Below are 72,089 nucleotides of genomic sequence, written 5' to 3' on the forward strand. Positions count from 1 at the left end.
AAAAAGGTTCAAAAAACCAAACCAAAATAAAATATTATAAATAAGTATAATCAAGCAAAATGAATTGATATATTGGCCATATCAGCAAATGTATCTTTTTATATCTTCTATCATCTCTATGTTGGGAGGTAAATAACATGCTTCATCATGGGTTCTTTTGAGACATAGGTGGTCATTGCATTGATCAAATTTACTTTTCTTCATGGTGTTATTGTCCTTTTTTAGATTGTTATGATTCTCCTCACTTTATTGTGACCATTCCCTCCCTTATCATTCTTCCTTGTAATAAACCTTATGTTCTCTATTCCCACTTGTTTTACTCCTGAGTTTGATGACTTTCTATAACAAATTCTCTTTCCTCCATTTTATCCATTTTATCTGGATACCCACTCCCTATACATCTTTTTTCTGTGTTTGTACATTTTTCTCACATATTTCAATTATGAGAAATAATTTCATCCCCTTATTATTCCTTTCTACACTAATGTATTCTTCCTTTTGCTTTCCCTTCTCATTTTCTCTACAAATCCTCAGAACCTCCGGACATTTATTTTTCTTATTTAACTTTCTCCTTTTTTCCCTTCGAAGAAATTGAGATTCTAAAGGGAAACTTTTGTTTACTCTATTTAAACTTTAGCATTACATCTTTATACAGGTTTTTTATAGTCAGTTATAATATACGTATAATTATTTAAATTTGCTCTTTTTTGACTCATGTTTATACTTCAAAATTCTTACTCAGCTCTAGTTTTCTTATCAGAAATGTTTGGTGGTGTTCTATTCCATTAAAATCCTTTGTCAACTCTGTAGAATGATACTCAAACTTTTCAAGTCAAGGCATTCTTTGTTGGAAACCTATCTCTTTGATGTGGACCTTCTGCTTTTTGACCAATTATTTGCCCCTTGTCATCTAAAGCAGACCTCTTGTGTAGTTTTGGGGTGAAAGAAGTTTCTCTTTGAATTTCTGTATCATAATTCTGTCTACTGTAAACTTCAAGGTATTGTTTGAGTAGGTCTATGATAACTGGGAAATGTGCCTCCATTTTAGCATGAAGTCCCCTTCTCTTCTTTATCTCTTGCAATTTCTAAAATGATTAAAGAGTGGGCAGCTAGGTGGTGCAGTGGTTAGAGCTCTGGCCCTGGAGTCAGGAGGACCTGAGTTCAAATGCAACCCCAGACACTTAATTATTACCTAGTTGTGGTGTGACCTTGGGCAAGTCACTTAAGCCCACTGCCTTGCAAAAACAAAATAAAATGAAATAAAAAAATAAAATAAAATAATTGAAGAGGAAAGGGGGAAAGGGGGAGGGGGAAGGAACTCAAAATGGAAAGGAGAAATATTCTAGGATCATAGGATTTTCTAGTTGGAAGGGAAGTCAGAGATCATCTAGTCTCAGTTACCATTTTTGCTTTGTTTCAAACTCTGGTCAGTCATAAACTATAGGGTGGAATAGTTTTCTAAAACCCTGAAAATTTTTCAACAAGTGTCAATAGATTTTAATAGAAGAAGCAGACTATGTTAAGGAGCTGTGCCTACAGGGAACATATTTTGTGTGTGTGTGTGTGTGTGTGTGTGTGTGTGTGTGTGTGTGTGTGTGTGTGTATAAAACAATAAAGAAGTTACATGACAAAATACACTTTCTTGTGTTATAAGACAATACAAGATCTACCAGCAGGTAGTACATGGTGAGATTAGTGGGCAGGAAACTTGAGCTGTGACTTAAAGGATTTGATTGGGTAGAAAGGGGAACATTTCAGTCCCAGGAAAGGTAATGGAAAAAAAAAGATGGAACAAGAGAACACTAGGATGTCTTGATGGCCTGTGATTGGGATTAGAAGAAATAATTCCTATAGGAGAATAATGTGGGAGGATTTATTGGATTATGGAGAGTTTTGAATATCTGATTAAGGAATTTTGGCTTTATCACAGAATTATAGAAATGAAAGGGTACTGAAAGCTCTTCTGTTTCAACCCATATGAACTTGGATTCTAATCTATAATATCTCTAATGGAAAGTCATCTGGTCTTTGTTTGGATGCTTCAAATGAGAAAAAATACCCTAATTTATAAGTCCTTCATTCCACCATAATGTAGCTCAAATATTTAGGGACTTTTTCCTTAACCCAAACCCAAACCTACTTTCTTTATTCTTTAGACCCATTGTTTAATGTTTTTGCCTGTTAGAAACAGACGGAAAAAAGCCTGATCTTAACAACCCTTTAAATACTTGAAGATGGCTATCAAGTCTCTCTGACGTCTTTTCTTCAGGTGAAATATTTCTAGTTTGTTCAGCTGATTGTTATGTGACCATATTTCTCCATTGTGTTGACCCTTTTCTGAATACTGTCTTAAAACGCGATGCACATCATATGAAATCTGAATAAGGCAAAGCACAGCAAGACTGTCACTTCTTTCTCTCCAAAAATACTCTCTTAATGCAACCCAAGATCATATCTTTTTTTAGTTGCTATGTTGTATGACCAATGAAAGTTGAGGGGTTTTAAACACTTGAATGCTATCAAAGGAGATATTTAAAAAGGAATACCCTAACTCTGGAATTTTAGAGTTCAAAGGAACTTCAGAGATTATTTAATAAAAGCATTTCAAAATCTTTAGAGATGTGAAAACTCAGGCTTGGATAGTTTAAATGACTTATTCAAGCTCACACAGCTGGGAAAGGTGAGACTAAAAACAAGCCCCAATTAGATAGTAATGCAATGATTATAAGATCGTTTAATGTTTTTCCTTTAGAACAGTATAAATCTAACAAAAGTAAATGAGAGAAAACATAGAACTGAACAGACGGGGGAAAAGTTTGAAAGGTTTATGGTATTCTATTATGAAAACAGTAAAAAATATACATAGTCTCAGGAATACATGAATTCTTTATTTCTTTGTGCTCTAGCACTTGATCAAGTGGTTTATTCAAGTAAAACCTGATCAAATGCTAGTGCACAAAGGAATAAAAGTAGAAAGGCAGAAATGAATGCATCCTTTATAGACTATATTATAATGAAAACATCTATTTTCTTTAAAAGTCTCAGTTCCCAGTCTAGTGTTCTATCCTATTTGTGTATATAGATATATTCATGTGAATATATGCCTATACACAATATTCAGATATTTATGTATATACTCATATAATAAATTATATTTGGCTTGATATTTATAATGGATGAAGATATTGTATGTATACATATTCACATGTGCTGTTGCTCAGTCATGTATGACTCTTCATGATTATTGCATGTCAAGTCCTTCCATCTTTCACTATCTCCCCAAGTCTGTGCCAGCCCATGTTCATTGCTCATGACACTGCCTATTCATCTCATCCCTTTCTCCTTTTGCCTTCAGTCTTTCTCAATGAGTCCTGTCTTCTCATTATGTGGCCAAAGTATTTAAGTTACAACTTCATGTGTTTATATGCACATATATATGTATGCGTGTGAAATCTCACAATTCTGCTTTTATCTTCTAGGTTGCCAAATGTCCTATATGCTAAAGATTACCCCTATTTCACTGTTTTGTTCCATCAACTGTGAAAGGACTAATGGAACTGACTTGCAGTTGTGTATGATGCTATTTTTTCCCTTGTCCCCTTCATTTACTCCTTGTTTATTACCAAAAACTTGATTTGAGTTGTGATTTCTGACCTAGGGGAACCTGCTAAAAACATTGATGGTCTGGGCATGGTGCAAGGCCCTAATATAAGAAAGTTATAGTAATGGTCATCAGAAATAGTTATGGGGCAAATAAAAATTAGCTAGTGGGAAAAGGGCAGGGACAGACTTTTACCTTTTCTCTGTGTCTCCCTAAATGGGCACAGATGAGGCCTCCAAATATTTCAATATGCTTACACCTAGAGTAAGCTAAGTGACTTAGTAAATAGAGCTCCAGGCCAAATCTGACCTCAAATGCTTACTTAGCTGTGTGACCCTAGGCAAGTCACTTAACCCCTCTTGCTTCAGTTTCCTCTTTTACAAAATGAACTGAAGAAGGAAATGGTAAATCATTATTTTTTCCAAGAAAACCTCAAATGACTACACATAGAGTCAGACATGACTGAAACAACTGAAGCAACAGCAACATGCCTCTTAACTTGAACAGGGGCATGCATGATCTCTGTCAGGACCAAAGTCCTAGTTCACCCTTGGCCAGGAAGAGATGAGCAGCAGGGTAGAATGGAGAGCAGGCAAAAAAAAAAATCTATATAATAGCAATTTTCAAAAATTGAAACACTAGATATTTAAGTATGTTCAGGAGTTGATTCTTCAACATAAAACATTCTTTAATGACTGTCTCTCTAGTTTTTCTCAAATGTTTAGTCCAGTAAAGGCAAATTTCAAGTATTTAGAATATTGTTTTGAAGGAATACATAATCTCATGCTCATTTAACTGTGGCAAGTCATTTATTTGTCTTATTCTTTCTGCTCAGCAGGTGGCATTTTTGTTCAGTGATTCAATTTATAGCCACATGTGTTTATCTAGTATGACATTTTAATCATGCAAATTAGGATATTCTTAATGAAGGAAAAATTAATTTTGCAACTGCTTGTGGGTTCACAGTGACAGCTTTGTTAATGCTCTCACATCTCTAATACGGTCAGCAACTTCTCCATAACTGCTGCAAATTGGAACATTAACATGCAGGGTAAAGGTTAGAGATTGAAACACATGATCTATTCTCCTCTTCTATGTTGATGTTGCAATAGGTTATTTATTTCAGAGTATGCATTTTTAGGGCACTTTTTCAAAATTGTGCTTCCCACTCTTGCATAATTACCTCTTTATTTGCACCACTCATTTTAGGTTCTTTGGGCAAGGCAGACCCACCACTGAATCAACCCACCCCCAATAGTTTTTCTTTATCTTGAGTGTAAAGACAAATTCAAACTCTTCTATTTTAGAACACTGCTTGCAGGAGTAACCCAATGAATAGTTCTCTTTCCCCAAGTGTCTGCCCTGCTCATTCCCTTGCATGACTTCACTCATGAAATTTGAACTGGAGCAGCCTTGTAAGCCTTTTTCTGAGCTGTGGGTGTTTGTCCAGATTCTATCAGGGCACTGACTTGTAGAAAATTCAGAAATTGTACTTGTCACCTGTTTTCTGTAGTTGCCCTTTGATTCACCCTGAATTTTATCGGGTGGCACCTGGGCTGATTGCTAATCTGCTTACTCCTATCTGCTTTCAGTTATGCAACAGTTCTTAGTAAATGAAATCCAAAATCAGAATATATTTTGGATGCTTGTTGGGCATTACCCTAACCACATTAAACATATACTGTGTTGTCCTGGAAAGTCTGAATCACATCACATTTTGTCAAAAAGCTTGGCTGAACCTCTAAAGAATAAATGGGCTTCTCTGGTCAGTGCCCCAATGATTCTGCCCAAAAGGCAGAATATCCCATTGTGGACTGTGAGAGAGACCACAAAGAAGTTCTTCTCAAATTTTAGCTTTTATTTTGTTTACTTTGAGCAAATCAAGGAAATGAACCTCTAATTTTTCAAAGTAAGTATAGGGCATTTTCATTCCACTCTCTTCTACCATGGGGTGAAAGATGTTCAAGAGGACTAGAACCTCTGGTATGAGAACTTGCTGTGCCCCTTTCAGAGCTGCTCATCCACCTTTGTTGTCTACCTAGCACTCAACTCTTACCTGTGTCTCAAGGAATTTGTAGCATGCCCAGCAGTCATACCCTGGTAAACTATCTTAGGAGATGTGGATAAGTGACGGATCTGAAACCTGTTGGTTGAGTTAAGGGGATGTCTACCCTGAGCATGTGAAGATTCTCCCTAGTAGAATCGGTAGATGAGAACAATTTGTTCCAATAGCCATGAAGGCAGCTGAAGTAGGCTCTGTGAAATATTTAGAGCTTGGTCAGACATCAAACTCAAATAGGTCATTCATTCCATCCTAGGGCATCACTAGTTGTTCTGACTTGCATTGGACTTTGATGACTTTGGAAGAGAAAAATGCAACTACCTCACTTAAATCCAATTCACCCAGAAGTTAAGTTATCACCTAGGGATGCCATGGGTCCACTTTGAAAACATAAGACAAACAATAACAACATCTTATACCATGTAAGTGTATAAGTAGGACCAGTCTTAGATAAAAATTGCAAAATAGGTCAAAATGGTCCATGATGTTTTTTCCAATTAATCCCCTTTTAATGCTCTCTTCTATCCCTCCCTTAGTTTTTATTGCACTTGTTCTTGATACTAAGGGTGCCTAATTATAATGCTTTATCTTAGGTGGATTGTATCTTGTCATTCTTATTTCTTCTTTCATGATCCCCTTCAAAACTATGTTACATCTTATTCCCTTAGTGTTTCGTATGCTCATTTGCACTGAGTGATGTCATGGTTAGACCTTATTAAGGGATGACAGTAATGCTGAGAACTTCAGGTAACTAATAGCAAGCTAAACTAGGAGTGGGAAAGGAGGAGATAATTCTGGACTTCTGGGTTGGAGGGAGCTAACATGATGTCATAAACTTGACTTATGTCCTTAACTATAGTTAACCCTTCATACTTTCTATTTCTCTTTCTCTCTCTGCTCTCTCCTTGCACTGGTGGAATCCACCCACCAGATAGAGAGTATTCTGAGTGTATATATAGTAGGTACTTAAATTCTCACTGACTGTTACTTGCTATAACAATTGGTGAATGGTTAGAAATTTATGGGTATTTTTGTGGGGTAGAAGAAGGAGAGAAAAGGAGTGGTTCAGACTTATGTTTTCATCCATATAGGGAATTCCCACTATGGGAATGCTCTCTATCCAGGCAAGTAGAAAATGTTATAATGTATAGCCTTTGCTATTTGCTTGGAGGTATTGAGAAATTTAATGACATGGTGGTGGCAATCCAGTTAGGAAGTACCACTGCAGCCTTTACTTGAAGGCTCAGCTTTCTGGCATCCATCATGTATTGTTATTAATATAGTTCTACACTGAGACAAATTCACTTTTAGCTAAACCCACTCGATGCTTGAAGGATATGTCCCCAATAATTTATGATTAATTATCTTTTCTCCAGACTTAAGTCATGATAAATTAACCTTGAGTAAAATGAGTAAAAGGTCACCTTTTTTTCTCTCAAGTGTAAATGACATTCAGTTATGTCATGAAATGACATTCATAATACAAGGGAAAAGTGGGGCAGACCTACTCATTCTTTTTATTTTTTTTTATTTTTTTTTTAGATTTTTTTTTCAAGGCAATGTGGTTAAGTGGCTTGCCCAAGGCCACACGGCTAGGTAATTATTAAGTGCCTGAGACCCGATTTGAACCCAGGTACTCCTGACTCCAGGGCCGGTGCTCTATCCACTGCGCCACCTAGCCACCCCTACTCATTCTTTTTAAAAGAACTTATTAATACCTTTTTTAAAAAAAATTAATACTTTTCTAAACTTTAAACACTCTCAACTCTTCCTCATAATAAAGAAAAACATTTAAAACAAAATCTACAATATATACCATATTCTACATCCACAGTCTACCACCTCTCTACTGAGAAGAAGGTCTATTTTATCATCAGGTTTTCAAAGCTGAGATTAGCTACTATAATTAATCAGAGTTTGATTTCTTTTTAAATGTTATGTGGTTCACATTATTGCAATCACTTATATTGTTCTGCTTACTTTGCCAGCTTGAGAAGATGAGGGAGCACTCCTAAGTTCTGCCCTTTTACTACTGGATAGACTAACTTTTGAAAGAGTCCCCTTCAGTGACACTTTGCCTCACCTAGGGCAGTACCCCATGAACCTTATCAAGATATCATGGCAGGACGGCTAGGTGGCGCAGTGGATAGAGCGCCGGCCCTGGAGTCAGGAGTACCTGGGTTCAAATCAGGTCTCAGGCACTTAATAATTACCTAGCCGTGTGGCCTTGGGCAAGCCACTTAACCCCATTGCCTTGCAAAAACCTAAAAAAAAAAAGATATCATGATGATCAATCAGCAAGCTCCACTGCTTTCCCCTGTCATTATGAATGATAGATACATCCATACTACGTGGATACAGTCTTAAGTCTTTTTATCTACGGACCTGGGAAATACTTTGAAGCTAAGTAAAGTTTCATACTGGGAGAAAAATGCAGCAAATAGTGGCAGCAGCTGGAGATTTTGGTCTCCCAGAGAGCAAGAGAGAGCCAACAAAAGTGCCCTAAGTTTCATCCTAATAGACTGTAACTGATCTCTGGAAGGTTGTAGGAAAAGCCTTCAAGGAGGACAGATTGCTACATCCAAGTGATCTTGGCTGGCAGCAGCACTCACTCATTTCTTCAATTTGGGACTTGGCTGCCAAAAAGGTGAGAAGTGTCGGGAGGAAGCGTGGGGAGGGTAATTGGTAACTATTGTGAAGATGATTATGAGGTCTGAGGGTGGCATCTTTGCTGGATGCATTACTGTTTCCCCCAATGATCTTATTACAGCCTTCTAATACTTATTTTTAAAGTGAATCAACGAAGCACACAGTAACAAAAAGAATGAAGTAGACAACAGAGTGGGGACATAACTTCCATGACCTGATTGAGCAAATTCACTAGATTGATGAAGTAAATGTTAGTCCCCTTTCACAAAAGAAGAGGTAGCCAACTCTCTGAGAGTCAAAGGGTACTTTGGCCTTACCCCCAAGAGTACTCTCTGGGGTGCTGAATGGTGATAATAGCAGGAATAGATGAGTGATAAGCAACAATGATCCTTATTACTTCTCTGGAGGACGTATGAGGATTCCATAGTTATCAGTTTGAATCTATAGGTATCAAAACCATAGACTCATATGACTTAACTGTAGGAGAGACCTAAGTATGATTTCTGGGAGTTCTTCTCCTGGGTTCCATGGATTTTTTTTTTAACATTTGATAATAATAAAAAAAAAAATCCAATATAATTGGTTTCTTTTGTAATCCTACATTCTTTATTTTATGCATTTAAAACATTCTAAAGTAGAATCCCTAAGCTTCAAACAACTGCGAATATCCCTGCATTCTGGTCAATACTTTCATTCAGTAATTGAAGATACTGAAAATCAGTCAATGGGGTAGATCCACTTAATGAATGCTGTGCAACTTCATTTGACTTCACCCAAGCTTTGTTGCTACTATCCCACAAAGGTCTGGCTACACAAATAAGCAGAATCCTATCCTTTGTGGGTGGCAGAATATTAAAAAACTTTCCATATTCCTATATCAGATAGACCCCCTCAGTGGAGGGGCCATAAATGACAGGAAGATGCCAAGCAAGGTCCCTGAACATAAGAGGGTAGGAGGGTGTATGACTTTTCAGAGGAGCAAGGTAAAATGATTCTTTCCTTCTAATTTCATAGATTTAATCACTGGGAAGGCAGCTATGTCTGTTGGCTGCTGTTTCTTGCTCTTTCTATCTTGGGTTTCATTTCATTTCTTCAAAGCCCTTGTGAATATGAATGGGTGTCATTAGAACCCAGTAAAGGTCAGTAAAAGTACCTCTAAATCCAACTTTGGACTTCCAAGTAGAGCCTAGAGATATAGCTACTCAACTTTTACCTAATTTGGAATGACTTTCCTGGAAGGAAAATGTGAAAAGTTTTCTAAGTATAAGAGAGACAAGAGAAAGAAAAAGAGAGAGAGAGAGACAGACAGACAGAGAGAGAGAGAGAGAGAGAGAGAGAGAGAGAGAGAAACAGAGAGAGAAGAAAAGGATGATGATGATGATGATATTTATCCTTTGTTCTTGAAGAAGACCATGACATCAAGAAGATGATACCATGATATGCATATGAATTAGATTTGAGTGAAGGGGTGCTGTGCAAAGACCCCAATCTTACTTTCTCCGGAACCATTGGGATTCAGTGACCAGATATGAGTCAGGACAACTGAAAATGGCCCCAGATGTGAGGCAGTCAGAGTTAAGTGAAGGAAGGAAGACAAACAAAAAACCCTCAGGCCCTTAGCAGTGACAGTTTTCTTCCCTTAAACATAATTGCCTTCATAGCCAGTTATGTCATTACATCGACTTGGATAAGATATAAGGAAGGAGCTGGTTAGCTACAGCTCAAGTTTCAAAAATTCTAGCTGCATTTTTCTAGAGGAAGTGTGAAATATTATTATATGATACTTAAAACTGTCAAAAAAAAAGTTCTGCAGAGTGGCACCTTCCCCAAACTGCTTTGTCAGTTGCTTTTCCCAGAAAATTATCTATGATTTAAAAGGTAATTAAGCCAGCTAATATGTATGAGACACCTACTATGTGCAAAACACTGTAATAATCAAGTACAGCTACATTGGAGTGCTTCTATGATACCTTCTTTAGGGGTCCTGCCAAACTGAGATTCTTCATGCACTTCCTGTAAATAAAGTCCTTTGAATAATTTACATAGCATTCCTAACTTATTACAGGCCATGATAGACAAGGATACCCATTCCAAAAAGTTTATAGTGTTTGAGGGAAGCTTCTGCCCATTTTCTTGTTTCTTACTGCTATATTTTGTGTGAGTGATGGTGGGCATGTATATAAAATTATGTGGGTGGATAGTAAAAGTTATTCATCAGTAATTATAGCTGTGGCTGGTATCAGAACATCAAAGGCTCAACTTGCAGACTTTGGGGTCCCAGAAAACTGGATTTAGTTTTTGGAGTTGACTGTTTAGCACCTGCTGCCTGCTCCTAGGTGAATGATAAAGGTATCTACTCTTCAACTATGCAGCCCTTGGCATAAGTGGATACTGGTAGTGACACATAATCTATTGTCATTACCAAACATTTATTTAATTCCTGTGGTTTATGTGTTATGCCAGGTGTTTTTCTTTGTCCTTCTAACCTCAAACTGCGTGTGTGTGTGTGTGTGTGTGTGTGTGTGTGTGTGTGTGTGTGTGTTGATATTACAAGGTCTTGGGAGAGCCTGGATCTGGGGAATAAATGAAAAAAAAGCACTCCCTGCTATCTATGCAGAGTTAGTAGAATCAATGAGTATAGAACATTAGCTATAGACTATTAGTTTCAGTCTTATTTTTTGTTATAAGAAATATAGGGGGAGGGGAGGCATTTTATTTGTAAACAAAGGTGATAAAATTTTCTTAAATTCAGGGAAAAAATGAGAAGGAAAAAGGGTTCAGGAATATGCTAAAAGATCAGGCCTGAAGTATAATTATTTCACTTCCAGAATCATTTATCAAGGATTTATTGTAGGAATAGCATAATGTTGGAAGACATAAAATTTAAACAAGACAGAGTCCCTAGCCCCATGAAGTTTACAGTCTGATAGGAAAGCATGACATGTGATTGAATACTGCTTTTCATTACAATTATTTGTGTATGAGATATACAAAGTGCTAAGTGAGATCTGAGTAAACTGCCATTTGACTGACTAAAATTTTCACTTTTAAGGATTATTTGGACTTTGTCAGAATATTAATACCATCACTTAAGAAGTAGTTCTAAAAGGAACACCACAGTTGAAGGAATTCAAAGTTTGGCACCATTGTTGGAGAACTCATTGAGGACTTAAGATCATGGGCTTAGATAATAGTACTAGACAGGACTTCTGAAGCCACCTGTTGAGATTCTCTCATTTCTTCAAATGAAAAAACTGGGACCCTGTAAGACTAAGTGACTTGCCCAAAGTCACATAGGTAGCAAATAAAAGGATTAGAATTTGAACTCAGGTCCTCTGACTCTAAATCCAGGGCTTTACCCACTAGATCATCCTGCAATGTCAGAAGATTGTAAGCTCCTAGAAGGCAGAGACCATGTCTTTTTTTTTTTAAGCTTTTTTTTTGCAAGGCAAATGGGGTTAAGTGGCTTGCCCAAGGCCACACAGCTAGGTAATTATTAAGTGTCTGAGACCAGATTTGAACCCAGGTACTCCTGACTCCAGGGCCAGTGCTTTATCCACTGCGCCACCTAGCCACACCCCCCCCCCCCCCAGAGACCATGTCTTATACTTCTTTTGAATTCTGTAAAATTGTATATCACTTTTACTTGCAAATCAAATATTCCTTGTAAGAAAGTATAAGACAGTCTGACTGTCTATGCAGCTTCTAAACCCAATACTTGAACAGCTAATATTAAATCAACACTTGTTGAATTGAATTGTTGAAGAGGAAAGGACATGTGGTAAATAATAAAAGAACCTCCCTATGGGAGGGAGAGAGACCTGATACTCATTTATAGACCCAATTTGAGAACTTTCTGGGGTGGGAACCTATCCACAGAGGTGGATTGCAGATCAAATGATGTAGGGAAGCTGATTGCCCAAATTTATTAGAATAATAGATAGGATTAACTAATATTATAACTAATTATATTTTAAAGCTGTCTATATTTAATTCAAGAAGCAATAACCAACATTTTTCCCCCTCCCTATGTACAAATGAGGGTCAATATGGAATAGTGGATAGAAAGTCAACCCTGCCTTGAGATCAGGAAGACATGGCTTCAAATCCAACTTTTAACAGATACTGACTGTGTGATTTTGAGAAGGTCACTTAATTTCCTAGAGTGTTCCAAAAGTCGGTGCTAATTTTAAGTTTTAATAGCCTAAAAACAGCACTAAGACTTTTGGGACACACCTCAGCAACCTCTAGAATAGTTTCCTTCCCAGGCAGTTCTCAATATCAGTGAAATCACAGATCCTATGCTTAGCTGGTTTTTAATCTCTCTACCTATGTACAAGGCACTATAACCAGAAAAATGAAACAGGAAAGTCTCTGATCTCCAGGAGCTTACATTCTGATGAAAATGTAAAGTATAAGGTATGTGATTCAAGACAGAAGGGGCAAGGGCAAGGAGGAGATCCATATAGATACCTTGAGAACCTTGAGAGGGAGAACTCATTTTCATCTCCAGGTTCCAGGGATTGGAGGCCAATGTCTGAGCTGGGGTTTGAAGAAAGAGAAGGTCTCTGTTGTTGGAGATAATGTGTTCCAGGGATGAAGGCAGCCCAGGAGAATGTATGAAGGCAAAAAAGACCAAGAGTAGAGACTTATTTGGGTCTGGTAGTGATGGGACACAACCCCCCAGAATGGAGTCCAACTGTGGAAGGTCTTCCCTCTGGAATTAAAGATTTTGTAGTTATGTAACAGGTGCTGTGACATTGCTGAAGACTTTTGAATGGGTTGATGACAAAAACCTGAGTATTAAGAGTGACTTTTTTCTCCCAAAAGTATAATACTTTAACAAAATGAGAAAAACTGAATCTAATTAATGTGATTATTTTATTCTAATTTTTTCACTTATAGGAAGAAAGAATGAAATGAGATATAGATTAAATGATCTTCTGATTTACATACTATTGATAAATCTTTGTGAATCTGGTTGAGGGGAGGAATTAGGGAAAGTGAATGAGAGGGGTGTCTAGGTGGCGCAGTGGATAGAGCACTGGCTCTGGAGTCAGGAGTACCTGAGTTCAAATCCAGCCTCATTCACTTAATAATTACCTAGCCGTGTGGCCTTGGGCAAGCCATTTAACCCCATTGCCTTGCAAAAAAAAAAACCTAAAAGAAAGTGAATGAAGATACATTCCAAATCACAACCTTATCAGAGAAAGAAAAATGATACTCTGACTCATTTTATTCCAAGGGGCCAGAAAGAATACTCAAGATCCAATATGTTAAACTTGTCCAAAATCAAGATTTCAAACCATAAAATTCTTTCTCAATATGGCTCCTTTCTCAGGAAACAATCTGGCATTTGGACCAGGACTCAAATTATATAGTCTGTCTATATTGCAAAATAAAACACTATTCCTTCCTCTTATAGTCCTTCTCAAATAAGAACCTATACATACAACATAGAAAACAGTTAATATAACTCATATTGTTGACTTGTATTCAGTTTGTAATCCACCTAAATGTCTAGATCTTTTTTTAAACAAAATTTGGCCTAGGCTTGTTATGCTTCATCAATCTCTTAAGAACTTATTTTGATTGAATACAGATTGAAGTATACTAGTTTTCATTTCCTTTTTTTTGATCAAGCCTTCTTGTATAAAATCAATAATATTAAATTGTTTTACATGATTGTACAATGTATAACCTTTATTGTATTGCTTACCATTTCAGAGAAGGGAGAGGAAAGAGAGGATGGAGGGGGTTGAATTTGCAATTCAAAACATTAAAAATAATGTTTAAAATTGTTTTAATGTATAATGGGGAAAAATATTTTTTAAAAAGAAGTTGATTTTTGTGAACCAAAGTATAATTCTTTATAGTCAAAGAATTTCTAATCCTTCATTTCTGTTAATATCATGTAAAGGGTTAAAAACAATATAAAAAATGTGGACCATAGATAGACTTCTAGATTAAAATTAGATTCCAAGAATGTAGATAGTCATCCAGTTTCATCATTTTTGCTCTAATTACCTTTTCTGTCAAATGAGAATAGTAATAAATCCTCTCTCCAACCCTCCCTCCCCTTTCCTGTGTTACAGGTATGAAGTCCAAATGAGATTGACTTGGCAGGAACTTTGTAAAGGACTTATATAAGTTTTTTTAAAAAATTAGATTATTTTCAAATGTAGCTGTATTTCCAGAGACCCTGATCTAATATCCTACAAGGGGATGATTAGGCAGGACACAGAAATGGAAGCTCATTATTTATCTAGGTTACATATTGTGTTTCAGATCTTGTCATGCATCAAGAGGAGACTAAGTTGAACTCAGGTTGAAGTCTTGATCTTTATTAACTCAGATAAGGAATGGGATAATCCCTCTACTCATATTCAGAGTAAAGAGAATCGACCTTTACTCTATCACCTCTTTTGCAGAGAATCTCTGAAAGAATTTACAAAAAAAGAGCTTTGCTTCAGTTTTCACTTGGGGCTGACAGACAGAGTAAAAAGTTGCCATTATTCTCTGCCAGTCTCCCAACATCTCTGTCTTTTGTTTTTTCTTTTTGGTTCTGGATAGAACATAAATATTATTAGATGGCAATTCAGTCATTGCACCTAACAAGTGACATCTCTAAGACAGCTTGAGCAGGGGAAGTCAAGGAATTCTGGTCTCTTTGATGTAAAACTGAAGGCTGAGGAAGATGTTTTTCTTCTCATGTGGTGAAATGTCAAAAATAAAAAGGAAAAGATTGGTTGACAGATCAAAAAATTTTAGATGAAAATACTGAATTGACAGGAAATTCCTACTAGAATATTGTACACTTGTCCCTAGAATGCTTTTCATCACCTATGATCATTCTTAACAGGCTAAAGTCTCATTAATTTATGTTCTATTATTAGACTTTACTTTTGAAAAAAGGGATTTGCTAAGCAATTGAAGGAAACAAGATTGGTGGTCTTATACAGATTGAGCATTTTCAAGCTTGCTTTCAAGCCTCTTAGAAATGTTCATTTACATATAAGATGGAATGCTAATTGACCCAAAGGAATGAAATCTGTTTAACTCCTCCTCTAAATTCTCATCTGCTTTTTAATCTTCTCAAGATAATCTTGTCTCCTTAAGGAGACCTTAAGCTGCTCAAGCAAAGGAACTCTGCTTTCTTCTCTTGTCCCTCACTTCTGTCTTTGTCCATTCTATGATAGCTTTTGAAAGTATTACCGGGACGTTTCCCCCTCCTTTGGTGGCTATTAATGGTTAGTTATTTCAGTGCTTCAGTGAATATGGACTCAGTGCTACATTGATGTCAGTTATTTTCTTGTCAATATGAGAACTTTCTCCAAGGGACCAAACTGAAACCTGCCCAAGTTTTCTTGTCTATTAGAATGCTTGTTCATGTGTCCTAGAAATACACATAGAGGCTCTACACAACATTCTGGAGTCCTTTTCTTAAGTCTTAACTTTTCATAAGTATCAGTACAACCCTTGGGAATCTGTTTATTATCTTTCCTATTTCATACAACATTTGCCTACCTACCCATTGCCTTCTCTGATGACTTTAACATGTTTTTCTTGTTTTGAGACTTTTGTTTCCTAGAAAGTCAAAGTACCTGGGCCAACCACTTTTTTCTTTTTTTTTCTTTTTTTTCTTTTTTTTAGGTTTTTGGCAAGGCAAATGGGGTTAAGTGGCTTGCCCAAGGCCACACAGCTAGGTAATTATTAAGTGTCTGAGACCGGATTTGAACCCAGGTACTCCTGACTCCAGGGCCGGTGCTTTATCCACTACGCCACCTAGCCGCCCCCAACCACTTTTTTTCATTACTCTCTAGGTTCTATTCCTGACTCAGGGGACTTTCTCCATTATGACACATAAGCCACCTTCTCTGGAAGCTCACTCCACCTCTACAATTCTAACAAAGGGAGGACATTCCACCCCTGTGCCTCTTCTTTTGATTGGATGGTTCCTCTCAGAACCTCCATTTTTAAGAAAAATGCCCAAAGATGTATTCATTTCTTTCCAGGCTCTACTTTGGACTTTCTCTGCCAAGTTGTCCCCATATTCCTCTTCCTTTCCTTCCCAACCCCTTGTCCTTTTCCAACTTCTTTTTATATCTATTGTCTCCCCCTGCCAGAATGTAAGCCCCTAGAGGACAAGGACAGGGATAAGGTATTTATATTCCCAAGTCTTAGAACTGAGTTCTGTCATGTAAACAAACCTTTAATAAATGTTTGTTGATTCAATTTGAGGACTGCAATCTATTATCACTACTACTACTTGAAAAACTGTAAGAGAGCTTTCCATTGTGATGATGAGAAAATAAATACAACCCATCAATATAACATCAACATCTTGATTACTGATATGGGCAGATAACAAACAGCCCATTGACCTACACACTTACAAGTGCTGTTGAATGTTTGATAACATAGGCAATATGTCATATCCATTGTCCCCGCCCCCCACTTTACCAAGAAATGACACTTTTAAACCTTTTGCCACAAAACTTTCTTGGTACTGTGCTCCAGTCTATTCTCACAATAGATCTTTCAGCTGTCTTTTGTGTCATCCATAAATGACATTCTTCAGAGATTTTGGTATTCCATGAATCTCAGCTATATAGAATTAAAATCAGTCAGTACTGGTTTTTAAAAGATGAGTTGTATCTTGGAGTAGCTTTGACTCATTGAAAGCACTCTTCAATTTCCCAAATGTAATCCAATCCAAATTCTCTTATCCAATTCTGGACCCAACTGATTTCCTGTCTTCAGTGTTTGCCTATAGATAATATAAGCATTCCTTATTTTTTTAGTTTTTCCTATGTGAATTGCTAAATTGATCACTTGAGTGATTGTGTATATATTTGAGAAGGTTTTGTAGTACACTGGGACAATTAGCTCCCCTAAGAATACACAACTATTGCTAAATCAGGATTGTGAAGATCAAATGAGATTGCTTGGAAAGTATTTTGTAAAGGAATTAAAAGGTTTTAAGTTGTTTTTAGGTAATTTTCAAATGTAACTCTATTTCCAGAGACTTCTGATCTATCCCTAAGTACCTAACTTCCTTCAAGGGAGTGATTAGACAGGGAATCAAAATGGAAGCACATCATTTTCCTAAGTTACATGCTATGTTTCAGGTCCTGCCGTGAATCAAAAGGAGATTAAATTGAACTCAGGTCAGCAGACTGTCGATCTCTATTAGCCTAGAAAAAGTTTGGGATAGTTCTTCTAATTATATTCAGTGTAAAGAGAATGAACTTGGGGTGGCTAGGTGGCGCAGTGGATAGAGCACCGGCCCTGGAGTCAGGAGTACCTGAGTTCAAATCCAACCTCAGACACTTAATAATTACCTATCTGTGTGGCATTGGGCAAGCCACTTAATCCCATTGCCTTGCAAAAATAAAACAAAAACCTAAAAAAAAATTTTTTTTTTTTAAAGGGGGCAGCTAGGTGGTGCAGTAGATAGAGCACTGGCCCTGGAGTCAGGAGTACCTGAGTTCAAATCTGGCCTCAGACACTTAATAAATCACCTAGCTGTGTGGCCTTGGGCAAGCCACTTAACCCCATTTGCCTTGCAAAAACCTAAAAAAAAAAAAGAATCAACTTTACTATGCCACCTCTTATAAAGATTCTGCAGATGAATTTACAAAAAAGAGCTTTGCTTCAGTTTTCACTTGGGGCTATAGATTTTATCAGATTTATTGGTTCAAAACTACAAAATTTACCTTCAGTGAAGATGTAGGGAAGTCAAAGTACAGGAAGGAAATTATTAATCTCATGATTGAGTTTTCTTTTGTTTAGGGTCCTGCCCGATTAATGACATAGATCACTGTCATTCTTCTTTATCAACTTCCAAGAGTCTATCAGTACTTCACAACTGCTTTCTGGATATGGGTAGTTGATCCTGCCTATTACCTTGTGTTGGTTGGTGGCATACAATTTAGTGCTTGTCATATATCAATGAATTAATGTCTGACCAAATCTAAAATCGGTTCTGTTCACACAATTTAAAAACTCTAATGACAGATTATATTAAGGCCTGAAGTTATTGTCCTCTGGCACAAAAATGCCTTCCCCAAATCCTTTAAATTGGTGTTACCAAGTAATACAAAGTGCTTACTTGAATCACCAAAAGGCAATAGTGGACCATAAATGATGCAGGTTAGACAAGGGTCCCCAAAATAAAGAATTTTACTGAAACTTCTTATTTATAAAACCACTATTTATGAATCTTTTTCTTCTATTATTTAAGTAGACTCAGAACTACCTCCGCTATTTGACAGTGCTTTGAAGAAGAACAAGTTAATAATCTTGATATAGGTATTTCCTCCAATGGAACATGTGACAGACCATATTTTTCCATTCATCCTATATGATTGCTGCTTATGTTGGTTCCATCTGTCCTCCACACGGGATATATTTAAGGTGCAGATTTCAATGAAAAATTCCATTTCTTTTAAAGTATTTTATAAGTTCTATTTTTATCAAATACAGATTGGCTTTCTAAATTGACCCAAATGGGCACAGCTTTTATTCAATTGGAGGGAATGAAATGACTTCCTACCAGATGTATAGTCCAGGTCAGCCTTAAAGGACCTCAGCTAGCTACTCTGTGTGAGATGAGGGAGGATTTGAGTTGGTGGCCCCAGCCTTTGTGGCTCAGCAAAACAACAATCCCTTTTGTACAGTCTAGCTTTTACTTGACTGATTTTATCCTGCCCCATTCCATGATTCCCCAGTGATCTCTGAAGCTAGGTTCTCTCCTTTTTCTGGTATGTCACTTTTCTTGGTGATGTCTGACCCACTTTCACCAAGTCATCATTTCTCCTTATTGCTCTTCCTTCCCATCTTCCTACCCCTGACTTCAAGGTAGGATTCTCACAGAGCTTTCTATACCCTACAAACACACACAAAGATAGAGATACACACACCTCCATTTTACTGTGTGACCTAGAATCCCTTCCACAGGGTTTTCCTATTCTTAGGCTGTGTTACAGGCTATTAAGTGTACACACACACACACACACACACACACACACACACACACACACACATGGAGGAATTACAAAGTAATTTTTAGGTGATTAGGCACAGCTTTAAGAGGACCATCACTTTAGCGATTGAATGGAGAATGGATTGGAGTGGTGAGAGACTTCAGGCAGGTAATGAGTCCAAGTATGAAGAGATGGGGCAGTGTCAGGGGAGAGAAGACAATATATTTGAGAGATGTTGCAAAGGTGAAGCAGCTAGGAATGGGGGCTGGGAGAGGGTGAGGAATCCAGGATGACACTCCCAGGTTATAACTTAGTGTATGGTGTTGCCTTCTGGAATAATAAGGAAAATAAGAGTAGGGTTAGAATTTGGAGGAAAGATAGAGTTTAGTTTGGACATATTGAATTTAAAATGTCTACTGGACATCCAGTTTGAGATGTCTGAAAAGCAGTTGGAAATGCAAAATTGGTGAGGAGAGATAGGGACAGGAAAGGTAGATTTGAAAATCATCAGCAGAGAGATGGTAATTTAATTTCTAAGGAACTGATGAGATCACCAAGTAATATAATATAGAGGAAGAAAAGAAGACGACCCAGGAGAGAATCCTGAAATTCACCTATGATTAGAGAGTGTGATCTGGAGCTAGATCCAGCAAAGGAAACAAAGAGTAGTCAGATATATAGAAGAACCAAGAGAGAAAACCTAAAGAGAAGAAAATATCAAGGAGGAGAGAGTATTCAACAGTGTCAAAGACTACAGAGAAGTTAAGGAAAATGAAGATCAGAAAAATTTTTTAAAAGTCATTGAATTGGAAACTAAAAGATCATAGCAACTTTTTTAGAGAGATTTTTGGTAAAGTTGGAAATTAGATCATAAAAGATCATTAAGAAGAGTGAGAGGAATATGTATTTTGGAGAGTTTAGCTACAAAGGTAGAAGAGATAAAGGATGAAAATGAACAGGAATGAAAGGATCAAGTGAGAGTTTTTTTCAGGATGAGGACAACATGGGCATGTTAATAGGCATTAGGCATGTTCATAGGCAATAGAGAGGTAGAGACTGAAAAAAGGGAAAGAGTAGAAATCAGTGAGGAGAAGGTCAATCTGTTGGAGGAGATGAGTCAAGATAGGATTGTTTTCATAAGTAAAGGGGGTACAAAAGAGGTAAAAAAACACAAAGAAAAGTGTATTGCTGTATGTGCAAAAATTTCAAAAATTTTTGTAGCAGTTCATTTCTGTGGCAAGGAATTGGAAATGAGGGGATATCGATCAGTTAACAAATGCCTGAACAAGTTGTAAAGGAATGCTGTTATGCTGCTATAAGACAGGTAGGATCCTCTCAGAAAAACATGAGAAGAATTCAATGAACTGATGCAAAGTGAAATGTACTGTGTACAAGGTATTAGCAAAATTGTGGGATGATTAGCTGTGAATGACTTAGCTTTTCTCTGCAATTCAGTGACCCAAGACATCTCTCAAGAACTAATGGTGGGGCGGCTAGGTGGTGCAGTGGATAGAGTACCGGCCCTGGAGTCAGGAGTATTTGAATTCAAATTCAGCCCCAATAATAATAATAAATTCAGCCCAACAATAATTACCTAGCTATGTGGCCTTGGACAAGCCACTTAACCCCATTGCCTTGCAAAAACCTAAAGAAAAAAACCTAATGGTAAAAAATGCATAAAAATGAATGATAACTAAATACAGAATGAAGCATACCTTTTTTTTTACTCTTTTTTTCTTGAGCTTCTGAGGGAGGGGAGCCATGTTTTCTTGCAGAACATAAAATTATGGAACTGTTTTGCATGACCCCACATTTATAACCTATATCAAACTGCTTGTTTTCTTGATGAGGGGTGGAGTGGGAGGGAGAGAATTTGGAACTCAAAAGTTTTGAAAACAAATTTAAAAAAAATTCTTTTACATGTAACTGGGGGGAAATGAAAATAGTAAATAAATAAAAAAAACAAGCAGAGGGGTTAACCTTGGTAAGGAGTAAGACCCCTTATCATGTGGAAAGGAAGAGGCAGTAGAAGGAAGTGACTAAGTGAGAGAAGATGAGAAAAAGATGAGAAAAGGAAGTTTGTGGCAAATGGCCTCAATTTTTTTTTTCTGTAAAATATGAGGCAAAGATCTTAGCTGAGAGAGTGGGTGGTGGGGTGGGTGGAGATGAACCTGTGGGAGACCTGTGGGAGGTTTGAGAAAGAATGAAATGGATTGGAATAGTTTTTGTGGAGAGTAGGATAAGTGAATTGATGAGAGGTTAGTAGCCTATATGTAGCCTAACAACAATGAAGGCTCAGTAGGGGTTCTGTGATATAAATTTAAGCTGGACCCAGGTAGAATCATAGTGTGATTTTCTTGACCTCTGTTCAATATTATAGGTGTAGGAGTGAAGACTGTGAAAGGTGGGAATAATCTAAGGCTGAAGTGTGGCTGGTTGTAATCAGTGATATGATAAGAGCATTAGGGATTCAAGGGAGGAGGAAAATGCGGAATTGGATTGGTTCACGAGGGATTAAAATGGGAAGAAGAGAAACTAAGTAGTCCAGGAGAGATGATCTGAGAGAAAATTGAGGATATAGAGCAGATGAAGAGTAGTAGGGTTTTCTAAGGGAAAGTAGAGGGAGAGGTGAAAAATTAATTGATTATGGTTGGATTAAGGGGACTTCAGACGTGTCAAACACAAAGGTAGTATATTGATGGGTGATGGCAAGATCAAGGGTATGACCATTTTTGTGTGTCATTGAGGTGGAGTAGAGGAATAGATCATAGGAGGTGAGTAGGTTGAGGAATTGAGCAATTAGGGTATTTAAGGGAGAACCAATATGTATGTTGATATCCCTTAGAAGGAGGACAGGAGTTGGGAAGGAGAGAAAAGATGGTGAGAGAGAGAGAAAGAGTACTAGATGGTGAAGGACTATAAAAACAAAAGTTTGTATTTTATCCTAAAGATAATAAGGAACCACTTTCTGGCTAGGAGAATGACATGGTTTTGAGTTATGTGTTAGGAATATCACTGGCAGTTTTGTGGCAGAAGGATGGAAAGGAAAAAGACAAATTTGGGCTGCTGCAAGAGTTTAGGTGAAAGGTGAGGTGGGCTTGAACTGGTTTGGTAGTCATATAGGTCAAGAGAATAAAGAATCACAGAAAGTGAAAGATTGGGGGGTAAATGTGAGATTACTGCCAGACAGTCTGCCAGAGGAGAGGATGAAATCAAGTGTACACATGATTTGGCCTTGGCAAGGGAGAGGTGACACCTCTTCACCAGAGTTAAGTTAAGGAGGAAATTAAGGATAATTTCAAGGGTCTATAGAATAGAGATGAAGAATGCAAAGATGAGATATAGGATAGGGGAGAAGAGGGAGGCCACATATGAATGGTTTCTATCTTCTCAGTAAAATATGAAGGGAGGTATTGAGAGAGAGAGAGAGAGAGAGAGAGAAAGAGAGAGAGAGTTTGTGTGTTTGTGTATGTGTGTGTGTGTGTGTGTGTGTGTGTGTATCTCTGTGTGTGTTGAGGGGGGAATGATGTGACATTAGGAGAGAAGAAAAGTTACTGGGCTTACATAAACCAGCTCTAAATTTGGAGACCTCTTACAAAATTTCCCCTAGTTTGTACCTTAACTCATAACTTCTAGGAGCATCAGATTTCTACTTCTTTCCTTTCCCCACTCCTATCACTCCCTCAGATTTACTCAAGGAAGTTAACTCATATCTTGGTCTCAGCAACAAAGATAAGGGTCTCTGGTTCCCAAGTAAATACTCAAGCTAACAAAGCATCAAGTATAAAAGCAGGCTTTGTTTGACCTAACAAGAGGCGTCCCTCAGCTTTCCCCAATCACTAAGCCCATAAATTATTGGACTTCTTTCCTTTCCAGGGAGCCCTACTTCCTCAGGGATCTTTATAGTTGTGTTATACTCATGGTAACTCCCTTGGGTGAAGAGGAAGGAAGGAAAGAAGGAAGGAAGGAAGGAAGGAAGGAAGGAAGGAAGGAAGGAAGGAAGGAAGGAAGGAAGGAAGGAAGAAATAATAAAGGAAAAAAGAAGGAAGGAAATAAGCATTAATTAAGAATTTACTGTGTGGTAGGCACTGTGTTAAATGTTTAACAAATATTATTTCATTTGATCCACACAACCACCTTAGGAGATAAATGCCATATATAGCTTCAGAAACTGAGTCAAAAGTGTCTTGCCCAGGGTCACTCACCTAGTAGCTGTCTGAGGCCTACTTTGAACTCAGGTCTTCTTGACTTCAGGCCCAATGCTCTATTCAATTGACCTGGCTGCTCTATAGATGAATAGTAATAATAATCAATTATTAAGCATTTATTAAGTGCTTCATGTTAAGTGCTAGAGATACAAAAAGAGATGAAGCACAGTCCCTACCCTTAAGGAGTTCACAATCTAATGAGGAAGGAACATGCAAGCAAGTAATCTATATGCAGGATATATAATATATACATACGTTAAATGTATATGTAAGTATGCAGGACATAATCTATATGTTATATGGATATATGTGCACAGGATATATGATAAATGAGTTATATTCATATATACACACACACGGGTTATATAATATATGCATGTGTTTTATATATACATATAAGGATATATAAGCCATCTATATAGATAGATAGATATAAATATATAGAAATATATGGGCAGCTAGGTACGCAGTGGATAGGGCATTGTCCTTGGAGTCAGGAGTCAGAAGATAGAAACTTGAATCTGACCTCAGACACTTGAGGTCACTGTGTGACCTTGGGTAAATCACTTAACCCTGATTTCCTTACATCCGAGGCCATCTCTAGTCATCCTGATTTGTATCTGGAGGTTGGACCCAGATGGCTCTGGAGGAGAAAGTAAAGTTGGTGATTTAGCGTAGTACCTCACCCCCACCCCCCGACACACACTCAAATCCAATTAGTGTACTTGTCAGGGAATCACTTCCCTGATGTCGTGGTTTTCTTCAAGAATAAAGGACAATCATCATAAGCTATATCTAGTATGAATAATTAAGAAAGGCACTTCAAGTGTCTTCCATGTACCCAGACACATTAATAAATATTGATTGATTAGCTGATTGTTAGAATTAAGAGGATTTGGGAAAGGCTTCTTTAAAAGATGAGACTTTAGTTGGGACTTAAAGATTAGTAGTCAGAGAAGAGGAAGGAGAGCATTCCAGATATGAGAAGCAGTGGCTAGAAAAATACTCAGAGTAGAGAAATGGAACATTGTCTTTGTTAATGGAAACAGAAAAGAAGCTGATGTCTCTGGATTAAAGAAATTGTAATAAGAATAGAAAAGTAGGAGGGGATTAGGTTATGAAGGGCTTTTTGCTGAACATACAACTTTCTGAAGGCTATAGGGATCTGTTGGAGTTTATTGAGTAAATCATGGTCAGATATGTATTTTAACAAAGTCACTTTGATGACTGAATGGAGAATAGACTGGAGAGGGGAGAGACGAGGCAGCAGCAACTGCAGTTGTTCAGATGTAAAGTGGTGGAGTTTATGCTATAGAGGTGAAGAAGAATATTGAATGAGGGTTTGGGAGGCACAAACTTGCCCTGATTTCTCAATTTTAGAAAAGTCAGCTTTATGTGTAAATATCAATATAGATAATGTATTTTATAAGTGTTTTTTAAATAAGTTTATAATGCCAAATTTATTTTTTGCCTCTTATTAAAGTTGATTCCATATTTAGAATTTATTTAAAGCCTAACTTTAATTCTAAGACCATTTCTGTTCTTGCCATCATTCATACTTAATATAAGCAAGTCAAATATAATTAAAAACTATGGTCTACCAAAACACTAAGAGATCAAGGTTGTGAGCCACAGAGATCTTTGGATCATTGAATTTGAGAAGGAAGATCTTAGGTGCTTTAGTTGCCCTGAGAATTTGAGGTAAAATATATGAATTATAAATTGTTCTGTCAGCAAACATTATGTAGAGCCACTCCCTACCCTTACATTATAGTTATTCTTGGAGTGAGAGTAAATATAAAGTTATACTTTGTATTTGTTCCATCTGTTCATGGAATTCATGTCATCTCATATGTTAATATTATTACCTTTTGTAATAATCATAGGAGAAACAAATAATTGCTTATGTGTTAGAGGGATTAGTAGTGAGGAAAAATGCAGACTTTATTTCACAGATATTTGGTTATCAGTTTCTTAAAAACTTAATACTCTCATATATTCATTGTTTTCCCTTAAGTCTCTGGTGTGGCCCTATCCTAACTTGAGATTCTTTGTACTTTAGTATTCTTTTTCTGTTTAGGAGTTCTTATCCTAAAGAATTTAATTCATTGTTACTGTCTTGCTAATTTAATATACAATTTTAAAATGTACTAATACTTTAAAAAAGTAATATAATTCATTTAATTCCTCTTTTTTCATAAATTATTGATTTGAACTATTGCTTACCCAACTTTTCTTCCACTTTTTCTCTCAAAATAGCTCTCATGTTTTTTGCCACTATAGTCCACACTTCCTTACATTTTACCTGGACTATACTTTAATAGTCTCCTAATTAATCTCTCTGCTTTCAAATACTTGTTTCTCGAATGTATTCTTCACCAAGGTGTACTCCAAATTTCTCTACTATGCCCCAGAAACTTCTTTATCCTGAAAGATCATTCTAGCTTTGGAATTCAAATCCCAGATCTGTTATTTATTATGGGGACCTCTCTGGACCTGTTTACTCATCTGTGAATTGAGGATCCTCTTTCATTTTAGTTCCTAAGATGAATATTTGGAGATTAGTATCCAGGATAACAGTGATCCATGGAGAATGCCTGTTTCTTTCTGTGTTCTTTGTACTCTGTGTTCTTGCTGACCCTGTTTTCTTCCTATTCCCCCACGTTCTGATATGGTAAGTAGGTGCTGCTGTGTCCTCAGTGTACTGAATCATACCAGCCAGGCTTTGGAGTGTTGAGAGAGTACTTTGTACAGTTGGACTTTATATTGACAGGAGTCATGCAGGTAGGTCTTTGTGCTTTATTCTACAGTGACTCAACCCCAGACTATGATGTTAAACATAGTACTCTATATGTTTTCTGTAGACAACTGATTCTAAGACTGTAGTAACTGGGAACTTCTAAAGGAGTCTTTAGTCTCATGCTGTAGATAGATGAAAAGAGCATTTATAAACAATTGTATACAGGGAAAATAGGAAATCATCATCAGAGGAAAGGCACCAGCTTGGTGTAGATTGGAAAAGGCTTCCTATAGAAGGTGGAATTTGGGCCAGGGAGGATAGGATGGAATTAGTGGACTTTGAAGTTACAAGTCACATGATCTTGTATGAGGAATACCAGGAGACCAGTCAACTGGATCTCAGAATATTTAAGAGTGATAAAGGCAGCTAAATGACTCAATGAACAGAGTATTAGGTTTGTAATCTAGAAGACTGAAGTTGAAATCAGGTTTCAGAAATTAACTGTGTGACCCTGGGCAAGTCACTTAATCTGTTTGCCTTAATCCACTGGAGATAGAAATGGTAAATCACTCCATTATATTTACCCCCAAAAAACCTCAAATGGGGTCACAAAAAGATAGACACAACTGAAGAAGGTCTAAGAAACTCGGAAAGGTAAGAGGAGGTCAGGTTATGAATATTTTTGAATGCCAAGCAGGGGATTTTATATTTGATTCTGGAAGTGACAGATACTCAATGGAAATTTTTGAATAAGGTAGTAATATGGTCAGACCTGTGCACTGGGAAAATCACTTTGATAAAGAGGGGAGGATGAATTGGAGTGGTGAAAGACTTGACGTAGGAAGACGAAGCAAATGTCTATTGCAATAGTACAGGAGAAGGTAAAATCAATTGGTCTTAGCAACAGATTGGACATGGATAGGATGGGGTATAAGAGAGTAAGGAGTTGAAGATGAAACCTAATTTGTGATTCTGGGTGACTGGAAGGATGATACAATAGGAAAGCTAGAAATAGGAAAGCGAGGAAGGGAAAATGGTTATGGAGAAAAGATAATGAGTTCACAATTGGATATATTGAGATTAAGTTATCCAACAGGAAGTTAGAGATGCTGGTCAGGAGAATTGAAAGGTTAATACTGAATATGTCCATGGGACAATTACCAACATAGCAATGATAACCAAATCCATAGGAGCCAATGAGATAGTTAATTTGTATAAAGGGAAAAGAGGAGAGGGTCTGGGGGTAGATCCTTGGGAGATAGCCTTAGGGGGCATGGTGTAGATAAAGATCTAGCAAAGGAAATTGAGAAGTGGTCAGATGGGTAGGAAAAGTATCTCAGAAACCTGGAGAGAAAAGAGCAGCAAGGAAAAAATACCCTCACTTCCTTTATCAGTAAAATTAAGGACTAAATGATCTTTTAAGTCTCTTCCCACTCTAAATTGATCCCATGAACTAACACTAAAAAAATCTTGTATATTTTTGCTTTTTTTGTTGTATTCCCAGTGCTAAACCGTGTCTTGCACTCTGGAATAAAACATGCCATGCACTTGAATAGGCTTTGAGTGAGGGGGCGCTGTGCTAAGTTACCATCCTCACTTTCTCCTCCAGAGTCATCTGAGTCCAGTAGCCAGATATGGATGAGGATGGCTGGAGATGGCCCTGGCTGTGAGGCAATCAAGGTTAAGTGCCTTGCCTAGGCACTTAACACAGCTAATAAAAGTTAAGTGTCTGAGGCTGGATTTGAACTCGGGTCCTCCTGACTTCAGGGCTGGTGCTCTAGGCACTGCACACCCAGCTGTTGAGTAAATGCTTCTTGCTAACTGATATGATTGTAGGGTGAAAAAAACTTCCATATCAGAATATCTACCAGTAGAATACAAGCTTCTTGAGGGCAGGGATTTTTATATTTGTCACCAGTGCCTAGCCCTAATTTCTCAAACATAGCAGGTACTTAATATCTGGGCAGCTTGATGTTGGATAGAGCTCCCAAGTCTGGAGTTCGGAAGACCTAAATTCAGAACTGGTCTAGGACACTTACCCACTGTATGATCCTGGGCAAGTCACTTAACCCTGTTTGCCTCAGTTTCCTCATTTGTAAAATGAGCTAGAGAAGGAAATGGCAAACCACTCCAGTATCTTTGCCAAAAGAGTGCCATATGGGGTTACACAGTTGGACACAACTAAAACAACAACAAATTATGTGTTGAGATAGATTGAATTGGGTTGTCTAGCCATTAAAATTTTTTTATTTTTTAGGTTTTTGTCAAGGCAAATGGGGTTAAGTAGCTTGCCCAAGGCTACAAAGCTAGGTAATTATTAAGTGTCTGAGACCGGATTTGAAGCCATTAAAAAATTTAGTGCATTTGATAATCTCCATGAGTTTGGCTAAATTGATAAAGGATTACATTAAACACGCTGATAGCCTCCAGAGTTTGTCCTAATAAGGGACAAATGTTACCCTCCAGAGACTGATCTCTAGAAAGAACAAATGGAATTATATGAATGTATAAACAAACAGAAAAGCATGAATGTACATGTTTATTATTATTACTATTATTATTATTATTATTATTATTATTATTATTATTATTTCTCTAAGTTTGTTGAATATACTGACATACATGGGATCCCAGGTAGAAAACCAATCCTAGAATGGAGGTTGGATTCTTATACAATATCAAAAGGTGGGATCTGAAAAACTGCTTCTGGCTTGTTCATCCAGGGAGTCAGGTATATCAAGTGCCCTGGAGGATTAGAGGCATAGGGTTCCTTATCAAAAATTCCATTAAGTTTAGAAACTCTGATTAGGAGTGTCCCTCCCAACTTGGAATCTTTGTCCCTTATCATTAAAGACCTTAACAAAGCATGTGAATTTTCCCCTGCAGGATGTTGGTGCCATTCAATGACCTTGATACAATAGGGAGATTCATCTTTGTTACTGATGTCAATAAAATCTAGAATATAAAGAGGAAAAAGCTGAAACTTAGCTTGAAAGAATATTTGTGAGTTGCTGTTGCCAATTCAAAGATGAGTCTCTCCTTAGATACAGTCCATTCCTGGGCCCACAATTAAAGACTTCCTAAGCTTGGTAAGACCTGCTCAAGTTTGTCTTCCAATGGCATAGCTTTTCAGGTGTGACTACTCAAGTTAATATGAGCCTAAGTTTTTTTAATTTTTATAAAAAGGAGGTTGGGTTAGATGACCTCTAAGACTGCTTCCAGTTTTAAAACTATGATCATATGGTCTTTCTACTACAAGCATTCTTAACCTGAGGCCCATTAATTTTTTTAAAGAAATTAGATTTTTTTTTGGATACCTGTATTTCATTATAAGCACTGGCCCTGGAGTCAAGAGCAACTGAGTTCAAATACAGTCTTAGAAACTTAATTACCTAACTGTGTGATCTTGGGCAAGTCACTGGTCTCACTTTCTCTTCTAGCACCATCTAGCTCCAGGTTCATCTAGATCATATCTGGGATATGATCAGAACTGAAAATGACTTTGATGATACGGGAAGGCCCTGACCTAAAAGGTCAAGGTCTCTCATTGATCACCAGTTATCCTAATCTTAGTATGTCAGGTTAGTGAGAATGATATCTTTGGGTAATGTCCCCTCACTTTAATTAATCTGAGTGCAAGTCTTTTCATCACTCTTCTGATTGTAAGGTTGGCTCATGGTATAAGGAGGTCAGCATGAGAGACTACATGGAGACTCAAAACAATGACACCCAGCCTTCCTTCAATAAATGCCCCTCCATTTGCATTTTATTGTCATCCTCCTTATACTGGGGACTTCCCAACTTCTTCAATACTAAAGGACAACTACTACTAAAATTTCTCCAGATGTTTTCTGACTAGGACATAGTACTAGAAGGAATTATCTCCCCTCCCTAATTCTAGATACCATGCTGTTGAGGCAGCCTGAGCTATCTGAAAGGTACAAGATTATATTTCCTTATGAAATAGCTTTCATAATTTGAACTTTCAACTAATGTTTCTTCCCCTTACTCCCCACTAAAAGAAGCTTGAATCATTGAACTTTTAGTTCATACATATAATGAATAAACTCAGTTCTAGCAAAATTGATGAGCTACTGATATTCTTACATTTTTCTTTTCTTCCTAGATTATCAGTAAATTCCCCTAGTTTTCTAATGCTCCCACTGTACTAGCCTGTCATTTCCAATACTACTATATGCTTTAGGTCTTTCCCAATCTCTTTCTTCTTGACTCCTTAATCTCTAATCTCTCCTTGTTTCTTGCCACCCTGCCAATATAGCTTCTTTATTTTCATAAACCTGCTTCTCCTAGTGTAATGATGACTCATAATGGTTATGAATGGGAGTGACTTTAATAGTAGAAATAGGGATCCTGAAAGGTCCAACTTCAAAAAACCTACCTCACTCCAAGGAAGAGATAGACAACTCCAGAAAACAAATAAATATTTGATCCATCCTTCTCCTAAACTTTCCTAATCCCAAGGGGGGGGAATCATCCTTTCAGTCATCCAAGTTTAAAACTTCAGTGTCATCCTCAACTCCATACTCTCACTCATGCCATGTGTCCAATCTATTTCTAAATCTTATCATTTCTGTCTCTAAAACATCTCTCATAGTATATTATTCTCTACTCATACAACAACTATCGTATTTTAGGCCCTCCACATCTCTCACCTCCACTTTCCACCTAGATTATTTGTCTTTCAACTTCAATCTCCAATCTTTCTTCAGCCCAGCAGCCACAGGGATTTCCCTCAAGTGCAGGCCTGATCATGTCATTCTCCTTCCTTTAAAAACTCCTTTGAGGGCAGCTAGGTGGCACAGTGGATAGAGCATTGGCCCTGGAGTCAGGAGTACCTGAGTTCAAATCTGACCTCAGACACTATCTATGTGGCCTTGGGCAAGCCACGTAACCCCATTTGCCTTGTGAAAAACCTAAAAAAATTTTTTTTAAAATAAATAAAAAACTCCTTTGAATTCCCATTATTGTTTCAGTCATTTTATTTTTGTTTGGGTTTTTTTTAGGTTTTTTCCAAAACAAATGGGGTTAAGTGGCTTGCCCAAGGCCACACAGATAGGAAATTATTAAGTGTCTGAAGCCGGATTTGAACTCAGGTACTCCTGACTCCAGGGCCAGTGCTCTATCCACTGTGCCACCTAGCCCCCCCGTTTCAGTTATTTTAAAGTTGTTTCTGACTCTTCATGATCCCTTTTGGGATTTTCTTGGCAAAGATGTTGAAATGATTTGCTATTTCCTTCTCTGACCTATTTTACAGATGAGAAAACTGAGGCAAGCAGGGTTAAATGACTTGCCTAAGGTCACATGGTTAGTAAGTATCTGAGGCCAGATTTGGAGTTTTCCTGCTTACAAGCTCAGTGCTCTATCCAGCAAGCCACCTATCACTAGAGTCAAGTATAAACTCCTTTATTCAGCATTGAAAGTTCTTTAGTCAGTCAGTCAACAAGCATCTATAATGTGCTAGATATTGGAACATTAAGATTATAAAAAATTAAGGTTAAGGTCCTAACGTAGAAATAGTACATAAAGTACATAAAGATACATAAAGAAGTTCATAGTTATAGGATGTGCCTCTTTATTTTTCTATTGTTTCTCCACTTCTAGAGAGTCAGTTAACTAACTAACAGATGGGGAGACTATAAAAGACCTACTGGAGAAGATGGTTTCCAAACTGAGCTTTGAAGGAAAATATAGAAGCTAAAGGCAGAAGTGAGAAACGGTAAATGCTAGACATAGGGACAACTAAAGACAAGGCTTTTAATTGAGAAATGGAGTATGGTGGAAGAACGGAGAGTTGGTTGGTGTTGCTGGATCCTAGAATGAGTAAAGTGAAGTCTAAGAAAATGAGAAAACCAGGAAGAGCCCATACTATGAAGAGCCTTATGTTCCAGAGCACAGTATATTCATCCACCAGTTCATCCTCTCCTTCTTTTCAAATCTTCCGTTTTCCTCTTCCTCCTTAGACTCTATAGTCAGTCATTCCTGGGTCACTTACCAGTCACAAATGATAGTCCATCCTCCAGGTCTGCTTTTTTTTACTGACTTTCCACTATCTTGACATACTCTCCCTTCTCTTTTCTACCACTGAACATTCTTGATATCATTTAAAATTCAATTTCAAAGTCTACCTTCTACAAGAGACCTTTCCTAGTCCCCATATACACTAGTGCTTTCTTTCTAAAAGGGTATATTATGTCATTTGTACATTCCTATTTAAGTACATGTTATCTTTCCCATTGAAATGTGAGCTTCTTAAAGGTAAGGGTATCATTCTCTTTATATCTCCACTATTCATTTAGCATGATTGGTATATATTAAGTAAACACTTGTTGATTGGTGATTTACTCTTTGATCAATAGCCAACTGGATAGTCTCTCATTTTCTAATTATTCAGGGAACTGGAAGAAAACTTTCTAGTACCCTTATATCCTAGCCATTTTCACAGTCTGCTTGGAAGACACTGTTCAGAACAGTTCTTCCAAAACAATTTGACACTAAGAAAGACAAATTCAGAGAATGTGGTTGTGACTCACTTTTTGGAGATCTGAAATTCATTTGTTTAGAAAATGTTTGCTGAACCCTTACTATTTAGAAAGCCTTATGCTTGGTCCTAGACTAACACAAACTCCACTAAACTAGTTGTGTGACCTTGGGAAATAGCTACTCACATTTGTAAACCAAAGCATTATAGGTAGCATTATTATCCTTTTTTTATAGATGAGGAAACCAAGCTTAATAACCTACAGTCAAACAACCAGTCACTCACTAAAGCCTAGATCTTCTGACTCCAAGTCCCAAATTTATCCATTATTGTCACATGAATCACAGTCTCTCTTTCAGAACTGAAAGAAGATGATGTTTTTTTCCTCATCCTTATAATGAAGGGTTGCAGTAGGAGATCTCTATGATCCTGTTAAAAGAGGTAGATCAGTGAAGGAGTTTTTTATTCTAGGGTTCATTTAATTAATAAGCTATGAGTTGATTTACTGATAACTTTTTCAGGAACAGGTCTATAATGAAAGGTAAACCTATTATTTGAAAACTCTTCACATTAAAAATGCTTAAGGGTTTAAGATACTAAATGGTTTGACTTAAAGAGAAAACAAATGTGATATTGAGATAATTCATTTTAGTGAATAGAAAGGCATATAAACTCTGGTTTAGAACCTTCTGAGATGGCTTTGAATCAAGGAGTTCAAAGTCTCAGGTTAATGAGATGATAGGCCTCAGGACAATAAGTAGACTCTGCTATAATGCTTTCCTCTTATAATATTCTATAGGTACCAAATGATAGATTAAAATTGTTTTGCCCTCTTTGCTTGCTAATAATTTCCCAAGCTTCTGGAGTAAATGTGAGAAGTGAATGAAGGGAACAAAGTGGTATAGAGAAAAAAATATGGGACTGGGAATCCAATCTATCTAATCCCAGGTCTATCACTAACTAGCTAGTTGACTCTGGGCAAGTCATTTTCCACCCTGGGCCTCAGTTTTAGATTTCTAAGGTCCATACCCATTTTAAGATGCCATCATTTGTAATTGGCCTTTTTTCACCTATATAATTTGCCACATCAATAGAGAGAAGTTTGAACTCTAGGCTCCTTTAAGTACAGGTTGATCAAGGGTGAGGATTTATAATTAGTTCATAAGGTGTTGTTTTATAGAAGAGATACTTTTCTTTTTTAAATTATGAAGGCTATGAATAGCAAAAGAGAATCCCTAGTCTATTATACCCCAACCCACCTACCTATGAGATGTCACTTTAACAATTCAGTAGTAATTGAACTTTTGAGGCCTCGAGGACTAAAAAACATAATTATACCTTATGTGAAAACAGTTGTTAGTTGTTTACTCATGCTCATTTCTGCAAAACTGAATGCTGAATGATTCATTTCATCCCCTTAGCTCTCTATAATCTCTTAGGATAATAACTCACATTGATGTAGAGCTTTAAAGTTTATGAAACATTTTCCTTAAAGCAACCATGTGAGGTAGGCAAGGATACATATTATTATGTTCATTTTACAGATGAGGAAGCTGAGGCCCAGAAAGGCAAAGCAACTTCCCCATGGTCAGAAAGGTAATATGTCATAATTGGAATTCAGAATCATGTCTCCTCTCTCCAAATCCAGCTCACTTCTCACTATACCAGACTGCCTTGCTATCCTATATAGGACATCAGCTATGTGATTCAATGGAAAGAAGACTGATCTGGGAGTGGCAGTCATTGAATTAAAGTCCACCTCAGATATTTGCTAATCTATTGGTCAGCTCACTGGACTTGAAGTCAGAAAAGACCTGGCTTCAACTCATGCTTCTGACTCTAGCAGTGTGATTTTGGGGAAGTCAAATTATTTGTATATCTGCTTGACTTCTTGAATTTTGGCACTTCCTCTGTAAAATGAGGGGATCAGCCTTTACAATGACCTCTAAAGTCCTTTATAGCTTGAGGTAGAAGAGCCTTTAATTTTTCATTGTAGGTCCTTTGAAGCATTTAGATTTACAATTTTTTTTTATTGGTGAGATCAGCATGTCCCTATCTCTAGTCCAATGCTTCCAGAAAATGCAAAAGATTTTTTTGAAAAAAATGCTATTGGCTGAAATGTGTATAGGTAGGTCTTTTTTTTTGAGAATTTGTTCATGCTTAGTTTCTAAGTCTTTTCACCCTCTGCTTACTGAACATATATATCAACTATATACTTTTATCACTTTATAAATGTTAACATAATTATTGTAGAAATAGAAATGATGAAAATGTTATATATTTATTAAGTATCTGTGGATACAAATACAAAAAAGGAAGACAGTGCCTCTCTATTGGGGGGGTGGTCAGAGAAGTCTTGAGTAAGGTAAGAAATTAGATATTCTGAGCCTAGCTTCCTCCTTAAATGGAGATTTGGGAGTTCATGGCTGTACCCTCCAGTCAGAGGGACATAGGGTAGTAAGGAGATGAATACCAAGGATGATGAAATGTTGTAGGATGATGAGGTTTTCCCAATAATGAGCTTCCTGGGTGTGGTAGAGAAGTCAGAGAAGTCCCAGAGTAGTGTAGATAGGTGAGGAATAATGATTAAATAGACTCAGTATGACTGAACAACAACACTATTCAGTATTAGAGTCTAACATCATTTCCACGGGGAAAATGCTTTTTAATAACAACTAGCGATAATAGGAACACATCTCTGTTTGTTGATGTTAACAAGCAAGGCGATTGAAGAGAGGGATAGTTAAAAAAAAAAGTCACTGGTGCCCAGGGTAACTATCTAACCTGTGTAAATCTGTATTATGACTTCCATTCACTGCTGCCTGATCTTCTGGTGATGATTCTATCCAGAAGCTAAGCTCATTGATTAGTGAGTCCCTGCCTGGAATGCCATATCTTGAGAAGACCCAGTCATGGGCATGTTTGTCTTAGAAAAGAAAAGACTTAAAAAAGACAAGATAGATGTAGATACTTAGATGTGATTATCATAAAGAAGAGAAAGTCTTGTCTTTTTTCTTACCACTGGACTTTGATAATATGGAAGAGAGTGAGACTGATGACTGGGCAACTCTGCCTCACTTAAGTCCAAGACATATCTTTGGTTCTCTTTCAAAATAAAGAATGGGCAACAACAAAAACAAGAATTTTATATGTCATATAAAGAAAGCCAGGAGGATGAGTAGTCTGATTGAAGCAGGGAGAGCCTTCCAAGCATGGGGTGCAGTCAGAGAAAATGCTCTGAACTGAGAGGTATAGTGTCTTGTTTGGGGAATAGCCAGGAGGCCATTGTCACTGTACCTAGGAGTATGTGTCTGAGAATAAGGTACAGTATAAGAAAACTGGAAAGATTGATGGGGACTGGATTATGAAGGACTTTGAATGCCAAGCAGAGCATTTTGTATTTGCTTCTGGAGACAACTGGGAGCCACTGGAGTTTGTTGAATAGGAGGGGTGGAAGTTATAGGAAGGCAGATTTCAGTTCAACATAATAATGTACTTGCTAATGACTGGAGATGTCCAAAAATGGAATGTTTACTGTCTCATAGGTAGTGAACTTACTGTCAGCATATTCAAGCAGAAATTGGATGACCATTTGGCAAGAATGTTATAGAGGAGATTCCTGAATTGGGTGAGAAGTTGGCATAGCTGACATTAGGTTTCTTTAAATTCTTAAATCCCATTATTGAATGATGTTTAAATTCATCCAATACTATTTATTTTTAACATTAATAATAATAACTAATAACACTTTATTCCTGATTTCAGCCCTGGTTTCTTTTAGGATATAGCCACATGGACTATGACTATAATTAAATGTGTGCCATTCTGGGAAGAGGAGACCTGGGTTCTAGTCTACCCCATAATAAATCATGTATTAGGACAGTCTCTTTGATACTGTGTGCCTCAGTTTTCACTTCTGTCAATTGGGAATAATAAAATCTGATCTTTTAAAAATGTTGCTTGTTTTTTACACTCCTTCCTTGCATATACTTTTCTTCTTTTTCCTCCCTTTTAAAATCTATCCTTGTCTTTTCCAAAAACAATTAAACAACTCACCAACAAAGGACATTGTCTAATGATGATGATGGTGATGTTTGTTCTTTGTTCTCAAAGCCCATGATATCAGGGAGGTGATCCCAATGAATTATAGTTGAGTGAGGGGGTGCTGTGTGAGTCACCAGCCTTACTTTCTCCTCTGAGTTATTTGAATCCAGTGGCCAGTTATAGATCAAGACAGCTAGAGATGGCCCTGGATGCCACAGGGTCACACAGCTAGTGTCAAGTTTCTGAGGTCAAATTTGAATTCAGGTCCTTCTGACTCCAGGGCTAGTGCTCTATCTACTTAGTTACCTTACCTTGTCTAACAGTATAAAAAGTATTCTTTGTATATTATTATATATTATTATATATATATTTATAATCCTCCAGCTTTCTGCTAAGATGAGAGAGTTTCATTTTATTGTCTATCCTATGGAACTAATATTCTGGCTAAGCTATTTGTCAGATTAATTTTTATGATCAAATGAAATATTTTTGAAAGTGCTTTGAATGAATAGAAAATTTTACACTTTAAGTTATTATCACCAACATGAAGTCCTAAGTCACCATTATGTATGTGCAATTTTATTTATCTGTGACTGCCAATGGCAAATCCCTTCACCTGAGTTGTAAAAAAACCATCCATACTTAAGAATTTTAGGAAGGCTTGAGACTCCAAAAGGTTTAGAGCCCTGACCTCATTCACTCAATTAGTGAGTCTTAGAGGTGGAATTTCTACCTGCTTTTCCTAATTTTATTAGACGATGTTCCTTTTCATTGCTATTAAGTACAACTTACATTGGTTATTTTATTATGTAGTATTAAGAAAAAATAATATCAGGGAAAGAGTGCCAGCATCGATGGCAGGAAGAAGGGAGATAAAATCTTGCCTCTTCCATAAAGGTTTTATGAGCCAGAACAAATCCCTTAACCTTTTAATGCTCTAGGCAATTTTCAATGAATATAAATTGTTGAAGAGGTGACAATCAGCATCTGTGGAGAGCTTCCATATTGGGAGTTCCCTACAGCAATGACATCACTAGTCTAATTGCTATTTCTATCCCTAACAACAATAACAACTTTCTTTTTTAAGACTTTGGTCTTTTGTTTGCAATTAAAAGAAGCAGATGAAAATTTTATGAAACTCTACGGGAGATGCTTCTTTTGTTATTCTATTTCGGGAATAAGAAGAAAACAGACTCTCCAGCCCTGTAGGGCATTCTGAAGGACTCTCTTCTCTCTAATTCCCTTGCCTTCATTCATGGAGTTAGAGTCTGCTGCCCTTCAGGCCACAGCGATAGGCCCATCTGTTCAAACAGGCTCTGACCTGATTGATTGACTTGGTAGGCTCCAATAGGCCAGGGGATCCCTTATGTTCCTAGCAGGCTAATAGTATTCTCACTCTACACAGGCCCAGAGGCTTGGACACATAACGGAATTTTACAGTTCCTACACATTGGAAAACCAGATTAAAAAGCACTTGGTAGAGGGACAATAATAAGATCTATTCAGTTCATCACATATTTCTTTTACTCTTATTGAGATATATGATCCTGGGCGGCTAGGTGGCGCAGTGGATAAAGCACCGGCCTTGGAGTCAGGAGTACCTGGGTTCAAATTCAGTCTCAGACACTTAATAATTACCTAGCTGTGTGGCCTTGGGCAAGCCACTTAATCCCATTTGCCTTGCAAAAACCTAAAAAAAAAAAGAGAGATATGATCCTATGTGGTCCAGTTTTAAGCTAGAAATTATGTATGTGGTGGGGGGGAGTAACAGAAGATGTGTTCTCTGCCTTCAAGGAGATTTTTGTCTAATTGAAGAAGCAGTAACATTTCATATATACACACACATTTATGTATTTATATACATATATTTATATGTTTATGTGTATGTGTGTGTGTGTGTGTGTGTGTGTGTGTAAATCTTTTTCAAACCTTTATTCTTCCACTGCTGAATCCTCCTGTGTAAGGAAGAAAAATAGTTAAGCATAAACTCCCAAAACTATAGCCTCATCAAACCATTTAGAGCTGCCCCCCCTCATCCCTATTTTCTTCCTTCTCTACCAAGATAAATTAATAAACCAAAAAAATTCTCTATCAGATCTTTGGAAAGGGGGTGAATTTATGAACAAACAAGAATTAGAGTACATTATAAACTGCAAAATGAATGATTTTGACTATATTAAATTAAAAAGGTTTTGCATTAATAAAATCAATGCTGCCAAAATTAGAAGAAAAGCAGAAAGCTGGGAAACAATCTTCACAACCAGGAATTCTGATAAAAGTCTCCTTTCTAAAACATATAGAGAATTACATCAAATTTATAAGGTCACAAGTCATTCCCTAATTGATAAATAGTCAAAGGTTATGAACAGTTTTCAAATGAAGAAATTAAAGTGATATATAATCATATGAAAAAATACTCCAAATCATTATTGATTAGAGAAATGCAAATTAAAACAACAATTAGGTATCATCTCACACCTATCAGACTGACCAAGATGAGAAAAGGGGAAAATGATCAATGTTGGAGAGGTTATGGGAGGATTGGGACATTGATGCATTGCTGGTGGAGTCGTGAATGGATCCAACCTTTCTGGAGAGCAATATGGAACTATACCCAAAGAGCAATAAAACTGTTCAAATCCTTTGACCCAGCAATTCCAATTCTAGGTCTATATCCAGAAGAAATTTAAAAAAAGGGAAAAGTCCTACATGTTCCAGAATATTTATAGCAGCTCTTTTTGTAGTGGTAAAGAACTGGAAATTGAGGGGGTGCCCATCAATTGGGGAATGGCTAAACAAGTTATGGTACATGAATACTAAGAGAATATTATTGTTCTATAAGAAACTATAAGTGGTCAGACTTCTAGAGAAGCATGGAATGACTTATGGGATCTGATGCTGAGTGAAGGGAGTAGAACCAAGAGAACAATATACACATCAACAACAACATTATGAGATGAGCAGCCTTGATGGAAGCAGCTCCTTTCAGCAGTCCAGAGAGTTAGAACAACTGTATTTGACTGGCTATGAACTATATTATCCCCATCCAGAGAATGTAACTTAAAAATATACATGTGCATATGGATGAAAATAAATAAATTGTTAAAAAAAAGAAATTTTGGAGGAAGGGAAGATGATGGCAGCAGTCCTTGGTGCTGAAACCATTTCTGATTATTTACCTTGATACTGTTTCATATCTTTTACTTTGAATTAATCTGGCAAGAAGATGCATTGACAGGGACTCAGGGATGTGGATTTAAATAGATAATAACACAAACAGTATTCCTTAAATTTTTAATTGATTTTTTTTTTACTTTCACATCATTTTCATTTCCAAATATATCCCTGCACAGTTCCTGGCCCAGAGAGGAATCCATTGTAACAAAGAATAAAAAGGAAACAAAAAAAACAGTTCAAAACTAATGTATCAAAGCTGACAGTATAGGTAGAGTTCCCTCACTCCACAAAGGATTATGAGAGGTGCATTTTTTTTCCTTTTTTCTGAGCACCTTTTAGGCAGCCGTGGAGCTGGCACTATGTCAAACAGCTCACAAGAGTCTAGCTAAATTTTCAGTGTGTTCATTTAGGCCATGGAAATGAACAATGCCGCAAATCAGGGCTTGATTTGTTTATTGATTGTCAAGGCTTTAAAAAGTGATGGAAATAAGGTTAACACTACAGATTAAATAGATTCCCCCCTTCTGGAGCCAGTTGTTAAACATTTACCAGCACCTTCCTGCTTGAGATTCAACTCTTGGGAAAGGATTCTTCTCCTAGGAAAAGTAAAAAGCTGGATTTGAGAGTCAACACTCTCAATAGCTCAGTAGTTTTACTCTGAAAGTAAACAGCAGAGGGTGTCACAATCAAGATCTGGCCAGGGAAAAGATAGTGGGAATGCAGAGTCCAAGTCCGGGAACAGGGAAATCTATAGGTAGCTAAACCTGGGTCTGTCAATAGGAACTAGGAACTTGGGACATGGACATCTGGGCCCAGTAGATCCTGGGAAGTCTACCCAGAAGGCAGTCACGTTGTGCTTGTTCATTCTGCCACTGCCCCTCTGTTGTTTAAACTATAAATGTTCCAGCTGGAGCACCTCCCCTTATGTTGTCAGAGGACTTATACACTACGTAAAGAATCTGGCCCAGAGACTTTGCCCTTGGGTCAAAGGCAAGGTCCCTAGGGTTGGCAAGACTGAGCAGGGGTACTCAGGGTAAACCAATGGACAGCAAGAGGCCACTGGAGGAAGAAGGGGGTGTGGGAGCTGACGAAGTGAGAACAGCAGAAACAGGAAATGGGAGAGGGCCCAAAACAAACTTTATCCACTTCATCTGGACCTGCCCCAAATGGCTCTTAGCCAAATATGAAAATAGGCATAGCAGGGCCTAAAAAAACAAGAGGAAGCCTAAGTGAAATGAGACAATGAACCATGAAGAAACACAATATTGGCTTTCTCAGGGATGTGCCTAGGAATTGCTATATTTTTCAGTTTCTATAAACTCTTCCTATATCCATGGTTCCCTATCTTAATAATGACACGTTGGCCAAAGTTTTTCTGCTAGTTTTTCCTTTTCAAGTCTCTGGGTCCTTCTCTTGAATTCTCATGGACCAGGACTAGTCTTTGGAGACCTGTCTCTTCTCATTTGTCTCTGGCTCCACCCCAGGGCAGGGGTGGAAAATAAAGGTGGTCACTTTAACCAAGCTTAAGCATAGCTTTGGTCTGTGGTCCTTCCCCAAAGATTATCAGTCTTTTTTTAGAAAGGCAGTTACTGTACAAGGTAGATAAATAGGGCAGCTACTTATTTCCTCAACCACAAAAAAGAATTGTATTAAACACAAAATACTCAAAGGCATATGACAATGACTTCAAAAACATGAAACAGTAACCCATAACTCCTATTTACAGTTTTGCTCAATAACTATTTGAACCTACCTCCAAGCAACTTCTTCAAGGGCCATATCTTTTGGCCTGACTGAATCATCTTCCCGTGGTTTGACAACTCTTGGGAATTATGTAGTATCTTTAGGAAGCACACCCTGCTTCTAGTCACCTGAACTGCTCAGTGATCCAGATCTCTCATAAGCACTAGGACTGGAACATTCAGGTTCACCTAGACGGAGACATACTTTTGTTATCATCTGTAAATAACCTCCATAGCTGCCACCCCTTCTCCCCATCATAGGATGTTGAAAAGGGAGCTGAGTCCCTAAGTATAAAGTCTGAGTGGTCAGCTCTAGCTACTCTGAGGAAAATACCCCTTGACTCAGTTGTCCCACCACAAAGGTAAGGGGAAAGCAGCCTATGAACCTATTTTTTATTCTAGGATGAGTGGTAGATAGAGTGCTGAGCCTAGAGTCAGGAAGACTTCTTCCTGAGATCAAGTTTGGCCTCAGACATCTACTGGCTGGGTTACCCTGGACAAATCACTTAACTCAGTTTTCTCATCTGTAAAAATGAGTTGGAGAAGGAAATGGCAAACCACTTTGCTAAGAAAATCTCAAATGGATTCACAAAGAGTTGGACGTGACTGAAAAGTGAAGAGAAGGAAATGGCAAAACCACTCTCCTAAGAAAATCTCAAATGGGGTCACAAGAGTCAGACGTGACTGAAAAACGAACAGAAAGGGCCATGCTCCAGGAACAGCACATATTTTTATCAGAAAAAGCTCAGTACTACACGTACTCCCCAGAAGAAATGGGACCCATTTTACCTTAGTGCTTAGGCAAAAATCTGCTCCAAAAAGAGTGCCATGCTAAGGAGTCGATTTCTATCCTAACCAGAGCTGTGTCCACAGAAATGAGAATGGTGAGGCAACTCACTGGGAGATTTTGAAATGTGGTTTTGATTGTAGCCATGTGTTCCAGACAGAAACTTGTATTTTCTTCCTGAGAAACAGCTCAAGTTGGAAAGAGAAATAAAGGTGACTAGGACAGTGGGAGATGGGGTGGGGTCCATTTAAATTTGCAGAAGGTAAATTACAAACCAAATTCCTGAAATTCAATGATATGGTTTTTTAAAAAAACAAAATATTTTAAAGGCATCTATAAAACAAACTGTCAAGGACACCTTTTTAAAAATGTCTTTAGAAAAGAGGAAAAAGAGGTAGCCAGGTAGCACAGTGGATAGAGTACTGGTCCTGGAGTCGGGAGGATCTGAGTTTAGATCGGACTTCAGATACTCAATATTTGCCAACTGTGTGACCTTGAGCCAGCTACTTAACCCCAATGCTTAGCAAATACAAAACAAAATAAGAGAGAGAGAGAGAGAGAGAGAGAGAGAGAGAGAAGGAAAGGAAATATCCAATTTGTTGTTTTCCTGTCATTTCTTCCTTCACAACACTTCTTCACTCCCACAGTCACTGCCTAGGGACAAGCCTTTTCCCATGCCACTGGTTTCTCCAGACTCAACTCTAATTTATCCTCTGCTGACAAAAGTGCTGTTCCTGAAAGGGAAGGTCTGATCCTCCCTTTATTTCACTTCCCCCCATTTCAGGAAACTCCAGGAGTAGTTATTTCACTAGTACCTCCAGGATCACATACAAATAGGGAAGCCCTTCATAACTTGACTCCTTGCTATCTTTCTAGTGTTTTTAATTCTTTATTCCCCACCAAGGACTCTGATCTATTCACAATGATCTTTATTGTTCTTCACAGCTGACATTCCAGCTCTTGAATCCCCTGTATCTGAAATGTTCTCCCTCCTCACCATTACCTAGTGGCATACTTGACCATTTTCTATAAGACGTCTTTCCAGGTCAGTTCTTTTCCATTGCTAATACTTTTAACCTTCCATTTGTTCTGTATGTATCTGGATTCCTCCTTCCCACTTTTAAAATTACTTCCTCATTTTTTCATGTGGTGAAAGCATACCTCATTACTTGTGGACTAGTAAGATGACATGGTTTAACTCCCTTCCCCACTTAAGAAATAGTTTGTTTTGGTGAAATAGTGGGATTCACTGGTGGTGGTGGTGGTGGGGGGGGTTGTTCATTCATTTCAGTCATATCTGACTCTTCCTCTGAGCCCCTTTGGGATTTCTTTTTCCAGCTCATTTTCCAGATGAGAAAACTGAGATAAACAGGATTAAGTGACTTAACCCATGGTCACACAGCCAGGAAGTGTTGAGGTCACAGTTGAACTCAAGAAGATAAGACCAGGTATTCTCCCCACTGAGCCACCTAGCTGCTGACCTCAGTTCACTGGAGGAGCTGAAAGCACCTGAACTGATCATAAGTAAAGCAATGGGATATAGAAAAGCTGTAAGAAAACATCTGGGTTGAAAGGGGTCCTGTGATATGCTGATGGAGAGGGGAGGGGAGCTCAAGGAAACTGAATTGGGTGGATTGTCATAGCCAGGTGAAACCTAATTAAGGATGTTCTGGGTTCAGAAATCAGGGGTGTGGTTACTGGCTAGGGTTGAGACCAAAAAGGGGCAGGTCAGAGACCAGAGAGGAAATTACCTCCTTCCCCCACTTCTACAAAGACCTAGGGAGCTGAAGAAAGAGATGGCTCTGCTATTTAAGATCTGTGTGACCTTGTCACACAGTCTAGTAACTTCATCTCTATGAATTTGTTTGGACTAGAAGGTCTCTGAGAAAGAAATGCCAAACTCTTTCATTATCTTTGTCAAGAAAACCCAAAATAGGATCATAAAAACTCAGACATGACTGAAACAACTGAACAAAAATAAATTGAGTTGGGAGAAAGAAGGGTTCCTGACAACGTATTTTTGGAAAATCTGAGGTGTAAGAGAACTTTTAGTTGGGAGGGATTGATTCGAAGTTATACAAAGGAGGGAGGTACCTGAGCCAGGCCTCAGTAGAAGGCCAGTAGCTAAGAGATCTTTCTCTTTGGAGTTGACCAATTTTGTCATGCAAAATTGGTTTTGAATCCTGGGCCTTAGAGATTTGAACAGAGACATTAGTAAGTGAGCTCTTTTAGGGCTATGAAGCAAGAGTTGTTTAATCTAAATGGAGCAGCTTATCTTAGTTATTTAGAGAATACTTGGTCCACAAAACTATGTAATAGTTTGCCTAAAATGCCAGTCAGTGACACATTTATAGGGTCTTAAAAAAATCACAGTAGTTCTAAGTCCACCAGAGTGTTTGTTTTTTGGAGGTTATCAGTTCTAGGGAGGTCATTCACATTTAACCCAGGGTAGGGAATAGGGATAGGCACTAGATCTGTGATTTCATTGGAATAGGGAACTCCCAACCAATCAATCAACATTTATTAAAGACTCCAGCACTGTGTTAATTCCTGAGGATATAAAAAACAAGGCAAAAGACAGACCCTGTCCTCAAGGAGCTTATAATCTAATGGGTAAACAATCAGCAGCAGCTAGGTGGCTTATGGATTGTACTAGACCTGGAGGCAGGAAGACCAGAGTTAAAAATCCAGCCTCAGACATTTAACCCTGTTTGCCATATTCTACTGGAGAAGAAAATAGTAAACTATTGCAGTAACTTTGCCAAGAAAACTCTATGGATAGTCCATGGGGTCACAAAGTGTCAGGATATGATTGAACAAGAATAAATGTGCAAACAAATTATACAAAGCAAGGTATATACAGCATGAATAGGAAATAATTAGCAGAAGGAAGATGAGTTAAGAGGAATTGGAGAAAGCTTCCAGGAAAAAGATGAGATTTGAATTCGAACTTAATGGAAGTCAGTGAGGTCAGTATGCAGAGCAGAGAAAGGATTTCCTCTTTCAATTCAGATTGGAAACTTCTCTACAGCTTAAAGTTGTTGAAAATTACCCAGAACACTGTGATATCAAATGACTTGTCCAGGGTTATTGCTATCAGTTTTGTGTCAGACCCTTGATTCCTAGACAAGTTTTCTACCCTCTATGCAACTTTGCCTCTCAACTCCTAGATTGGAGTGTAGAAGAGCAAATGGTAGCTGATGGACATTTCCAAAGAAGGATGATAATGATGACTGCTGATGTTTAGATATTAATTTTATGTATATTAACTCATTAAATGCTTCTTTAGCAACAACCATTTGATGTATGGAAAATTAGGAAATGGAAGCGGGTAACAGTGACTTGCCCAAGGTCTCTTAGCCAGTGAATGAAGGAGCATGAGTTTGAACCTGGATCCTCTAATTTTAAATCCAAGTTCCTTTCTGTTGTTGTCCACTGCCTCAGATGCTTCTCAATTGATAGTTTTTTAATCATTCTTCCCAATTTGTAGGCTAACTACTTCAGCAATCCCCATGGATCCTTGGGTTTTTATATTGCTTGGTCATTGTTATCTTTTACCCTATCAGACTAATCTTTCTTGGGTCCTTTTCAGGATCTTGTTGTGTGGCTTCCAGTCTGTCTAGGATACTCCTCTTCTCACATCTGTGACCTCATTTACTCTTATGGATTCAACTGTCCTTTCTATGTACCAACTCCCCAAACTACATATCCAGCCTACATCTCTTTCCCCCATTGCCACATTTTCAATTGCCTGCTTGATATTTCCACCAGGAAATCCCACATGAATTTCGAACTCAAGTGGTCCAAAACAGAACTTGTTTCCTTTCCCCATAAACCCATCCCTGTTCCTTATTTCCCTGTTTCCGTCAAGGACACCACCATTCTTCCAGTTGTCCAGGTTAGAAGCCTAGGAATCATCCTTGACTCTTTACTCACTTCCCATATCCAGTCAGTTGCTAAATTTCAGGGATTCTGACTCCTCAGTGTCTCCTCCCACACCTAGCCTTTTCTCTCTACCCACACCATAATCCTCCTAGTCCAAGGCCCTTACTACCTTGCACCTGGACTATTGTAATAGCTTCTTAATTGGTCTCTCTGGGTCCAGTCCTTCCCTCTGCAAACCACCATCACTCAGCTGCCAAATTGATCTTCCTACAGAGTAGGTCTGACTAGTTCACTCTCCTACTTAAGAAACTTCCCAAGATTCCCAATACCTTTAAATTAAAATACAGCCTCCTCTGGTCAGTATTTAAAGTCCTTCACAATCTGACTTTCCTGGTGAATTACCTATTATTCCACCTCACCCACTACTCTATATTCCAATCTAATTGGCCTGTTTTCATCACCTAGGATATTCCAACTGTCATCCACTTGACATTGGTTTTGTCCTTCATACCTGAAATGCTCTCACTCTTCCCTTTCACTTCTTGGTTCACCCAAAGTTCACCCTAAGCCCCTACAAGGCTCAGCTCAAGGATCATCACCCTCTAGAGTCCTTTTCTGGTTTCATCACTGTTATTATGCTATACCCTATCCCCCCCAAATAATATATTCACTTTGTATGTATCTTATATTTTCTTGTGTGTGTGCATGTGTGTGTATGTTTGTATGTGTTTTCCAGAATGTAAGCTCCCTGAGGGCAAGAATTTTCTAATTTTTTTATTTATATCTTCAGGCCATATACAGCATATGGCACATGCTTATTGATTCATTTCCTCCTTGAGTCTGCTCTTTATGACTTTGTGGAAAAGCTGGGGTGGAGTGAAGTAGAAGAAAAGAAGAGGAAAAGGGGAGAAATGTGGCAGGTCTCCCTAAAGAGTTGCTTTTACCCGATTAGAAGTGGGGGAAACTCCAGTCCACTCCCTTATCCCCCACCCCCAGGACCTCTAACATGATCTTCCATCGTCTAGCCTCTCAGACAGTGTCTCCTAGAGAGTCCATGGCACACTTGAGGCTCTAAATAAATTCTTATCTATTGATTTGACTGACTGATTGCTAGGGCCAGTGGGGAAAACGAAATAAGGCAATATCAGACAATGGCTTTCCATGCTTTTGCACTAAGAACTAGGAATCACTGAAAAGTAACAGCCACAACCTGCCCCAAAAGAGGAGGAAGTGGCATCAAATGGGGGTGCCACTCAAACCCTCAAACCTTAGGAATTGGGTTAATCCATAATTATCAAAGTGATGTCATAGTTTCACCGGGCTTTCTAGAGATGAGCTACTTCCATTGTACAGTCATGCCTTGCTAGGTTACTTCGACGCAGGGAAATGAAAAATTCTGCTTAACTGAATCTTCTGGATTAACTTGGGGCCATTTAGAAACCTTTTGGATTTCTACCCTTATGGATAAGTTACACAAAACATGATCCTATCTTTCAGACACTGGTGAATAAAATTGAGTATTTGTTTAATGACTGAGGCTTTCCGAGGGATTCATGATCATCAGTCCTGAACTCCAGAACTGAACAGAAGGATGGAAAAAGTAGAGACTGAATCTGTCCTGAGCCCAGTAGAACCTCTGGAAATTGATTTGTCATTAAGTCCCTAATAGAATAACAATAATAAAATTCAATGACTATTTTTGCTAGCTGCTGTGTAGGTTCTGTCAAGACCTGTGATCACAGGTGATTTCTGGCTTCAGGCACTCAGTATGTATGTCCTGGGCTAGTCGCTTAACCTCCATTTGTCTAGTTTCTTCACCTGTAAAATAAGAATCATAGCATCCAGCTCCCACAGTTGTGAGGATCCAAATATTTGTAAAGCTCTACATAGTATCTGACACATGGTGAGTGATTAATAATAAATTCTTGTTCCCCATCCCTCCCATCAAAGTAGGGTACTCTCCCCTGTTGCAGACTGGCATCCCAATAACTTAGGTTGTGGTCTTTAAGACTTTAATGCCTAAGGTCACACTAGTTAGATCCTTCTAATTCTAAGGCTGGTCCTCTAAATCCTCACTAGATGCTGAGTCAAAGAAGATAAAATATGTAATCCCTTTGTTTTCTCATTTGAAGGATCCATGGTTTTATAGATGCTGAGACAGGTCAGTAACTTCTCTCCACACTATACTATAGTTGAAATTTCTGCTGTCCTCTTTAGTAAGATTCTGTTAGAATACATTATTGTGGTGTGATAGCCCTGTTCTGAATGCCTGAATGCAGAATTCCAGTTCTGATAGATCCAGGCTGGAAAGAATTTGAGTCTAGGCTCCAGTGATAGACTATATAATAGACTTTCCAGTTATATATTTATTATTTTATTTATTTATTGAGGTTTTATAGATGAAGCAACTGATCTGATCCTCCATCTGAGATCACCTCCCCCCCCAAAAAAATTCCCAAAGCACTTCATCAGAATTGCTCATTTGTCTCACTATCTTTTATTATCTTATCCCTATAAATAGGTCAAGTCTCTACCACACACCTTCCCCTCCCATTCACTAAATTTCTGTTGTGTAGAAATTGTCTTTTGTTTTGGAGGGGTTATCTCCTATTGTCACAATATTTGTTCAAATGAATTGAATTCTAAAAACTTGGCTAACAAGCAAATATGAACATCTGGCCACTAGGTTTTGTTTGTTTGTTTGGCTGGGTCCTGGGTGGAAGGCCCAAAGCAATTTATCAGACAGACCTGAATTTGTGTCCCAGGTTCCATTTCTTCCTGCCTGTGTAGATCAACATCACTTCTCTTTTCTGGGCCTTTGTGACCACATCAGTGACATGAAGAGGTTAGGCTCAATGACTTCTCAGGTATCTCTCAGTCCTTGACTTAGGGTACTATGGTCTGATGATTTCATAAAAGTAGAGAGAAAGAAAAGAGCTGTTAAAAGAGAAGAACTAAATCATCTTACAGTCTTCTCAATCATTTTCCTCATGGTCCTGTAGCCTGAGGCAACTTGCCACTTAGCGATGATTTCCAACTGTGGCTTGGTCATTAAAGTACCATATGATCTTAGTTGAGTTAACTAAATAGGCTTCAGCTTTATCATTATATATATATATATATATGTATATATATAATGTAAAATATTACTTATTTTTATTATTTAAAATTTATATTTTTAAAAAAGATTTAAAAAGATTCCCCTCTGCTAGCATCTAAGGATGCCCAGCAGGAAGTCAGATGTCATTCCCATTTAATAAATGAAGCAGCTGAGGCCCAGAAATTCCAAAGCTGGTATGTCTGACAGCAGGCATTTAAACCCTGGTGGTCTGATGCCAGGCCCAGAATTCTTTTTAACAAAATCACAAATTATGAAATTTCAAAGTTCCTCTTTAGTTTTAAATTTAGGGCTTAAAGGGGCCTTAGAAGGCAATTTAACATCCTCATTTTATAGATGAGGAAACCAAGGCCCAGAAAGGTTAAATATACGGTTCAAGATCTTACAGGTAGTAAGTAGCAGAGCTGGGATCTGGACCAGGTTTTTCTGGCTTGCTCTAGCCACATTAACCATTGACCTCTCAAGGACTTTTAAGTGACTCCCCAAGCCCAAATTAATCTATTTAGTTTAAATCTGACATTTCCTTGTAGGATGGTTTAAATGTAAAAATTTCCTGGTGCATTTAAGAGATGATTACAAAAATCTGATTTACACAGAGCCCCAAAAGATCTTAAAGCTCTTAGTTCCTTTCCAGCTACTTGAATTCAAAAGGGATATATGGTGAGAGAGGGGGGTCCAAGTGAAGGCTGCCCCCCCACCCAAGGGGCCAGGCAGTTTTATCCCTATCTCACATAAACCATCTCCTCTCTATGAAAAACAAAGCAATGGCTCAGTTGGGTCTCTGCCTTTGCTGTACCAGAGGCCAGAAACGGAGCTGGCTAGGGTAATAGCTCTCTACCATCTAGTCAAACACTCTAATAACTAGTTTTGTGACCTTGGAAAAAGTCAAGTCAGCCTTTGGAGCTCAAGTTTTTATTGTCTGATAAATGAGGATTAGAATATCTGCACTCCTAACTTCACTGGCTTGTAGATTTAATATTGGAAGAAGGCTCAGGGGTTTCTTTTAACTTTCCACATTTTACAGATTAAGAAACTGAATGAAGCACAGGGAAGTGAAGGCATCAGAGGCACTATTTGATGACCTGGATGCCCGACAAATGCCAGATAGAGTACTGAACTTGATTTCAAAACCAGCTACAGTCACTTACTAGCTATGTAATCCTGGACAAGTCCCTTGAGTTCTGTTTGCCTCATTTTCCACACCTGTAAAATGGGAGATCTAAATAAATAAAATAGCATCTACCTTGAGGGGCTGTTATGAGGATCAAATGAAATAATATTTGCAAAGCACTTAGCATAGTGCTTGGATGTTTAAAATGCTTAATTTCTTTTTCTTTCTATCTTACCAAACTAGATGAGATGAGATGAAAAATTTGAACAGATTTTGAGAAAGAATGTTTCAATTTTTTTTTTTGCAGACTTTAGAGCAGAAGGGACCTCAGAGATCACAGAGCCCAGCCTCCTCACCTCAGAAAACCCAAGCTCATCGTGACTTTCCCAAGGTAACAATCAGCCAGGTGATAAGTAACTGAGCCCCATTCATTTCAATTCTGGTGCTCCCACTAGTGCCCCTCACCACCAGTCATTGCTATTATTCACTGGGTCATTGCTTTGCTTTTCATAGAGAGATAGTTTCTGTGAGATAGGGATGAAACTGCTTGGCCCCTTGGGTGGAGAGGGGCTGCCTGTAAGTACCCTCTTTATGCCAGACAGTGTGTGCCCAATATATATACAATAATTATCTATTCTTGGGGGCAGTTCAACTCTCCTCCCTCTCTACCCCAGCACCCACCTATGTAACACCTCCCCCTCCCCCCACACAGTTTGGGTGTCCAGGAGTCATTATTAATAGTGTGAGGGCTGGGGAAGAGGACCAGAAAGAAAACCCCAATGAGAGAGGAAAAGGGTTGGGAGTCAAAGCAAGGGCACAGAAAGGATGCTCTTGGCTGTCATTCTTGACACTGAAAAAGGAAGAAAGAAAAAAAAAAACAACCCAGGCTGTGGAAGAGGCTGGCAACGTTACTAGAAAGCTAATTAGGCAGAAATGCAAGGATAACATTTCAGATTTCCGGTGTGCCCTCCTCCACTGACAACGATCATTGTTTGCTCACAGCCCAGTTGACTTGGGGGCTTCTCGGAGTAATTGCTCATTAGGGCATGCTTTGAATATGCAAATCTTTGGGAGGCCTGGCGTCCTTGCTGTGGGTTGGGGGGAAGCAAAGGGGGAAAGTGGGAAGCTCCAGTTCAACTATAGGGGGTAATATTGCTGTACACACAGCCCTTCCCAGACCAGCTGTGGCAAGCAGATAAAGCTGTCGGCCGGCTTATTATTTGACAGAACGTGTCTATGTGGAGAGAATCCCATTACTCTCCATTCCCTGAGCCCATTCAGGCCTCCACAGCCATTGGCAGGGGGACTTAGGGAAAGATCCTCTGGTCTTGATAGCCCACTGAGGTTTGGTGCATTGTTAGATTCCAAGGGAAGCCCCTAAGGGAAAAATGGGGAGGAAAAAAATGCATTATACTTCTCATTGACTGACTCCCCACCCCCCTCTGTTTCTGTCTCTTTCTCAGTCTCTCAACCTCCTTTCTCTCTTTTCTGTCTCTGTCCCTATCTTTCTGTCTTTCTCTGTCAGTCTGTCTCTCTCAGTGCTAGCATCATGTGTGAATCACTTGATAAATGCCCTTTGGCTTCATTTGCGTAGACATTGGTCAAAGTGATATCTGGCCACTTGAAGACAAGACCAAGACAGATCACCCTGACTACAAATGACAGGCAGAATGGGTCTTTAATGCTTCTGACAGGGCTAGGGTAGAAACCACTCAAATGCAATTTCTCTCTTGCCAGCTAAGCAGGAAGGAACGAGGAAATGAAGATGGGGTGCTGTGTACCATTCATACCAAAAAATTGTGCCTTCATATGGGGGGCGGGACTGAGTGAGGACTGCTGTGGTCTTTAACATCTGTAAGCAGTTTGTTTCTTGGATCTGAGTAGAAGATGGAAGAGTACAATAGTTGGTTCCATTATAGAAGAATAGGTAGATGTATGATGTTCATACATTTTTACACAAATTCCTTTGTATTTCTCCTTCCTTCCTCAGACACTTTTTTTAAAAAGAAAAACTAGTCAAGGAAAGCAACCAGTATTCTTCCTCAACATCATGGAATGGACAACTAGAACAAAGTCACAGAAAATTCCGAGTTGGAACTCTAAGAGAAAGAGGGTTCTGATTAAGACAATTTTGGATGTTTTAACCCTTCATGTTGAAAATGTTGCCAAAATATCTGAGCAAAATTTCGTGCCCTAAAGAGAAGAATCTAGTGTATTCAACTGTAGTGGGATCTGGGATCACTATGATGAACGCTGACCAGGGCTCTGCATGGAGATGGAGAAGAGTGTGAGAGTTTGTATCTGCTGTAGAACATTCTACAGAAGCTGCTTTTAGAGATAAAACCTTGAAATTAATTTGTTTGGCATTCTGTTATTTTCATTTGTCTCTCCTCATTAGGTGAATGCTGGAAATAGCCAGTTAATGATTAGATGATTACCTTTTTTTTATGATTTGTGAAATCAGATAATTTCATTAGCATATAAGTGAGGGTCTCTCATTGATAACAGAATTGAAGCTAGATTCCATCTGAATTGACTGAGTAACTGAAAAAATCAAATCAAGTCAAAAACAGTTTATCAAACATCTATTATGTGTTAGGCTCTGTGCTAAATCTGGGGGATACACAGAGAGGTAAAAAAAACAGGATGTATTCTTAAGTTTCTCACTGTCTGGTAAGGGAAACAGCATTCAAACACCTAAGTACAAATTGTCTTTAGAAGTTGATATTTTAATTGAGACATGAAGGAAGTCAGGAAAACTAGAGGATTGAGATGATTATGCAGAACATTCGAGCATAGAGAGACAGCTAATGAAAATGGGTGGGAGGCAGGAGATATGTAACCAAGTAAAATGACATGTAATTGGGAAATAGTTAACAAAATAAATAAAATATAACAGAAAATATATACATTAACATACAACTACAGGGCTCCTTATGCACAGTTTAGTAACCCCATTTCTATTTAAATTTTAGAATACTGGATTAAACAATCCCTTTTCTCCCCTCTAAATCTAAATTTATGATCCTATGATCAAGTTTAAAAAAAAAGTCTGGAGAAAACTCTGAAAAAGAAGAGCTAGAAGTTGAAATGTTGTCGCATGTAACCAAATATTGTGTCTCCACAACATGTGATATTTACATCCCTCAATTCTAATCATCAGCCCTGAGGCATCATGGTAAAGAGCTCCTCCACTCTTCCTGTCCTCCCCTTGCTAGGGTCCAAAGAGTACTGGGAAGAAAGTTTCTACTGAACCATTTCTTTTCCTAAATTTAAGGCATCCTTGTCCCTTCCCTCCCATTCCCCTTCTTTCAAACGGAGATTTAGAAGCATGAATTTTTAGAGATGGATATGTTTCTTCCTTTGTGTCTTGCCTTGGTTCCTGTCTGGGATCCCACCCAACTCTAAAGTTCTGTGACTTGAAAGAATAAAACTCAGGGAGGTGGGGAGAGAGAAAAAGTGCTTGTTAATTGAAAAAAAAATTAGAGCATATATGAAATAATAAAGAAAATTTAGGACTAAATAATTTTAAAAAGCAGTTATACATAACAGAGGAAAAAGAAGGCATTCTTTGGAATAGAATTTAGGCTTACAAACAGTTATTTAAATCAGTACTATTAAATGCAATCAAGAATATTTGGATGTGACTTCAGTAGGTCAAACTGTCATCCTAGGTGGAAAAAAAAAGCACAACAAAACATCACATAGCCAGGACAAGGGAATGGTTCACTTGGGAGTTAGAAAGGAATATTGCAAGTGACAGCTAAGTATGACATTTACGGAAGAGGCCAAATGCAGAGCTCTTTTTCAACCGTGATTTCCTTCCAAAAAAAAGAGAGATAGCAAGAAATGCAAGATTGAAAAATAGAAACGATGATTAGAGGTCATTTTCCTGGTGTGTGTGGTGCCTTTAAGCAAGGATTAATGAAGTTAGCTGCTCCACCAGCTGCGAAGACATCTTATACTGTTGGCTCATAATTTAAGCAGTAGGTTCCTAGAGGCTAAAAAGAAAAGAGCAGGAAAACCTATTCTCTGGAGCAAGTTGCTAGCCAGGCACAAGACCAGCTCTTCTTAGAGAGTATCTTGAAAAGAATGCTGGAGGTTTGGAGTTTATATAAGAGATAAATTGTTTAAGAGATTGCCAGGTTTGTGTCCATTTCTCCTTTGCACTGATGGATGGCAAGCCCTGAGGTGGGAACAACTGACTCCATCAGGATAAGGATGGAATAAGGTCATTGTACCAGGAGAGTCAATCACTGAAACCAAAATGTGGAAGGGGATTTTTTTTTCTTTAGCCTCAATGCCTGTCTGTTTGCTGACTTTGGCAGTTCTAGGGATGAAATCATGAAAGCCCTCTATGTTCATCTTCCTGAAAAAACGAAATGTTGATTATGTCAAACAAAGCACTTCATTTTGACTTCCCTAAACTGAGTAGGACTACTGTGTAGTTTCTGAGTTGTGGCCTTTTGAGTCAGGTCCAGCTAAATCAACTTTATCCAGACTCTAAAAAAAAGTAGTCTCTACCTCCTCACAGCTTGCCTGGGAATTGTGTCCTTTTGGCTGAAGAAGCATTGAGACTTATGAAAACATGAACAAAGGGCAAAGGATGTGTGTGTGTGTGTGTGTGTGTGTGTGTGTGTGTGTGTGTGAGAGAGAGAGAGAGAGAGAGAGAGAGAGAGAGAGAGAGAGAGAGAGAGAGAGAGAGATGATTTAGCCTGGGGAGAGACCCATTATTATTTTCTCTATCCAAGACTATCCAAGATTAATCTTTGATTAATAGCAGACTGTTTATTTGATCTCCCCCCCCTTCCCCGATCCCTCCACTTCCATCCTCTCTCCCTACCACCTTCACCACCTTAGGTCTCAGCTGAGATGGGTTCATATTGAATCTGACTGGACTCAGTGATTTTAGTGAAGTGATCAGCAGAGCAGATCTACTCCAAAAGTCCAGTCTGAGGAGATAAAATAATGGCTAGGACCATGGATAGAATGATGCTAGTTTGACTTTGATTTAAATCAGAGTTTCTTAATGTAGGATCCATGGATAGATTTCAGGGGGTTTATGAATTTGATTGGGGGAAAAAATATCTTCATTCTCCAAGGGGTCTAGGACAAATGCAAAAAAGTTTAAGAATTTCTGGTTTAAGGGGCGGCTAGGTGGCATAGTGGATAAAGCACCGGCCTTGGAGTCAGGAGTACCTGGGTTCAAATCCGATCTCAGACATTTACTAATTCCCTAGCTGTGTGGCCTTGGGCAAGCCACTTAACCCCATTTGCCTTGTAAAAACCTAAAAATAAAAAAGAATTTCTGGTTTACAGAGCATGATAATTCATAACCAACCTGGGAAATGTGGAAATAATTATAAATGGGCTTAAAAAACTTCAGCAAATCAAAATTTAGAATTCAGGGCTGGATAAGGATTTTAAGTTGTTATCCTCCCAACTCTTCATTTTATAGATCAGGAAATTGAGACCTAGAAAAACATTCAAAGTCAAAAAGCTAGCATGTTTCAGAGCAGAGATTTGAACCCCAATCTTTTGACTCAGTGTTCTGGTCACTCATTATACCGAGGGTGAATAAAAATGACTTCCTGACCAACTTATCTTAGGCTTGGGTTCAGCAAGTCTCCTTTTGCCAGCTAGAGAGGGCCAGGGTTTCTCTTGTGGCTTCTCATGGAGCTGGAGCGGTAGCTCAAGGCTAGCGGCTGCTCACACAAGGTCTACTCACACTTATGAATATATGATGAGGGCAGACAGAACCCTAGTGTGTCTTTGGATTGTTCCTGTTCTCAGGTACAGAGTTCTCTTTCCAGGATATTCCTCCTTTCTCCTTGGTCTGAGTCTTTGGACACTTATATTGTCTGCTTTTATGGACTTTTTTTTTCCTGTTGGTTCTTTCTGGCTTAGTTTGGGTCTCTTGAAGCCAGCTTTGGCCTTCTCACTCAGACTTGATTCTCTCCCAGTCTCTTTCAGGTTGCCATGGAGAGCTCAAGATTTGAATGTAGCCTTGTATGGTAGCCTCCTGCTTCTAATATACTTTTTCTTTGCCTACTGACTCTTTGGCCTTGATCCTGTGTCTGATGACATACTTTTTAACAGGCACCCCTAACTAGATTTCTCTTTCCAGCCAGTCCCGGCCTGCTCTGTCCAAAAGCTGTCCACTGTCCAGTATTGACAATAATTCTATTGCCTGAAGAGACAAGATAGGTAATGGTGACTGTTTTTAATCTTAGTTTGAAACTTTTGCCACTATCTTAAATATCAAAGGAGAGTTCTTTACTCATTAAAGCTTGCCAGTCATAAACTTTCCAGTTCCTCAAGATTTTAAAGGGATAGGGTTACAGCAGAAACTATAAATCCCTCTCTTCCTGGTTCCTGGGTACCTATATTGGGGCAGATTTGGTACCATCCCCACTTCTTTTTTATATCCTAGGAAGTGACTGAAAAATTAACTCACAATCCATAAAGGACAACTGGTTAGAAAATGGAAGTTCTTTCTCCAATCCTAAGACATAGCAGTTGTTGCTAGTATGAACAGAATGAGTTGAAGGAGAGATAATTGGTGGTAATGATTCATCATAATCCAAATCAGGTTGGAGAGAGATTAGAGAGATTAGTTTATATATGGTACAAGAAGGGGTGCCTAAAGTCCCCTATAATCTCATATTAACATGAGGTTTGAAACTATGGAGATTATATAGACAAAAAGCTTTAAAAATAACAGAGGTATGGATGTTTGGGACAGCTAGATATTGCATCAGATAGAGCACCTGACCTAGAGTCAGGAATATTTGAGTTCAAATCCAGCTCTTACTAGTTGTATGGTCCTGGCAAGCCACTTAACTCACTTGGGCAACAAACTTTCCTTCCTTCCTTTCTCCTTTCCTTTCTCTTTCCTTCCCTCTGTCCACAAGGATATCCTACCCTTTGAGTGCTCTGCCCAAGGGAATGTAAATTTTGATTGCTGAAACCTTGCAAGTTATCTTGGGGTTTACTATCTAGCTCTTTCTTAAGGCTAGTTCAAATCCAGCCTCAGACACAATTACTCTGTGTGGCCTTAGGCAAGTCATTTAATATCAACTTGGGGACATAAGGGAGAAGTAAACCCAAATCATTCGGACTCTCATTGATTGAGTCACTGGGTCTTTGGGCCGAGACTGATTCTGAGTGAATGTAAATAGCAATTGTTTCTGCTTTGGTCAGAAATCTTGAGTCTTTTCTTCCAAGATTAATTTTTTTTAAACTAAGTAAGAGAGGTCATTCTTTATCTCATCTCTTACCTAGTCTTACTCACTGAGTGGGCCTTGCCTCAGACAAACTGAAAACCTGGGAAAGACCTTAGCTTTCATGCATCTAAGGCCATCTCCAGTCATGCTGATTCATATCTGGCCATTGGACTCAAATGACACCAGAGGAGAAAGTGAGGCTGGTGACAGCCAGCCCTCTCCCCCATCTCCCACTCAAATCCAGTTCTTGTGCTTGTCATGTCATCACCTTGCTGATGTCATAGTCCTCTTTGGAAAAAAAAGAGCAAAAAAACAACAATGGACTTTTCTGTAAGGCTCAGAAATGAGTTCTGTTTCCACCAGGTTGTAATTCACAATTAGCATTTTGAACCTGTGTGCTTCAATGGGGGAACTGATTACTCCCCATGCTGAAGAGAGGGCATGCCAGAACTGTTCCTAAGGGGTCATCTGGGTGGGGGCAATAAGCCAGAGAAGTGAGGGGTCCTTAAGGTACACCCAGGACTGACATATCCAGAGGAATCCTCTGCCACTAGGGTTCTAGGTTTTGGGTAGAGAAGGGATCATATAAATAAAATCCAATAGCAATTGGGTGGAGCAGTAAAAAGAGCACTAGGCTTAGTAAGACTTGCTTAGCTCTGGGCAAATCAATTAACCTCTGTTGACCTCAGTTTCCTCATTTGTAAAATGGGGATAATAATACTTCCTACCCAGGATTGTAGTGAGGATAAAATGAGATCATATTGTACAGCACTTGGCCCATACTAAGTGCTATATAAATATTTATGATGATGATAATGATGAACAATAGAAAAAAGAGGAGGAGCTGTGAGCCTCCAGTTTGGCAGAGGTATGGGGAGGGGGGGATGAGAAGGCTGGAGAAAGAATGGATGGAATAGAAGTGTAAAAAGAAGTTGACATTGCTAAAGCCAGTATGAGGCAATGGAGAGTTAGAGGAAGGGGGAAGCAAAGAAGCCAGGCTCAGTATCCTATAGAATAGTCAATATTAGGATACTTTAAACAGAGAGAAAAATGACCTTTGACACCAGTCAGAGAAGAGAGAGCTGTTTTATCTGGCTCTGATCCTGGGAAATCTTGTCTTTCTCAGTGAATGGGGGAGTTGGCAGCCAGAAGTGAAAGTGGGATTTCTACCAGAAGCCAGAGAGATAACTCTAAAGCTTAAATGGGAAAGAGGAGAGCTCCTCTGGAGATCAGAAAGGAGGCTAAAGGTGGAACCGCTCCTGAGGCTAAGGAACAAAAGTTGGAAACTACAAAGCCAGGTGAAGTCAGCAACAGGGTGCCGAAGATGAAGTCAGACCTGCTTACTCCTTTTATATTTATACTGCATAGTGCTTTAAACACAGAATAATTCCAGTGTCTAGGAGTCAGAGAGTCTGGATTTGAATCCTGCCATTATTCATACAGTGTGTAGCCTTGGGCAAATCTGCTCTTGGGTAAAACAGTGATAATATCAGTCCCACCAATCTGGTATTGTTATTCAGTGATTCTACTTAAGTCCAAAGGGGTTTTCTTGGCAAAGATACAAGAGGGGTTTGCATTTCCTTCTCCCTTGTGTCCCCAAGTTGACATTAAAAGACTTGCCTAAGGCCACACAGCTAATAGTGTCTGAGGTTGGATTTGAACTCATATTTTTCTGACTCCAGATCCCTTCCTTTATTCACAGCACAATCTAGCTGCCCACTCCCTCCCCACTCTTTCCTTTCCTTCCTCCTTCCCTCCCCCCCCATGTCTTTCCCTCCTTCTGTCCCCTCTCCTTGATCCCATTGTTGTTATAGTGTCTAATAAATGCTTTTTACTCATTAACTACTTAAATGGTTGGGTGCATGATATCATCTGGGAGGATACTTCCTTCATCTCCATACAGTATCAACTACACTGTATCTCTATACAGTATCATCATTATGATAATATATTATTTAAACCAGAGCTAATTAGACCAAATAACATGAAAATATAGTCTGGGAGAGACTGTCAGTTGCATTTATTTTGTTCCATGAGATCCCTTCATATTGCATCGAAGTTAAGTCCTATACCTCAGTTGTTGTTTGGATTGTTGCTGTTGTTTGTCCTTTATTTTTGAAGAGGACTAATGGCATTATGTCTTGACTTTGCCTGTGAATTGAATATATGTGAGACACAACATCATCTGCCTCACTTCCTCTTCCAGAGTCATGGAAGTCAAGTGGTGAGACGAAAGTCGATGGCCTTGGGGGTCTTCAATGCCTGACCAAGACTCTAGCCATCCACAGAGTCTGCTTCAGCTGTTTCCATGGCCCCTGGATTAATTTATTTTCATCTGCCCATTCCACTGGGGAAGTCTTCACATGTCTGGGGTAGACATCAGTTATGGGGTAGGCCTATCAGTTATGCTCAACCTGGTTTAGCCAGTCTGGTGAGACTCTTTCTAGGGTGTGGTCACTGGACAAACTGCAGCTTTTTGGAGACACAAATGAGAGTTGGGTGACACTGAAGGTGGATAATTGACTCTGCAAAGGACTCAACAAGCCCTCACACCACAGGTGCTAGTCCTCCTTGAACACCCATACACCCTATGAACTAATCTATTTCAATGGCAACGATAGAAGAGGATTCCATTGTAGGTAATAAAGTCAATGAGAATGCAAAGAGAAAAGTCTAGATTTGGGAGGAAAAATTTCTCCTCTTGGGTGGTGGTAACAAAGAAAGAATTAGAGATTCATGCAATAGTTGATGGAAGGGAATCCTTGAAAAGAGAGACAAATATGTTATTTCCTCATAGTCCTTCTGAAGGTGTGATATTTACTGACTAATTAAGTTCAGTATTTTAGGATGGGGGGGCTAAAAGAAACCACATATGGCATGCTCAGTGACAGGCAGACTCCACAGACAAAGATGGGTTATATATATATATATATATATGTATATATATATACATATATATATATATCAGTGATATATATATATATATATAGTGAATTATATATATATATATATACATATATAGTGATATATTGAGCTTGGCCTGAATTCATATGGTTTGACCTTTTTTTTTTAATTTAATTTTTATTGAGAACTTTTGTTTTTTTCATCACCTTTAAGAAGAATGAAAAAGAAGGGGGGGGGAGACATTTCAACAAAACTATACCCAATACATCATTAGAGTTCCATGGTATATAAAATGTTCCATATCCATAGTCTCCATGTATACAAAGATGGGAAAGTGGTGCATTTTCTTTTCTTTGCTCTGGACCCCATTCAATTTAATTAAATAAAAAAGGTTCTGCCAAAACAGGGGCCCTTCACTACAACACAAAAAGAAAAGAAACTTTGTTGATTCCCTATAGAAGATGATGTCTCTTCTTTCCAGCATGGTGGCCAGGGTGGGGAGGATGAAAGGATTATGACTTGGGTTCCACCTTCTCAATTATTTAATTAACCCTATGAGTAAGCCTACTATTTAGCACCAAGGAATTCCTTTCTCTTGGTCAGGTGTTGCTTGGCTGGTGGTATTAGAGTCCAGAGAGATCAATAAAGAGGCCAATCTGTCCTTTTTTTTTTCTTTAGTTTTAAAGTTTTCCAGGGAGGTCTTGTCTGTCATATAGAAAAATCATTTGGTAAACCTGATTTGTTAAATTAGGAGGAATCCCCCTTCAAATGCCTTTCTAACAACAACACAACAATTCTAATACCTGTTTTTACAAGAAGCAGTGGAAAAAACATGGAGATTTGACCTTGAGGTATGGTTGGTAGGGTTTCAGAGCAAATCAAATTACTAGATTTTCTTCTCCTTCCACCTGCAAATGTTTTCACACCAATGACAACAAGCAAAATATGTATCAATGGTAGCCTTGAAGGGGGGAAAAGAAACCAGGAAAAAGCCGCCTGGGGATGGTAGCTAGAAAGGTGAAGGTACAACTTCTTTCCCACTCTCCAAATTGACTGATACTGTGGATGCATTTTTAGTATATGCCACCTGTTTGCTTTGATGAGCTCATTACCTCCTCTACCCATGACCCAGATGAACCCTTTTCAAACTATCCAGATGAAGGCTTCCTTAAGCTAAAGCCCCCAGGGAAAATCACTCAGATTCACTATATTCTAAGGACAGTAGTGCCTAGAAGGATCAAACAATCAACATGTATTTAAATGTGCAAAGTACTTTTTCTTGGTGCTCAGGATTTAGAGACAAAAATGTCCTCAAACTTATAAGACTTTCTAATAGAAGAGATATGTAAATAAATATAAAAAGCAGATAAATAATAGATACAAAGCAAAGTGGGGTAGGGGAGGCACTAATCAATGCCTGCCAGTTGGATGAAGTAAAGGGAATTCCTGCTTTTGTGAGTTATTGGACTGTATAATGTGTGGTTCCATTATTCATTAGAGGCAGTATTTCTAGCTGGATCTTTTCCAGTTATCTAGATACGGTCTCCCTATCCATACCTTTGAGAATGAAGGACAAACATCATTATCTATACCATAGCTGGTTTTATTTGGGAGCCACCATGTTGCTTTAGTTGCCTTTCTCAGGATTTAATAGTTGGGTTCTTTTTAAATATAATGATAAATAGGTCCCTTGATTGGCTAGGAGGTAAAGCGCATAAAATCTTGGACCAAAGCTCAGAAGACCAGTGTTTGAATCTGAACTGGGCAAGTCATTTAACTTCTTTGCTTATGTTTCCTCACCTGTAAAAAGGTAATAATAAAACATCTACTTCTTAGGGTTATTGTGAAAATAAAATGAGATAATATTTGTAAAATATTTTGCTAATATAACATATATAGGTTATTTTTATAAAATAACCTGCTCTGTGCAAGATTTTATGTGTTTTTGCTATGTCGTTGAGTCTAGTCCAACTCTTTGTGACTTCATTTGGGATTTTCTTGACAGTGTCCCTGGAATGGTTAACCAGTCATTTACAGCTGAGACAAACAGAATTAAGTGACTTGCCTCAAATCGAATAGCTACTAAGTGTCTGAGGCTGGATTTGAATTCAGATTTTTCTGACTCCAGGTCTAGTGTTCTGTTCACCTTGGCTGCCTGAGTATATGGGTATTATAATAATATTTCTCTTACCTCATATTTCCATGTCATAAGAGGGTTTATACTTGTCTTTTCCTCAGACATAGAGAGGAAACAAATTTCATAACATACAAGGAGAAAGGTGAACCAGGACAAAATGAAACTAAAGTGGAGTCTTGCCAACTGATAAAAGGCAAGAACCTGACTATAGATAAGCGGGAAAGAGGATTCCTGAAACTTTTATCCTGGCTGGGGGTGAGGAGGTAAAGAGGGAATGCTTTCAAAGGCCTTCAGCCAATGAATATAGGAGAAAGAACCAAGAACCCAGGGTAATAATATATCTTAGACTTTATATGTTACTTTATTTTACGGTTTCCAATAACATGCAGAGATAGTTTTCAGTATTCATCTTTTTTGTAAGCTTTTGAGTTCCACATTTTTCTCCCTCCCTTGCTTCCCTTGTTCCTCCCCCAAGGCAGTGAGTAATTTGATATAGGTTATACAAGTTCAATCATGTGTTCTTAGACTTTTTTTTTAAAAAAGTTATTTATGATAAAGGCTCTGATGCCTTTACTTATTATGAAACTAGGAATTGGTCCTGAAGCCCAACCAGAATGGAGCTGGCATTCATTCTCAAAGCCCTGAGTTAAGAGAATTCAGCCCAGAGTTCAACAAAACAGTTCAGTACCTCAGTCTGGCTGCTCATTCTTATCTGCTTCATGGCTAGCCTAGCTCAGATGAACACCTGTAACTAGTTTCTTTTTATTGAGTTATTTTACAGTATAAGGAATGGAAGAGTACAAAGCCTAGTACAAGATAGAGAGAGTCAAAAGAGCTGAATTCCAAGTTCTGGTCTGCTACAAATAACCTATATGTCCTTGAACATGCCATTCCATCTTTATGAGCCTCTGTTTCCTTATCTGTAAAAATGGAGAGATTATAGATTGACCCTGTCTGTCTGTCTCTTGGCATTGCTGTGAGAAATGTGTATTGTCAACTTGTCAGCTATATGAATGTGAACATCCCTGAACATCAGTATCTGGAGCTGGTATCATGTTGAAGTAGACAGCAATATTAAAGTTAGAGGATTGGGGGCCAGTCCTGATTGAGTTAATTACTAGTTGGACATCATCTCACTTCTCAGGCCCTTCTTGTCTTACCTGTAAAATGAAGATAGAACGTTCTATGGTTCTTAAACATTTTTGTGTGGGTCGTTGTTCGTCCTTTAGTAGTATTGTGAAGCTTATGAAGGTCTGATCAAAATAAAGCTTTTGAATATACAAAATAAGCAACATAGGATTACAAAGGAAATCCTATTGCAGTTGGACACAGTTGACAAAATTAAAAATACCAAAAAACTAAAGGTGAAGAATCCTAGCTAGATGATCTCTAAGGTTTCTGCCAGTTCTACTCATGTATGTATCTTTTTAAAACAGTTTTGAGGTTCAGGGATTGACTTAGTTCTAGAACCATCCTGAAAGAAGGACATAGGATGGGCCTGAACTTGTTTGCTAAGGATGGCCCCTGCTTGCAGCCATTTATAGCATTTGACAAAAGTAATCTTCTATAAGTAATTTTTTAGAACTATCAGAAGCTGGAGTCAGTGAGATGCTCAGCTTTGCCTTGCTCTGCTGATAATAATAATAATGATGATGATGATGATGATGATGATGATGTTTGTCCTTCATTTTTGAAGATGCCATGACAAACCTGTGAACTGGACTTAAGTGAAGGGGCATTGGGCTAAGTCACCAGCCTCACTTTCTCCTCCAGAGCCAACCGGGTCCAGTGACCAGATATGAATCAGGACATTGGGAGATAGCCCTGGATGTGAGGCAGTCAAGGTTAAATGACTTGCCAAAATTCACACAGTTAGTAAGTGACAAGTGTCTGAGGCTGGATTGAAACTCCTGTCCTTGGGGCAGCTAGGTGGCACAGTGGATAGAGCACCGGCCCTGGAGTCAGGAGGACCTGAGTTCAAATCCAGCATCAGACACTTACTAATTACCTAGCTGTGTGGCCTTGGGCAAGCCACTTAACCCCATTGCCTTGTAAAAACTAAAAAAAATAACCAAAAAAACTCCTGTCCTCCTGAATAGAAGACCAGTGATTTATCCTATGCCACCTAGCTACTTTGCTCTGCTGATAAATGGTTCTCAATAAGGAATGATGTTAGTTGGTTTTACCATATTGTAAGAGATGGAGAAAAAGAAAATGAAACATTCTGAAAGTCTTTGACCACTCATCCAGCTTTGTTGTCACAATCCTGGAATAATGTTTCCTTCTGAAGAAAATAGTAGAATTTAATTATCTTTGAATTGCTCATTTTTCTTCTTTGTGCCCCACTCCATCCCCCTTTGCCTGATCTCAATAAAGTATATTCATCTCTGAAATCAAGAGGACTTGAGTTCAAATGTGGCCTCAGAAACTTGACACTTAACTTGCTGTATGTCTTTGGATAAGTCACTTAACCCTAAGACGGCATTCAGGGCCATCTCCCATTGTCCTGATTCATAGCTAGTCACTGGACCCAGTTGGCTCTGGAGGAGAAAGTGAGGCTGGTATCTTAGCACAGCCCCCCTCACTCAAATCCAATTCATATGCTTGTCATGGCATCACTTCCCTGGTGTCATGGTCTCCTTTGAAAATGAAGGACAAATAACAACAAAGATAACTCATTGCTCAGAGCATGGTTCTGAATAGGTCAACTAGGGAGAAATATTGCTAATTTGAACCTTGCTTCCTCAGCTCTAAAATGCTCTCTTTTACCTTACTTTTTATTCAATCCCCCGCCCCCCAAAGTCTACCCCTTTGTAAGTACTGGGAAGAAAGGAGAGATTTGGGAGCTCTTGAGTGGAGCATCTGGGTAAATTATTGGTAGAGTGGATTGCCTTTATTCAGTAGAAAGTATACTCAGAGCCTACCTAGTAGAGTACAGAGTAGCTGTGTGAATTTTGAACTAAGTCTGGTGGCACACATGCCTATTGTTGTTGCTACTGGGGAAATTGAGACTCGTGGATGACTGGAGTTAGGGAGATTTGAGCTGCAGTTGGGCTGAAGCTGATTGGGTGACCACATTAAGTTTAGTACCAATATTGCAAGTTTTGAGAGGAGATTTTGACAGCTGAGTAGACCAGTTTGCCCAAGGAAGGGGAAAAAATGCCCAGGTTGGAAATGGAACAGGTTAAAGCTTCTGTGTCAAATAACAGTGGGATTAAGCTTGGGAGTGGCCACCACACTTCCAGTTTGGGTAAGATAAGGAGACCTAGTCTCAGGGAAAAAAGAAAAAATTAATGCATGTTGATTGATTGATTGGAAAAGCATGATGATGCAGAGCTAATGGATTTCTCTCTTTGGACATTCAAGAACAGGGTTGATCCTGTGAATAGATTAGAGTAGGCAGTTGTCCATTTGTTGGAAATGAAGGAGAGCTAAAATTTCTTTTTCTAAATCACATATATAAACCTAAAAAAGATGACCTGGGTTCAGATCCCACCTCTACTGCTGGAGCTCTATGTGTGATTTTGGGGAAATCTTTTAATCTTAATCTCTTACTTCTCAGTCTCTTCATTTATAAAATGAAGAGTTCAAATTTTATGACCTCAAATTCTACCTATATCCAAATACATGAGCTTATTAATCTTTGGGGAAGGGGGGAAGGGTGAGGAAGAAACCATACCTGAGATTTTATAGTGATCTATGCATCCTAATATAGATTTTGACGTTTGGACCAAAAGATCTTGCAGCTGCTTGAACACCAGGTGCAGACAAAGAGTACATCTGTTGGCCAAAGGAAAGAAGTAATTCCACCTTCCTCCAACTCGCACTCAGATTTTTGCATGTTCAGAATAGCCACCAAACACCATGTGGTAGTTCAATGACTAGCAGCCTTACAGACACAGGCTTAATTTTGTCTTATATCGTACATCATAGGTCAAATAAATCATAGATCATAAATCAAAGACTTGGGTTCAAGCCCTTCCTCTGACCAATACTGGTGAAATATCTGTGACCAAGTTCCTTAATAAGCACCCTGTATTTCAGATGTCTTTCTGGGACTGAAAGTTACAGTCAGTTGCTCAGTTTCATGGTGAAGATGAAATCACAGTTCTGGACCCCAAATAATCATTCACACATTAGACTGACTGGTTTTGAGGAAGGATAAGTAGCTGAAGGACCCTAAGTATTGTAGTTTTTTTTTCCACCTTGGGAAGAGACAAAGTTATCAGAATTTAAGAATGGAAAGATGGAATTTTCCTGAAGCAGCGACAGTTTTAAAATCTCTCTGGAGGGAGATAATTGAGAGATTGGTCAAAGGAGACAGAGGCAGGTGAGTACAGCAGCAGCAGACAGAGAACACTTTCCAGGAGACTGACCTTATGATATGCACTGACTGGAGGAGTCGTTTCTTTTGCATGGTTCATGATTCAGCCTGTTAAAATCTAGGGGGGTAGTTACTGACCCAAACCTACTTGGTCAAACAACTGGAATAATGAAAAATTTACTCCACTTGCTTTCTCCCTTTTTTTTCCTTCTTTATTCAATAGGCAGCATGGTTTTAACACCGAATATTTCTTTGCTATTAAAATTTTTCTCATCAATTATTTTTTTCAATGTTAATGCTGGTTTTTAGATTAAGATAAAATAATTTTAATTGCATTCTGAGTTGGTATTTTTATATAGGGTGTGTGATGAAGTAGGGGAAAATAGACAATTGAGTCCATAGATTCAACTAGTTAGATTCACTTCCAGCCTAACAATCAAAGGATTGTTATTTTTATATATAATATTCTATTTTATATATTACATTGCATTATATTGAATGTATTATTTTTATTTTTAAGCTTTTAGTTTTGTAGAGAAAAGAAATCATATGTAAACTTGCCCAGCCTAAAGCTTTCCTGAACTAATCTTTTTATTTTTGTTGACACATCACTGAACAAAGTACCTTTGGGCTTTCCAATCCCCAAGGAAAAAGAGGGAATAGAGAGGAGAGGCAGGACAAGTGAAACTTGCTTCCTGAATGGGCCCCAGGAGGTAGAGACAGACTTGCTAGGTTTTATCTACTTCCCCAAAGGGAGGTGGGGGTTGGAATTCCTCCTCAGCCACACTGACCTCCACTTGGACATCTTCTGGGTATCAATCAGTCCATTCACAAGGGGCTTTCAGTCTTGCTATTTCAGGTACCTAAAAAGGGTATCATAGCAACTTGGAAGAACTTAGGGGCTCAACCTCCTAATTTTATAGGTGAATAAATCAAGGTTCAGAATCTAGGCTGGAACACATGGGACACATAGTAAGTGGTGGAGAACTCAGGTCCTCTGTATTTTTTCTGCTGCATGAAAATGTAACTCTGTCAAGGTGGCATTTATGGAGTATTAGATGCAGACAGGATTATTGAGGAAAGGGAGGTGCAGGCATGGGCCAGGCTAAACCTTGTGCTAAATCCTTTCATCCTTACAACAGCCCTTTCCATTTTTCAGGGCAAACAGAAGTTAAGTAGCTTGTCCATGGTCCCACACCTAGTAAGTGTTGAAGATAGGATTTTATTTGTGTGGAGTCTGAGATAGTAGTTTCCTTGTGCTTATCCATACTGGAATGTCCAGTCAAGGAACAGCAAAGAAGCCAGAATCACTAACTTGACCTTATATTAAGATGGGGAAAGGGGAAAGAAGAGAGTAAGAAGATTGGAAAGGTTGTGAAAGGCTTTAAAAACCAAGAGAAGGGGCACCTAGGTGCCATAGTGCATAGAGCACTGACCCTGGAGCTGGGAAGACCTGAGTTCAAATCCAACCTTGACACGTGATAATTACATAGCTGTGTGACCTTGGGCAAGTCACTTAGCCCCATTGTCTTAAATAAATAAAATTTTTACAAAAGAAAAAAGAAAAAAATGAGGAGAAGTTTTTATATTTGATCTTGGAGGTAGCAGAAAGTCACTGGAGTTTAATGAGTAGAGGGGCAACTTAGTCAGACCTGTGCTTTAGGAAAAATCATTTTGGTAGCTAAGTAGAGGATGATCTGGAATGAGAGGAAACTTGAAGCAAAGAGACCAATCAGAATTCTGATTATTGCAATAGAGGGTTTATACTAAAGTGTTGAGGGCAGTTGGGTGGTGTAGAGGATAGACCTCTAGGCTGGAGTCAGAGAGACCAGAGTTCAAATTCTGTCTTTTGTACTTACTATCTCTAGAACTCTGGACAATCCACTCAATCCTGTTTGCCTCAGTTTCCTTATCTGTAAAATGAGCTGGAGGAAGAAATGATAATCATTTCAGTATCTTTGCTAAGAAAACCCCAAAGATGGAAACAAAGAGATATAAAGACAGACCCTTTGGGGAGCAGTTTCAGTTGAATGATGAAGTCAGAAGCCAGAATGCAAAGAGTTTAGAAGAGTAAGAGGAGAGGAAGGATCAACATCAATTCATATGACTTTCTCAAGGAGGTTAGTTGTAAAAGAAAGGAGAGAGAGAGAGAGAGAGAGAGAGAGAGAGAGAGACAGAGAGAGAGAGAGACAGAGAGAGACAGAGAGAGACAGAGAGAGACACAGAGAGAGACACAGAGAGAGACACAGAGAGAGACAGAGAGAGAGAAGGGATGAGAGCAGGAGAAGATGGAATGAATAAGATGTATTCCTTTGGCTTGGAAATGAAGAAGGCTATCTCTTCAAGTGAAGTGAAAAGAAGAAAACATGAATGATATGAGATGAGGAGAAAGGAAAAAGAGAAGGTTCTTAGCAAGAAGCTTGATCTCAGATATAATTCTTTTTTTTTTTTTTGCAAGGCAAATGGGGTTAAGTGGCTTGCCCAAGGCCACACACCTAGGTAATTATTAAGTGTCTGAGACCCGATTTGAACCCAGGTACTCCTGACTCCAAGGCCAGTGCTTTATCTACTATGCCACCTAGCCGCCCCTTCAGATATAATTCTTAAAATATAAGAAGAGGAATAAAGTAAGCATATATTGATTTCAGTTAAAGGGGGAAAAAATAACCAAGATGTATTGACTTAAGAGGTGTAAACACTGCCTGGGCTTGAAAACTGAGTCAATATTTACCTCCAAGACTCTTAAATGTGAAGTCAATCTATGTTTTCTTAAGCACATGTTTATAATATCTTCATCAGGAGCCCCTGACAAATGTGCCAATATACTGCGATTTAAAAAAGGTGTCATCTGACTTTATATGGGGAAATATGGCAGCCCTATTTGGTGATGAGGTAATTTTAAAGCTTATTAATTAGAAAGGCTAGGATTTAACAATTACATAATAATTACGGAATCTGTGTAGAAATCAGAGTGAAGCAGGGGATTGCTTGATTTATTGACCTGTGAGAAAACAAGATGATAGCTGCCTGAGGGCAGGGATCATATCACATGTTGAGGAATTGCTATGGATTGCTTCCTTCACTATGCACAAGGATGCCTTTCACTGAAATGAATAGAAGTGAAATGAAGGCTTCCTACAGATTTGGGTATTAGTCATCACTTTGGAAACAGGTATAGCACTAATTTCCAAACTAATTGGCAAGTTGTTTTCATCCAAGCTGTGGAGAAGTACTGGAACAAGAACAGTATGGGTTGCATTGGATTCTTGGCTTCCTTCAAGTTTCAGTTCAGGAAACCTATCCTGACCCTCTTAAGTTGCTAGAATCCTCCTCCTTCAGAAATTTATTTTGCATCTATCTTGCACATATTTGTGGTTAGTTTTCTTTAAATATTTCTTCCCAAAAGAAAGAAACCTCCTAAAGGGAAAGGACTAGTTTTTTTGTCTTTGTATCCCTTATTTCCTCACCTAGCACCTAGCATGTAATAAATGCTAGATAAATGTATGTTGCTGGTATATTCTTAGTCCTGGATTTTTTTTTTAACAAAATATAGAATCATCAAATTTTATAGTTGAAAGGATCTTAGAGGATTTTAATCCAACCTTCTATCCAATGTAAGAATTTGTTCTACAATATTCCTGACTGGTGGTCATCCTGACCTGGCCAAGGAATTGAATTTTAAAGGTTTCACTATCTCAGGATTTTTAAATCCTATAAATGACATTATTAATATTCTATTTGATAAAAGGGATATGAATATACACATTTATCAAACAGTGGAGATTTAAAACATAATAGGAGCTATATTAACATAGGACTTAATTGTTTGTGAATCCTTATTACAACCCTATAAGGGAGATGCCATTATTATCATCCCATTTTGCAGATGGGGAATCTGAGGAAGCCAGATTTTAAAGAAAGTTACTTAAGGTCAAATAGCTAGTGCTTGAGGTAAGATTTGAAGGTAGGTCTCCCTACCACTCATTCTAGTACATGATCCATTACACTAACTAACTACCACAAATATAGTGGATAATGGAATATGACCATCAATATATGATATGGTTCTGTAAGAATTGAGTCAGACACACCACGGGTTATATTATTAGATTATATTGTAAAGCTGTTTTTGTCAAATTAGCTCAGTGAAGTAGGTAAGGTAAATATTAAATATCTTGCTCAATGTCAAACAACTCTTAATGACAATTTGCTCATCAGTAAAGTAAGGACAATGGACTGGATAATATCTATAGTCCCTTTCAGTCCTCCTATTTTATGATTGATTCTCATCAGACCAGTCATCAGCTGCTATAGTGATGAGGTTGTCATTGAGATGCTACAAAATTAATGGCAGTTCAAGCTGTCATTAGCAGGGTGTGGGTTTAGGTCAAAGTCACTACACCCTCCCTGCTGACTGAAGGGAGGTGGGCTATCAGGAAATTTTCATTAAGGGATGAAGGATCCATTCATTAAAACTGGGGAGAAGTTCTAAGAATCAATTAGATCAGTCATATTTAATTACTAAAAATGAGCTTACTACATGATCAAATTTTTGTCTCTGGTGAGGAACAGAGAAAATGAAAACAGCTCAGTTTGTTGAGTTAATTTATAGAGTTCCAGGTTCCCTTTCATTCTTTCTTTGCCTTTCTCCTAAGATTCTCAGGATAGTTCTGATTTCAAGGTTACTTGACTGTGATGAGGTGATAACACTAAAAAAAACCTTGTATTTCCCTTCTGGGACACTTGGGTCCTACAAAGAAATTTTGATTTGGAAAATATGGTTTATTAGTGATTCTATGAACTAGAGAAATAGGACTATGAAGTACAAGGCAAGCTGTCAAAGCATGTCAGAATTTCAAGGTGTATTCTAGAACTATGAGAACCACT

General features: G+C 38.3%; 1 long non-coding RNA gene across 2 annotated transcripts; it reads right to left on the reverse strand.

Moving 5' to 3' along the window:
• Positions 1-12,668: 12,668 nt before the first annotated feature.
• Positions 12,669-42,572, reverse strand: LOC141492693 (uncharacterized). 2 transcript variants are annotated; one of them, XR_012470035.1, is made up of 3 exons: positions 42,500-42,572; positions 41,722-41,899; positions 12,669-13,029 (listed from the first exon to the last, which is right to left on the reverse strand). It is a non-coding gene; the product is annotated as an uncharacterized LOC141492693 (long non-coding RNA). The 2 variants fall into 2 exon arrangements; XR_012470036.1 differs by lacking the exon at positions 12,669-13,029 and adding an exon at positions 40,238-40,564.
• Positions 42,573-72,089: the final 29,517 nt, after the last annotated feature.

This window comes from Macrotis lagotis, chromosome 7 (assembly GCF_037893015.1).
Source record: "Macrotis lagotis isolate mMagLag1 chromosome 7, bilby.v1.9.chrom.fasta, whole genome shotgun sequence".
NCBI lineage: Eukaryota > Metazoa > Chordata > Mammalia > Peramelemorphia > Peramelidae > Macrotis > Macrotis lagotis.